Source organism: Carcharhinus amblyrhynchos, chromosome 4 (genome assembly GCF_965287045.1).
Source record: "Carcharhinus amblyrhynchos chromosome 4, sCarAmb.v2.hapA, whole genome shotgun sequence".
NCBI classification, from domain to species: domain Eukaryota; kingdom Metazoa; phylum Chordata; class Chondrichthyes; order Carcharhiniformes; family Carcharhinidae; genus Carcharhinus; species Carcharhinus amblyrhynchos.
The window spans coordinates 72562684-72624962 of NC_137327.1; the positions used below are offsets into that span (position 1 = coordinate 72562684).

General features: G+C 42.7%; 1 protein-coding gene across 4 annotated transcripts; it reads right to left on the bottom strand.

Moving 5' to 3' along the window:
* Positions 1-18156: 18156 nt before the first annotated feature.
* On the bottom strand, positions 18157-55230 carry trmt2b (tRNA methyltransferase 2B). Of its 4 annotated transcripts, none has more exons than XM_080187345.1 (13): positions 55115-55230; positions 54329-54566; positions 49539-49593; positions 45672-45779; positions 41903-42002; positions 40740-40810; positions 39404-39550; positions 38152-38246; positions 35832-36046; positions 27965-28066; positions 26688-26807; positions 24746-24845; positions 18157-23826 (listed from the first exon to the last, which is right to left on the bottom strand). In XM_080187345.1, exons 2-13 carry the CDS (start codon positions 54556-54558, stop codon positions 23700-23702), a joined length of 1470 nt encoding a protein of 489 aa, XP_080043471.1. In that variant the 5' UTR covers positions 54559-54566; positions 55115-55230; the 3' UTR covers positions 18157-23699. The 4 variants fall into 4 exon arrangements, with proteins under 4 accessions (XP_080043471.1, XP_080043470.1, XP_080043472.1 ...); XM_080187344.1 differs by having other exon boundaries at positions 26679-26807; XM_080187346.1 differs by lacking the exon at positions 26688-26807.
* Between the last annotated feature and the right edge of the window lie 7049 nt (positions 55231-62279).

The following is a 62279-nucleotide window of genomic DNA, read 5'->3' on the forward strand; positions in this document are numbered from 1 at the left end:
GATAATCTACATCCCAGAGCACTTAAGGAAGTGGCTCTAGAAATACTATATGCGTTGGTGGCCATCTTCCACGATTCTATAGATTCTGGAACAGTCCCTGCAGATTGGAGGGTAGCTGATGTCACTCCAATATTCAAAAAGGGAGGCAGAGAGAAAACAGGGAATTATATACCAGTAAGCTTAACATCGGTAGTGGGGAAAATTCTCAAATCCATTATCAAGGACTTTATAGCAGAGCATTTAGGAAGTAGTGGCAGGATCAGACAGAGTCAGCATGGATTTATGAAAGGGAAATCATGCTTGACAAATATGTTGGAATTCTTTGAAGATGCATCTAGTAAAGATGATAAGGAGGAGCCAGTCGATGTAGTATATTTGGGCTTTCAGAAAGGGTTTGACATAAGAGATATTGTGCAAGATTAAAGTGCATGGGATTGGGGGAAGTGTATTGAACAAAGAACAAAGAACAAAAATCAGCCCGGGAAACAGGCCCTTCGGCCCAACGAGCCCGCACCGCCATCTCAACACCACCAGTCCACCTCTCCACCCACGACCCCTGTCTAATGTTTTATGGCCATCCAGATTGAGGGAAACTGATTTAGGGACAATTTATTCCTGCCAATCAGCCTAACAGCACATCTTTGGGGTGTGGGAGGAAACCGAAGCACCCAGAGAAAACCCACGCAAGCACGGGGAGAATGTGCAAACTCCCACAGACACTGGCCCAAATCCACGTGTCTGCACAGCAATCAGTGATAGTCACTGAGCTGTCGTCTTGCCCAGTATCTTGTCCAGTTTAGGCACACACTAACGACACGAAGCACTAGGCCAATCTTGAACAACCAAGAGCAGCCCCAGTATGACCCATCGTGTGTATGCCCCTCGTTGGACACGAGGTGGACCGACTTAAAACCTGTGAACGAAAAGAGAAAAAACATTATTATCATACTATACCCATTTACATTACCAGGGACGCCCCAATGCTAATGACCCTTATTTAAAAGGATCTCCTATATCCACCCATCTCCAACTCAGTCATGTGCCTGTCTAAGTTACTCTTAAAGGACTCTAGCATGTTTGCCTCCACCACCTTACTCGGCAGAGCATTCCATACCCCCACTACCCTCTGTGTGAAAAACTCCCCTCTAATATCTGTGTTGTACCTCTCCCCCTTCACCTCAAGTCCATGGCCCCTTGTCCTACGTGTCTCTATCATAGGAAATAGCTTACCTCTGTTTACTCTATCTATACCCTTCATAATCTTATATACTCTATTAGATCCTCTATTGAGATGGATAGAAAACTAGTTGGCAGTGATGAAACAAAGAATAAGAATTAATGGGTGCTTTCACATTGGTAGGCAATAACTGGTATGCCACAGGGGTAGGTGCTTGGACCCCAGCTATTCACAATATATGTTAATGATTTGGATGAGGGAATAAAATGTAATATTTCAAAGTTTGCAGATAATACCAAGTTGGTTGGAAGGATGAACTGTGACGAAGATGCAGAGATCCTTCAGAATGATCTGGACAGGTTGAGTGAGTGGGCAAATCAATGGCAGATGTAGTATAATTTAGATAAATGTGAGATTATTCACTTTGGAAGCAAAAATTACTACCTGAATGGCTGTAAATCGAGAGAGGGGAGCGTGCAGCGGGACCTGGATGCCCTTGTGCACCAATCACTAAAGGTAAACATGCAGGTGCAGCAGGCGTTAAAAAAGGCAAATGGCATATTGGCTTTCATTGTGACTGGTTTCAAGTATCGAAGCAGAGATGTGTTGTTGCAATTATACAGGGTCTTGAACAGGCAGGTTATGTGTCTGCATTATTATGTTTGTCCCTGGGAAACAGCCACAAGTGATTTTTTTCCCACTTTATTGGCAGATGACTATCCCTTTAAATTCAAAACCAGGCCACGTGCATGCATTGATGTGTATCACAATACGCACCTAGAGTATCGTGTGCAGTTTTGGTCTCCTTTTCTGAGGAAGCTGTTTTTGCTCTCAAGTAAGTGCAGCAAAGGTTTACCGGGCTAATTCCAGGGATGGTGGGACTGATATATGAGGAAAGATTGACTGGGTTAGGATTGTTTTCACTGGAGTTCAGATAATGAAGTGGGATTTCACAGAGATTTATAAAATTCTAACAGGACTAGACAGCATAGATGCAGGGAGGATATTCCTGATGGTGGGGAGTCCAGAACCAGGAGTCACAGTCTGAGATTTCAGGGTAGACTATTTAGGATGGAGGTGAGGAGACATTTCTTCACCCAAAGAGTGGTGAGCCTGTGCAATTCATTTCCACAGGAAGTAGTTGATGCAAAAACATTGAATGTATTCAAAAGACGGCTGGATATATCACTTGGGACGAATGGGATCAAGGGTTATGGGGAAAAAGCATTAGCAAAAGGATTAGGCTATTGAGTTGGATGATCAACCATGATCGTAATGGTTGACAAAGCAGGCTTGAAGGGCCAAATGGCCTCTTCCTGCTCCTATCTTCTATGTTTCTATGAATATCAGCTGTGGTTACATATCTCCCCATTTGTACATATGCCATTGTGATACACATCAATGCATGCACGTGGCCTGGTTTTGAATTTGAAGGGATAGTCATCTGCCAATAAAGTGGGAAAAAAATCACTTGTGGCTGTTTCCCAGGGACAAACATAATGACGCAGACACATAACCTGCCTGTTCAAAAGTTTCCTTTAAATCTATTTCCAGCAACTCCAAACTGACTAGCTCAGTTGGGAGAGATTACAATTGAAACTCAGGGTTTGGGTTTGAGCCTCATGTTTTGCAGTTGTGACTTTAAGAGTTCATGAAAGCACCATGGAAGCCTTCTGCAGAAATTGCAGATGTATGGGATTGAGGGTGATTTAGGAAATTGGATTAGGAATTGGCTGGCGGATAGGAGACAGAGGATAGTGGTTGATGGTAAGTATTCGACATGGAGTTCAGTTATGAGTGGTGTGCCTCAGGGATCTGTTTTGGGGCCACTGCTGTTTGTAATTTTTATAAATGATCTGGATGAGGGTATAGCTGGGTGGATTAGTAAATTTGCTGATGACACCAAAGTCAGAGGTGTGGTAGATAGTGAGGAAGGGTGTCTTAGTCTACAGGGAGACTTGGTCAAGTTGCAGAGCCGGGCCGAGAGGTGGAGGATGGAGTTTAATGCGTAAAAGTGTGAGGTAATTCACTTTGGCAGGAATAATGGATGTGTAGAGTATAGGGCTAACGGTAGAACTCTGAATAGTGTGGATGAACAGAGGGATCTAGGTGTATGTGTACATAGATCCCTGAAAGTTGGGAATCAAGTAGATAGGGTTGTTAGGAAGGCATACGGTGTCTTGGCGTTTATTGGTAGGGGGATTGAATTTAAGAGCCGCAGCGTCATGTTGCAACTGTACAAAACTCTGGTGCGTCCGCACTTGGAGTATTGTGTGCAGTTCTGGTCCCCACATTATAGGAAGGATGTGGAGGCTTTGGAGAGGGTGCAGAGGAGGTTTACCAGGATGTTGCCTGGTATGGAGGGGAGGTCCTATGAGGAGAGACTGAGGGATTTGAGGTTGTTTTCATTAGAAAGAAGGCGGCTGCAAGGGGACCTTATTGAAACATACAAGATGATCAGAGGTTTGGATAGGGTGGACAGTGATAGCCTTTTTCCTCGGATGGAGAAAGCTAGCACGAGGGGGCATAGCTTTAAATTAAGGGGTGGTAGTTATAGGACGGATGTCAGGGGTAGGTTCTTTACCCAGAGGGTGGTGAGGGATTGGAATGCCCTGCCTGCTGCAGTTGTGGATGCGCCTAGTTTGGGGGCGTTTAAGAGATCCGTGGATAGGTTTATGGATGGAAAGAGTTTGGTTTAGGTTAGAGGGTCATTGTTTTTAAACTGGTCGGCGCAACATCGTGGGCCGAAGGGCCTGTTCTGCGCTGTAATGTTCTATGTTCTATGATGTTAGGGGTAATATATTAGTTTCCAGAGAGGATTGACTGACTAACAGAAAACGGTGTTGGGATAAATTAATAATTTTCAAGTTGGCAAACTGCAAATAGTGGAGTGCTGCAAGGATCAGTGCTGGGGCCTCAACTATTTACAAACTATTTGAACAACGAAGGGGCTAAATGCTAAATTTACTGATGACATAAAGACAGGTGAGAAAACAAGTTGCGAGGAGGATACTGAGTCTGCAGAGGGATAGTCGTACTTGAAGTGAGTGGACAGAAATTTGGAAGGTGGAATACAGGGCAGAATTTTATGGCCTCATTCATCCTGAAACCATAAAATCCCGCCAGAGGTCAATGGATCTTCCCATTGTCTGCCCCTTTCCCGCTCTGATTCCCGCTCTGGCAGGTAGGGCGGTAAAATTCAAACCATAATTTGGGAAAATGCATGATTACCCACTTTGGGAAATGAACAGAAAAGCTGAATATTATTTAAATGTGGAGAGACTGCAGACTGTTGTGGTTTAGAGTGATCAAAGAGTCTTCATATATGAATTACCACTTATTATTATGCAGATACAGCAAGTGATTATGGAGACAAATAAGAGTGTTGGCCTTTATTGTGAGGGAGATGGAATGTAGGAAAGTCTTGTTCCAACTGTACAACACCCTAGAAAGATCATATCTAGAGTTCTGCATGCAGTTTAGCTCTCTGTATTTAAGGGTTATACCGACACGAGAGGCAGTTCAGAGAACGTTCACTAGTTTGAACCCTTGGAAGAAGGGACAGCCCTGGGTAGAAAGGTTGAGCTATACTCGTTGGAATTTAGAAAAATAGCATGTGAACTTATTGAAATATATAAGATTCTGAGGGGGATTACCTGGGTGGCTGCTGAGAGAATGTTTTCTCCTCTGAGAGAATCTTGAACTGAGGGCCACAGTTTCAGAATAAAGAGTCTCTCATTTAAGATGGTGATAGGAGGATTTACGTATCAGAGGATCAGTAATCTTAGGAATTCATTACTCCAGAGAATCTTAAGGTTGGAACATTGAATATATTTAAGACTGAGTTGGACAGATTTTTGATCAACAAGGGAATTGAGGGTTATGGCAGAGTAGACATGAATATAGGGTTAAGGCTACAGTCAGATCAGCTACGATCATATTGGGTGTAGGAGGTAGCTCAAGTCTTATTCCTGCTCTTAATTCTTATGTTCTTAACATTGTCTCCCATTGTCAGTTATCAATGTGAATAATGTTTATTGACTTAAACATGTGACAAATGTTAGCAACACAGCATAGTTTTTTCCATGAGGTATAAGTTGACCAACTAGTACAGGTAGCAGACATTACTGAAGCATGTTGTCCCATCAGGATGTATTTGGGCCATTACTAAATCTCTGTTTATGTTCATACGTTGGTGCTGCATAATCAACATTTATCATGTAGACTATTATAAAACCCAGCATAATTATTCAGTGTTCAAAATATAATGTAATCTGAATGTACCTTTGATGATTTAAGGCATTGCCCTCTCATCCAACTGACCCCTGACTACATTAATAGTCTTCATTTAACGGAAAATTCTGTAGATCTGTTACAAAAACATACCAATAGTGAGGGTAAAGTTGTGTAAATGGCATTGATTGCAGATGCCACATTGATGGATAAGTGTTTACAGTCTTGAGCATGTCACCTTATTTAAATCTATTGGCATTATTAATGCTTTGTCGTCATAAAGTTCTCAATGCTTTAATGATAGTTGTTATTTTATAGTCTCTGGTGATGCAAACTCTCAGAGTGAATATATTAAGAGTGACTTATTTTCAATGAGCAAGTCAACTAGCAGTAATGCCTCAGTAGTAACTGTTCAGTATGCAAACAATATGCTCACTGCCCAGCTCCTTGGATGCATCAACAAGAAATGCTCTCCAATGAATTCTAGTTGGTAGTCACTTTACCAAAATTCAAAATGAGGTGAAGGACAACAGCTAATCAATTATTAATTGTTCACTAGCTTTCTGTTTTGTGTGTTAAAAGTATATTAAATCCATCCAACAACGAATGTTTTTCTGCTTACCAAAATATAGACAGAGTTTAGATGGAAAGGCATTTTGTTAATTGACGTTGATAGTTCTGAGCCCCACTCCAGAGGATGCAGCAGAAACATTTGTGGGTCATTCGCTAAATTTGGGGTTTATTTTGGTTTATGGCTTCCCTACGGGGATTAAGAACTTCAAAAAGTTCTTAATTGGCTGTGAAGTGGCTGGGACGTCTTGAGGTTGGGGGTGAAAGGCACAGTACTAAATGCAAGTCTGCCTGCCTTTCAAAACCATGAAACACCAGCTATACAGCAAATGCTATCAGCAAATCTTTGAATACAGCTTGCACATTTATACTGAAGCAATAGAACAAACTATCTGTTTTCTAACTGTACATCAGGTCCAGAACTAAAATGTGATGTCAAGATATGTACAATTCCTGCGAGGAGAAAGTAAGTGGCAACAACTTGCCAGACAGAATGACGATTTCACTCTCCTTCTGCCAGGGAAGATGCTTCACATGACAAACTGGAAATAGAGAAAGAGCACATCAAACCAAGAGTACAGAACCCAGTTGCAATAAAACATTGTGCCACAGTCACATTGTATCTACAAATGCCTGAATTCCACAGAGTCTGACAAGAAGATAGCAGCACGCTCTGATTGTGTTTCGTGTCCTGATCATAGATCAAACATTGTGCTAAGAAGGATATTTTTTAAAATTTCTATGATGATTGATGCCTTAGTCTCACAATGACTAGGTTCTAAGCCTCAGTCAAATTTGTAGATGACTCTCACTTCAAACTTCCGAATGTTTGCTGTCTTTGAAGGTCTAAAGTTTCCAATCTTCAAAGACAAGAATAAAAAGCAGTGCCACAAACCTGAGATGGTGCTATGAGAAACTACAGTAGATGTGGAGGAGAATAAATAAAAATGCACCACCCAGTGATGGACAACCTAGGCCAGTGACTGGGCCACATAATAGGTCCCTCGTTCATCTCAATCGGCTGCAAGATTGAAATTGCGCATGTTCACTAACTATGACAGCATGAATAAGATCAAATACATTTAATACACGGCAAATATTTCATAATGTGTTATCAAAAATGCTTAATCATTCATACATTAATAGAACTATCAACTTCAAATGGCGTAGACAAGCTAAATATTTACACTTTGATTGGACAGAGAGGGAGCGCACAACTCTCAAAGTCAATGCTGTGAGCAGTCAGCATGCAACTTACTTTACTTGCTCTTGCTTTACCTCAGTCATACATTAAGAAATAACAATGCAGACAGAAACTAGCGCAATCTGGCAACTCTGCACATGGGCAATGGGCAACAAAATGCTTTCTGGATCACCCTCAGAAGCCTTCTAAACTCCAATGAGTACAGACCCAATCTACTCAATCTCGCCTCATAAGCTAACCCCATCATCTCCAGTATCAACCTGGTGAACCTTCTTTATACTCCCTCCAAGGTCAATATATCCTTTCACAAATAAGGGGACCAAAACGGCACACAGTACCCTAGTTGCGGCCTCATCAGTACCTTGTACAATTGCAGCAAGACATCTCTGCTTTTATATCCTATCCCCCTCACGATAAAGGCCAACATTCCATGCACCTTCTTGATTACCTGCTGCACCTGCAGACTGAGTTTTTGCGATTCATGCACAAGGACCCCCAGGTCACTCTGCACTGTAGCATGTTGTAATTTATCACCATTTAAATAGTAGTCCATTTTCCTATTATTCCTTCCAAAGTGGATAACCTCACACTTGCCAATATTATACTCCATCTGCCAGATCCTTGCCCACTCACTCAGCCTATCCAAATCTCCCTGCAGACTTTCCGTGTCCGCCACGCAATTTGCTTTCCCACTCATCTTTGTGTCATCAGCAAATTTTGTTAGCCTACAATCGGTCCCCTCCTCCAGATCATCTGTGTATATGGTGAACAGTTGAGGCCGCAGCACCGATCCCTACGGCACGCCACTAGTCACCAACTGCCAACCAGAAAATCATCCATTTATTCCAACTTTCTGCTTCCTGTTAGATAGCCAATCCTCAATCCACGCTAACACTTTACCCCCAGCTTCGTGTACCCTAACCTTCTGCAGCAACCTTTTGTGAGGCACCTTATCGAATGCCTTCTGAAAATCTAAAAACACATCCCCTCTGTCAACCGCACTCGTTACATCTTCATAAAAATCCAGTCAATTCATCAAACATGACTTTACCTTCATGAATCCATGCTGTGTCTGCTTGATCAAACCATTCTTTTCCAGGTGTCCTGCTATTTGTTCTTAAATGATGGATTCCAGCATTTTCCCAACTACGGACGTTAAGCTAACAGGCCTGTAGTTACTCGCCTTTTGTTACTTCCTTTTCTAAACAGCAGCGTAACAGTAGCTGTTTTCCAATCAGCTGACACCTCTCCAGAGTCCAGCGAATTTTGATAAATTACTACTAATGCATCTGCCATTACTTCTGCCATTTCTTTCAGTACCCTGGGATGCATTCCATCTGGGCCCGGGGACTTGTCTACCTTTAGTCCCAGTAGTCTACCAAGTACTACCTCTTTAGTAATAGTAATCGTTTTAAGGGCCTCACCCGCTACAGTCCCACAACCATTAATGTTCGGTAAGCTATTTGTGTCCTCAACCGTGAAGACCGGCACAAAAAACTTGTTTAAGGCCTCGGCCATTTCCTCATTTCCCATTATTAAATCTCTCTTCTCATCTTCTAATCTTCTAAGGGTCCAACATTTACTTTAGCCACTCTTTTCCTTTTTATATATTTGTAAAAACTTTTACTACCAGTTTTTATATTTTGCGCTTGTTTAGCTTCATAATCTATCTTTCCTTTCTTTATCGTTTTCTTAGTCATTCTTTGTTGTTTTTTAAAGCTTTCCCAATCTTCTAATTCCCCACTAGTTTTGGCCACTCTGTATGTATCGGTTTTTAATTTAATACTCTCCTTTATTTCCTTAGTTATCCACGGCTGGTTATCCCTTTTCTTACATTCCTTCTTTAATCATCGGAATATATTTTTGCTGAGGGATGTGTGGGAGAGAGGAAGAGTGCGCAAGAGAAGTGTGATTGTGTTTGTGGGATAGCTGAGACTTTGAGAGTGTGTGTATAAGAGAATGTGAGTGTGTATGAGATAAATGGAAAAGGTGAGAGAATTGTGTATGTCTGTTGAAAAGGTGTGTGCATGTGTGAGAGAGACAGAGTCTGTGTGTATGTGAGAGAGGTGTGTGAAAGGTGAGAATGTAAGTTTATATATGAGAGGAGTGTATATGTGAGAGCCATGTCTGAAAAGGATGGTGTGTGTGCATGCAATAGTGTACATGTACGAGAGGTATCTGTACATAAGAGAATGTGTGTAACTGTGAGAGATAAAACTGAGAGATAAACTCTGAGGGGCAGAGAGTGAACATGTGTCTCTGTGTGTGAGAAAATGTATGCGTTTGTGTGAGAGGTGAGAGTGTATGTGTATGAGAGAGGGGTGCGAATCTGGGAAGTGTGTCTGTGTGCAAGTCTGGGAGAGTGTGTCTGTGTGATATAGGAATCCAGTTCCCCAGTAAGCACTCTTAATATTAAACCAACTTGACCAAAAGCAGCATCATCCTCCCGTTAAACATAACAAAAAGGTAAGACTTAAGTACTTTATTGAATAATAGAAGTTTTTAATTATAATAAATGTATACATATAAGTAATGGAAGACTTATATACATTTGCTTCTGTATGTACCTACTGTGCAAAAACAATCAATTTTTCATGGTTCAAATCGTCAATAAAATAAGAATGTTTCTCAATTCCGAGGAGACCGACCACAGAATTACAAAAACGAGTAAACTTGAAGAATAGGCATGTAACTTTCAAAAGATTTTCGACATAGGTGGGAGACATTACATTTGGTAAAAATAATAAGGTACGGTCATATATTACTTGGAAAATAAGAATGTAAAGGGGGTAGCGGGGCAGAGGAATTGGGAATATAAACACATGTGTTTATAAGTGTGTCACTGATTAACATGGCCATTGAAACAAAGCATATGGGTTTATTTCTAGAGGGCTACAATTGAAAAGTAAAGAAATCATGTTAGACCTGTCTCAAACCATTATTATGCCACACTGAGTATTGTGTACAGTTCTGGTCTTTGTAAGAATATAGAGGCTTTTGGGTGACAGCAAAGTGTGATCTAATAGAAGTCTTAAACATTATGAAGGGTTTTGATGAGGTAAGTGAAGCCATGAATACAAGACAGTCACCAAGAAATTCAAAAGGGAATTCAGAAGAGAATTATTTGTCCAGAGAATGGTGAGAATATAAAACTCACGACCATAGAGTGTGGTTGAGATGAACATCATGGATGCATTCAAATGGAAGATAAACACACCGGGGCAAAGGGAAAACGGTGATAATCTGAGAAGTGGGTGGGAAGGATGGGAGAAGGATTGAGTAGAACATAAAGACCAACATAGATTTGTTGGGCTAAATGGTCAGTTTCTGTGTTGTATATTCAGAGGCAGCACAGTTGTTAACATTGCAACCTCACAATGCCAGAAACCCGGGTTCAATTCCGGCCTGTAGAGTTTGCACTTTCTCCCAGTGTCTGCATTGGTTTCCTCTGGGTGTCCCCAGTTTCGTCCCAAAGTCAAAAAACGTGCAGGTTAGATGGATTCGCCACAGTAAAATAGCCCCTTAGTGTCCTAGGACGTGTAGGTTAGATGGATTAGCAATAGTGAGTGTGTTGGATTATAGGGTGGAGGAGTCAGTGCAGATTCAATGGGCCAAATGGCCTCCTTCTCCACAGCAGGGATTCTATGTTATTCAGTGCAATTCTGATTATTCATTAAGGTCCACTGATGAACTTATCATTGTATTATATAACTTTTTTGATAAATTCTGTTGATAAGAGGCTCTGCTGATCTTAAATCATAGCTCCATTCAGATTGCAGACTATAACACCCACATAATGTTATTTGCAGTTAGTTGAAAAGCAGGTCCAATATTGCTCTGACAAGGAGAGACAATTACTTTTGGTGGCTGACAGGCTGGTAGCTCGTTGCTCACTTTTGTGATCCTCAGGTCAGTAATTCACTGCTTCAATCTTGAAATGCAGGCTGTATTTACTTTTAGCTTCATTAAGTATTTTTCATAGTGTGAAAAGAATTTTTTTGCTCCAGAAGAAACAACTCTTCAGTATATTTTATAATTCGACATTAATCTTACCATCTCTCAAGTAGCTTTTCGAATGTGGTCAGGTACAAAATATTATATGTATGCACAAAACCTGACATGTGACTGAACAGATGCAGCACCCAGTCTTCTGCTGTTTCCTCAGTGTTCTCTGTATATGTCTCTTATATTCCTCTCTGCACTATCACTTTCAGCTATCCATTGTCAACATCTCTAGATGTTCTCAAACTTTATTGCCAGATTGCTGTCCCTACCAAAACCACAAATCTCTGTCCACATGTGTGGGTCTGGGTTGGTGACTATATACTTAGACTGATATCATTGTCTGCACTAATACGCCTGTGTGCCTATACCTCGGTAAGAAGTCTCACAACACCAAGACCAACTGGTTTATTTGGTAGCAAAAGCCACTAGCTATTGGAGCGCTGCTCCTTCATCAGGTGAGCAGGATTTCAGTTCACAAACAAGGCATATGAGGACACAAATACAATTTACAAAATAATGGTTGGAATGTGAGTCTTTACAGGTAATCGAGTCTTAAAGGTACAGACAAAGTGACTGGAGAGAGGGTTAAGGAGAGGTTAAAGAGATGTGTATTGTTTCCAGCCAGCACAGTTAACGAGATTTTGTAACCCAGGCAAGTTGTGGGGGTTACAGATAGTGTGACATGAACCCAAGATCCCAGTTGAGGCCGTCCTCACGTATGGAACTTGGCTCTCAGTATCTGCTTAGTGACTCTGCATTGTATGTTGTGAAGGCCACCTTGGAGAATGCTTACCCGAAGATCAGAGGCCGAATGCCCGTGACCACTGAAGTGTTCCCCAACAGGAAGAGAACACTCCTGCCTGGTGATTGTCGAGCGGTGTTCACTCATCCGTTGTACCGTCTGCACGGTCTCCCCAATGTACCATGCCCCAGAACATCCTTTCCTGCAGCGTATCAGGTAGATAACGTTGACTGAATTGCAAGAATACCTACCGTGTACCTGGTGGATGGTGTTCTCATGTGAGATAATGGCATCTGTGTTGATGATCCGGTACATCTTGCAGATGTTGCTGTGGCAGGGTTGTGTGGTGTCGTGGTCACTATTCTCCTGAAGGCTGGGTAGTTTGCTGCGGACAATGGTCTGTTTGAGGTTGCACGATTGTTTGAAGGCAAGAAGTAGGGGTGTGGGAATGGCCTTGGCATGATGTTCATCTTCATCAATGACATGTTGAAGGCTCCGGAGGAGATGTCATAGCTTCTCTGCTCCAGGGAAGTACTGGACGACGAAGGGTTCATGTTGTCCCATGTTTGTCTTCTGAGGAGGTCAGTGCGGTTTTTCGCTGTGGCGCGTCAGAACTGTTGATCGATGAGTTGAGCGCCACATCCTGCTCTTAAGAGGGCATCTTACCCCAGTCCAACTTTACCTCGGTCCTACTTTGGACTTTACACCAGTCCAACATCAGCGTCTCCACATCATGCCTATATCTCTATATTGCTAAGCTTGGGTTTGGATTGCTGTGTCTTCACCATCTCATGGAAAGTTGAGCACAGGCTCTCCTGACCCACAGTGGTTACTAAGGGTAGTGCATAAAATATTACTGAGAAAGCACAAAAAAGTCCAGAGCATGCACTATCATAGGTAAAGATAACAAATAACTGGTTTGCCAATTCTGGCTCTTAAATTCAAAGCCATCTTTACACTCAAGCCTTGGAATCTGCCACATCACAGCATCCCCGAAATTGTCTCAGGTCCTGGTTTCCAGCTGTCTTTGAAATTTGATTCAACATTTCCCACATGATTTGGAAGCAGCATATTGGTTGTGGACAGTCAGGCAACAAAAATGCTGGTGAACTGGCCCAGCATTTAATAGCTGCCTCATTTACTTCCCCCTCAAAGCCCATTTTTGCTATTGGCAGCCCCTTATTTTTGTTTTCCTTACTCATTTCATTTTTCCTGGTCTTTTCTTCCCCTTAAAGATGCAACTCCTTCACCGTTTTATCTGAGATTCCCTGCAATATATAACTTGCAGTTGTTCTTTTCCCAAGCCCCATAAACTGACCTACTCAAATTGTTCCATTACTGCATTGCTCCTTTTCTGTCTAAAGTCCATGACCATGTTGTTTTCCAGTTCAGCGCCCACCTCTCTCATCCTTACTTAGTTCTGCTTCTGCCTGTCCCAATGCATCTCCAGGAATAGCTCCTCCTTTGTGCATTGTTAACTTCTCCAAGAATCCAGCTTTGGATTCTTCCTCACCCATATGCTGCTAGGCTGTGACATTATCAGTAGAGATGAGGTATATTTTGATACATGCGCGAACAACATCCTGCTCTACCTCTATTTGATGCTGACCTGTCTCTAAACTTTGAATTGAAACAGTCAAAACTATGAAATGTTCACTTCAAAATTTATTCTGTAGCTCATGTTCAAATCACCTAGGAATAATTCATGGCTCTCTTTGCACCATGAGGAAACATACAGTTCCATTAGTGAGATGGTTTACCATTCACATCAACCAAATCCTATGCTCAGATTGTGCCATCTCTCTGATGCTAACCCAGTGCTAGTCCTGGGTCAATATACCAATTACAAGTCCATGTGTTTGGAAGAGGCTGAGGTTTTCTCTAAAGAAGCATTAACGTAATGAGTAAAAGGAAAAAAACAATTTGCTGGCTTCCGACTGACTAAACCAATGTGCCGGTTCAGGTATCTCATCCATGGAGAGCAGTCCTCGCCTTGCATGCTCTGCTCCATGAGAGATGATCTAACAAAATGCCTCAGCTTATAAGCCTTGCATGATGGTGGGTTTATCTGGCCAATTCTCCAAAAGGAGATGTTCACCCTCAAATTGAACAGGTGTGTCATAAGGGAAATGTTTCCGAGATCTTTAGCTCACATGGCCAGAACTCAGAACATCTGTCCAAGCAGTGAGTTTAAAGTGCTGTGGGTCACTCAGACATAGCAGAGACATATGGGCAATACTGCCCTGCTTCATGGTAAAGAGCTGCAGATGGAGACGAACCAAAGGTGGAACTGAAGACCAGTAAAAGTGCACCCATTAGCTATATGTATGAAAGGTTGTTGTCTGAGTCAAAGCAGTCCCCAAAGTCCTTGACCCAAAATGTGAATGGGGAAGAGAGTTGCTGACATCAAGAGGAATACAACTGGGGGTATGCTCCTTCTGCACAAGTTTATTTTTGTGGACCATGATTAAACATATCAGAAAATGAAGACAAGAACTCACACATTTACAGAGCGGTACTATTTCAAATATGATACACAAACACTGCCTTCTGGCACATACTCTTTCACTGTACCAAAACTGGATGAAACATTTCTCTTGATGGAATATAGTAGAAACAGGAGGTCATTTAGCACCACAATTATATAGCTGATCTGCACCTCAACTCCATTTCTCTGCCTTTGCTCCACATCCCTTGAACAAGAATCTATCAATTTTAGCAGTGAAATGTCCAAATATTCCAGCAATTGCAGCATTTTATGGGGGAAAGTTTCTGAGTTCCACTATGATTTGTGTAAGAAAATCCTTCCTGATTTCTCTTCTATATTGATAATTTTAAGATTGTGCTCTTGTTCTAAATTCTCTTATCAGAATCCAGCTGATACTGGAGATGAGGGGGTTAGCCTATGAAGAGAGACTAAATAGACTGGGTCTGTACTCGTTAGAGTTTAGAAGGCTGAGGGAAGATCTTACAGAGACGTATAAGATAATGAGGGGGATAGATAGGGTAGAGGTAGAGAGGTTCTTCCCACTTAGAAAGGATAGCAGGACTTGAGGGCACAGCCTCAAGATAAGCGGGGGAGGGGGGGGTGCAGTTTAGAACAGAGTTGAGGAGGAACTTCTTCACTCAAAGGGTGGTGAATCTCTGGAATTCTCTGCCCATTGAAGTGGTGGAGGCTACCTCGCTGAATATATTTAAGTCACGGGTAGATAGGTTTCTGATAGACAGGGGAATTAAGGGTCATGGGGAGAAAGCGGGAAAGTGGAACCGATCCACTTCAGATCAGCCATGATCTTATTGAATGGCGGGGCACACTCGAAGGGCTAGATGGCTGACTCCTGCTCCTATTTCTTATGTTCTTAGAAGAAATGGTTTCACTGCATCAACTCCACCAAACTGTGTTAACATTTGAAACACAGATCAGAACACCCCTTCATCTTTTATACACAAGGAAATGCAAATCTCTTGTGGTTAGCATTCCTGTTCAATAGATAAAAGCTTCCTGGGGCCAGCAGCTTATTCACTTTTTTTTCTTTTTCGCCGTTTCATTTCCTTATTGGTGTCACTCTGGCTGCTTTTAACACAGTAAGAAGTCTCACAACACCAGGTTAGAGTCCAATCAGTTTATTTGATAGTAATCTCACAAGCTTTCGGAAACGGTGTTCCTTCGTCAGGTGTGTGGAAGGTTCTGATCAGAGAAGTGCATATAAAGTCACACACAGTTTACAGAATGTTGATTAGAATGCAAGTCTTCACAGCTAACCTGCTATTCAAGTCTTAAAGATGCAGACAGTGTGAGTGGAGATAGCATTAGCATAGGTTAAAGAGATGTGTATTGTCTCCAGACAGGACAGTAAGTGAGATTTTACAAGCCCACGCAAGTCATAGGGGTTACAGATAGTGCGACACGAACCCAAGATCCCGGCTGAGGCCGTGCTCATGTGTGCAGAACTTGGCTATTGGTCTCTGTTCACTGACTGCGCTGTCATGTGTCGTGAAGGCTGCCTTGGAGAATGCTTACCCAAAGATCAGAGACTGAATGCCCGTGACCATTGAAGTGTTCACCAACAGGAAGGGAACAGTCTTGCCTTGTTGCACTGTAGCCCCCATGACTTGCGTGGGCTTGTAAAATCTCACTTACTGTCCTGTCTGGAGACAATACACATCTCTTTAACCTATGCTAATGCTATCTCCACTCACACTGTCTGCATCTTTAAGACTTGAACAGCAGGTTAGCTATAAAGGCTTGCATTCTAACCAGTATTCCGTAAACTGTGTGTGACTTTATATACCCTTCTCTGATTAGAACCTTCCACACACTCGACAAAGGAACACCGTTTCCAAAAGCTTGTGAGATTACAATCAAATAAACTGGTCGGACTCTAACCTGGTGTTGTGAGACTTCTTACTGTGTTTACCCCAGTCCAACGCTGGCATTTCCACATCATGCTTTTAATATAGCCATTCCCATCCATAATGAAATTATCATGATCAGGCACCACCAAATGTTAAGACTTCAAATTGTTTCTGTGAATGGAGGATGAGGGGTCCAAATCCCACATGGGTGCTATCCACAGCTTCTTTGGGACGTCCATCACTGTAACAGCTGAGTATCCTGCCCGTTGCCTCCTTTCCACTGGGCAAGTGGATGGAATGTCATCTTTTTGTAAAGGTTTGCACTTGATCCCCACGCCAGCTCAAAGATGATTATCATGCCTCCAAGCCAGAAGGCCATTAAAACAAGCCCTCTCTGACAGACAAAGATCCTATGGCACTGAAACAGGTTCTGTGGGCTGTAACCATGTTGGGGTTTCTGGGATGTTGCTTTGAGTTTTATGTCACATGTCCTATGCTAGAACAGTAGCAATACTTTCAGAATGTTAAATTGGGTGATGGGGAAAGATAATTTGCATTGGGAGAGACCAATTTATTGAGGCACCCAGCAATGGAACATGACAAATGTCCACACAATTAGTATAATGCATAATCATTTAGTTGGGATATGGATATTGATGGAAAGCTGGCATTTATTTACTATCCCCACTCCCCTGATAACCGAGCTAGGCCACTTTGGAGGGCAGAAAAAAGCCAACCACGAGTGTGGGACCAGAGTTATATACAGAGCAAGCTCAAGTAAGGATGGCAGGTTTTCTTTCCTAAAGGGCAGCAGTGACCAACTTGGGTTTTCAGAAAATCCAGTAGCTTTGTTGTCATTTTTACTGACACAAGATTTCTTATTTTAAAAAAAAAATTAAATTTAGATTCTCAAAATGGCATGGAGGATTGGTGTTAACAAATTGTCCCGAAATTAGGCATCCTTCAATCTGGTTATAATTCTCTAAATTTGCACACCTTTATTGTGGAGTCCAATAGGTGTAGACAAAGGTCATAGGTAGAAGAGGGTACTCACTGAATGTTAAAATGGCGGCACTGGCTTGTAGGGCCGAAGGGCCTGCTTCCAGTGCTGTGTTGTTCTTTGATCCAAATTGCATTCTCTAGGATCAATGCTGTAAAATAAACACTAAACTGTTCTATTAGTTTCAACCAAATGCTTTGAAAGAAAATGTTATCTGCAAAGAGAAAAACGCTGAAGCACAAATGCACAAGAAAAATAAAGTTGTGTTGTGCAATAATTCTTTTAAAATTCTAGTATCCAGACATTTATCTCTTTTTTAGTTATTCCCGTGATGTAATTAGAGTTGACTAGGCCAGCATTTATTGCCCATCCCTTACTGCCCTTGAGAAGGCTTTGGGAAATCACTGAAGTCCATTTGATGTAGGTATACTCACTGTGCTGTTAGGGAAGGAGTCGAACCCAGTGAAGGAATGGTGATATATTTCCAAGTCAGTAAGGTGAGTGACTTTGAGGGAAACTTCCTGATAGTGGTGTTCCCATGTATCTGCTGCTCTTGTCCTTTCAGATGGAAGAGATCATGGATTTGGAATGTGCTCTTGAGGAGCCTTGGTGATTTGCTGCAGTGCATCTTGTAGATGATACACACTGTTCATTGTTGGTGGCAGTGCATGTTTAAGGACAGGGTGTTAACCTTCAGTCAAGAAGTGAATGCAGGCCTGAGGCTCATGCTGGGGGATTCAAGCCTGAGGCTCAGAGAGTGAAGGCATCACTAGGCCTAAGGCACTTCCGAGGTTGGTGAGATGATCAGGTCTGACACTTGATTTGGGTGTGAAGGCTGGAGGTCTGTTGTGTGTATATGTCTATGGTTCAGTTAAGGAATGAAGGCAAGCCAGAAGTTTGGTGGAGAGGTTAGGCATGAGACTTGGTTAGGTGCAAGCAAAAGTCCAAGGCTTGATTGTTGGTTCAGGTTTGAGTTTTGGGCAGATGCCTGGTGCCCCAAAACTCACATTCACATATCTTCCAAAAGCTTGCTTTCGTAGGTCATATCTCAAATCGCAGGATGCCAGAGTTCCAGGAGAATCAGGGAACACATGTGAATGTAGTGCCCATCACTTGGGAGAAGACTCTGGGGAAACGAAGGTCTGAAGGTGGATAAATCACCTGGACCAGATGGACTATACCCCAGCATTCAAAGAGATAACTGAGGAAATGGTGATCTTTCAGGAATTACTGGAGACAGGGAGGGTCCCAAAGGAGTGGAAAGTCGCTAACGTAACACCACTGGTTAAGGAGGAGAGGGAGGCAGCAGATGGGAAATTATAGGCCAGTTAGCCTGACTTAGGTCATTCGCAAGATTTGAGAGTCCATGATTAAGGATGAGATCGCGGAGTACTTGAAAGTGCATAAAACAGACTTCGGCTTCGTCAAGGGGAGGTCATGTCTGACAAACCTGTTAGAGTTCTTTGAGAAGGTAACAAGGAAGTTAGATAGAAGAGAATGGTGGACGTAATCTTTTTAGATTTCCAAAAGGCCTTTGACAAGGTGCTGCATAGAAGACTGTCCAGTAAGTTAAGAGCCCATGGTGTTAAGGGTAAGATCTTGGCATGGATAGAGGATTGGCTGACTGGCAGAAGGCAGAGAGTGGGGATAAAGGTGTATTTTTTAGGATGGCAGCCAGTGACGAGTGGTGTGCCTCAGGAGTTCGCGCTGGCACCACAACTTATCACAATATACGTTAGTGACTTGGAAGAAGGAATTGAAGGCACTTTTGCGAAGTTTGCAGATGATACAAAGATATGCAAAGGAACAGATAGTATTGAGGTGGCAGGGGGGAGAGGGGCTGCAAAAGGAGTTGGACAGGCTAGGAGAGTGGGCAAAGTGGCGGATGGAATACAATGTGGCAAAATGTGAGGTTATGCACTTAGGGAGGAGGAATGGAGGCATAGCCTATTTTCTAAATGGGAAATGCTTAAGAAATCAGAAACACAAAGGGACTTGGAAGTCCTTGTTCAAGGTTCTCTTAAGGTTAACGTACAGGTTCAGTCAGCAGTTAGGAAAGCAAATGCAATGTTGCATTCATGTCGAGGGGGCTAGAATAAAAGAACAGGCATGTACTTCTAAGACTGCTTAAGGCTCTGGTCAGACGCCATTTGGAGTACTGTCAGCAGTTTTGGGCCTCATATCTACGGATAGATGTGCTGGACTTGGAAAGAGTCTAGAGGACGTTCACAAGAATGATGCCTGGAATTAAGAGCTCGTCGTATGAGGAACGGTTGAGGACTCTGGGTCTGTACTCGTTGGAGTTTAGAAGGATGAGGAGGGATCTCATTGAAACTTACAGATTACTGCGAGGCCTGGGTAGAATAGACATAGAAAGGATGTTTTCACTAACACTAGGAAAAACTAGAACTAGAGGGCACAACCTCAGATTAGCGGAATTATCCTTTAAAACACAGATGAGGAGGAATTTCTTCAGCCAGAGTGGTGAATCTATGGAACTCTTTACCACAGAAGGTTGTGGAGGCCAGGTCATTGAGTGTCTTTGAGACAGAGATAGGTAGGTTCTTGATTAATAAAGGGATCAGGGGTTATGGAAGAAAAGGCAGGAGAATGGGGATGAGAAAAATATCAGCATGATTGAAAGTCAGAGAGGACTCAATGGCCCGAAAGGCCTAATTCTGCTCCTATGCCTTAAATTCCAAGAACTCTGATAAGATCGTGAATTAGATGATTATAGTTATAATTACATAAACCATCAGAATTATCTCACCAACAGTTGAAAATTCAGACAAGGTTCCACATCAAAATAATTACTTGAAGTTACTATTTTAAAATTGTGAGTCTATATATGAAACCTGGAAAATATTGCATCTTGAAGCCAAGCTTCAGGCTGTTAATGTAAAATATAATTTTTTTTTAAATGTACTTGCCAATTTTCACCAGACTAAGGAAGATGGAAATGGAAGATGAAAGATTTTATAAGAAAAATTAGACTGGTCCACTTTTTGTATATAATGGATTTATGTTTAATAAATTTGAATTGCTATTCATGTACTTCCATATCTGGTACTCTATAGTTCCTTGGGAATAAAGCACCCATGCATTAATTCTACATCTTCAAAAGGATGGGAGATAATTAGTAACAAAATAACTCAGCATTCATTTGAGATATGAAATTCAAAGTTCCTGAGCGTACAATTATCCATACCTAATATGGAAAACCTCTCATGATCCAATCTAGGTATCCATTGCAAACCATATTCCATTTTGCAGGTTCTATATGCAGTGACGTACAAACAGTAGATGTGACTGCAGTACTAATAAGACCACGAGACATAGGAACAAAAGTACGCCATTCAGCCCATCAATTCTGCTCCATCATTCAATGAGATTATGACTGAGCAGATAAAGTAATCTTTAACTCCACTTTCCAGCCTTGTCCCCCATAACCCTCAATTCCCTTACTGATTAAAAATCTATCTCTGCTTGAACAGACTTAATGACCCAGCCTCATGGTAAAAATATCCACAGATTCACGATCCTCAGAGAAGAAATTCCTCCATATCTATCACTCTGAGATTATGCCCTCTGATCCTAGACTCTCCCACAATGGGAAACAAACTTTCAGCATTTACCCTGTCAAGCCCCTTCAGACCCCTACAAGCTCACCTCTCATCTTTCTAAACTCCACTGAGTACAGGCCCAACCTACTCAACCTCTCCTCATAAGAAAATCCCTCCATATCTTGGATCAACATTGTGAACATTCTCTGGACTGCCTCCAATGCCAGTATAACTTTGCTTAGGTAAGAGAACCAAAATTGTTCACAGTATTTCAGATGTAGTCTAACTAGAGCCTAGTATATTTTTAGCAAGACTTCCTCATTTTTATATTCCATTCCCTTTGAAATAAAATACAACATTCCATTTTGCTTTCTCTATTCCCTGCTAAATTTGCATGCCAGCCTTTACTGATTTATACACGAGGACCCCAAATCCCTATGCTGCAGCTTCCTGCAGTCTTTCTCCAACTAAATACTCAGCTCCTTTATTCTTCCTACCGAAATGCATAGCTTCATATTTTCATACATTATATTCCATCTGTCAAGATTTTGTCCATTCACTTAACTGTCTACATCACTGTAGACTGTCATCATTAGCAGAATTGATTCAAAGAACCATCAGAACTCAAGGATTGCATTTCCTTGACTGTCACTGACCTCATCTCCTCCAGAGATCTTCTCTGTCTCCCAACTCCAGGCAGCCCGATTGTACTCCTTTCCAAAATCCACAAACAGAACTGCCCCGGTAGATTCATTTTATCAGCCTGTTCCTGCCCCACTGAATTCATTTCTTCCTATCTTGACTCCATCCTCTCTTCTCTTGCCCAATCCTTCCCATCTACATCCGTGATTCCTCTGATGCCCTCTGCCATATCAACAACTTTCAATTCCCTGGCCCAAAATACATCTTGCTTACCATGGATGTCGAATCCCTCTATACCTCCACTGCCCACCTGGATGGCCTGAGAGCTCTTCTGTGCTCGTTCAAACAGAGGCTTGAACAATCTCCATCCACCACCACTATTCTCTGTCCGGATTAATTTGTTTTCTCACTCACTATTTCTCCTTTAACTTGTCTCACTTGCTCCAAATAATCACTTGCTCCGCATGGGTTCCAGTCCTTCTCTGACCCCCTCCCACAACTATTATCAGTTCATCACTATTTCGGTGCTGCTTTATGTTCTCATCTGAACCTGGAAAACTTGATCAATTTTGCTTCCAATTTCCAACCTCTATCACCTTCCCATGGCCCATTTCTGACACCTTCCTTCCTTTTCCTGACCTTTGTCTTCATTTCTGATGATAAACTGTCCACTAATATCTATTACAAACCTACTAACTCCCACAACTACCCTGGTTAGTTCTTCACATCCCACATCCTCTAAGCACTCCATCCCATTCTCTCAATTTCCTTGCATCTGTCATATCTGTTCCAATGATGCCACGTTCAAAAATGGCACTGCTGATATGTCTTCCTTCTTCTTTAAATCGTGGTTTTCCACCCAATGTGATTGACAGGGCTCTCAACGGTGTCCAACCTATCTCCCACACCACTGTTCTCACCCCATCCCCTCCTGGAACCAGGAAAGCGTCCCCGTTATCCTCACTTTTCACCCCACCAGCCTCCACATTCAAAGGATGATCCTCCACCATTTCTGCCAACTCCAGCATGACACCACCACCACCACCAAACACATCTTCCCTTCACTCAAAATGTCAGCATTCCACAGGGACCATCCCCTCAGATACTCTGGTTCACTCCTCCACCACACCCAGCACCTCCCCACCTTGCAACAGCCCTGTTGCATGCAATCGCAGAAGGTGCAACACTTTACCTCGTCCCTGCTCACCATCCTTGGGCCCAAACACACTTTTCAGGTGAATAGTGCTTAATATTCACCTCCTTTAATCTCATCAATTGCTTTTGCTGCTCTCAATGCAGTCTACTTTAAATCAGATAGACCAAGCATAGACTGGGTGACCAATTTGCTGAACACCTTTGGGACTCAGACCTTCCTGTCACTTGTGTTTCAACACATCACTCTGCTTTTATGTCCAGATGTCCATCTTTGGCCTTTTGCAATGTTCCAGTGAAGCCAACACAAACCAGAGAAACAACACCTGATCTTCCAATTAGAGCATAAACTTTCCCCTCCATCTTCAACTCATTTCAATTTATTTTCCTTTTTACTTTTTTAAAATTTTCATTTCTTCCATTAACTCATTGATTTGTCCACTTTAAAAAATAATTCTCACTTTCCACCTTATTGCCCCCCACCCCAGCTCCTATCCACGTTCTCCCCATTCCGTTAGGGCCATCATGTCACAGGTTGTCCTTTGACACTCTGCTTACCTTTGTTCTGCCATTTACATTCTGATTTCTTAATGGCCGCTATCATTATCTTTCTCAATTAGGATCACCACCATTTGCATTCCCTTTACTTTATTCTCTGTGACACCTTTGTCAATATCACCCCACCCCAATATGGTCTCCAATCCCCTTAACAATATAAATCTGTTCTATTTTCTTTGTCTTCAACTCTGAAGAGTCATCCAGTCTCGAAACGTTGGCTCTGTTCTCTTTCCATAGATGCTGTCAGACCTGCTGAGATTTTCCAACATTTCCTGTTTTTGTTTCAGATTCCAGCATTTACAGTAATTCGTTTTTCGCTTGCATTTGTTTTTCTTAGCCCGTGCTCCTTTAACTCGACAATTAATGTTCCATTTAAGTCCACAGAAATGTCATCCTTTTCATTTACTGTGGGCATTATCTTCAAGCTCATAATGCTGCACATGTGGCTAGTAATGGTTGCTGCAAACAATCTCCCCAGTCAAGGGATGATCGCTGTCTTATCTCTCAAATAGCAGGACAAGCTCGCAGTGAGAGGTGTGCGGGAACATATCCACAGGTACAGCTAGTGTCGGAGTGAAGGGATTGCCGATGAGCTTCTTCTGTTGGTCAGGCAGGCAGCACAGTCTGAAAGAAACAAAATTTATTATAGCTGAGTAGGCAATTATTTGACTGGGATTATGTTCCATTGCTGTAACATTCAAACAAATCTAATAAAATTAGGAATTGTGACTACTGTATCTCCGAAATAGTGGAATTGTTCAAAATTTTGATGACTTCTTCTTACACAAAATATGGAATCATTCAAACAGGCTAGATTTATTTAAGGGCAATTTATGATTTCAAATGATAAACAAATTTCTTTCTCACTGGTATATTTCATGCTTTTTTTTCCCTGCTCTTCCTCAGTCGCACAATTCTTGTAGAATCACAGAGCAGCACAGCACACAAATAGGCCATTCATCCCGTTTGAGTCTGGGAAGGCTCTTTTTAAGAGCCATCCAGTAGTACCAGGCGTTGCACATTCCCCTTAGCCCTGCATTTTTTTCACCAAGTACTTATGTTATATTTTACTGGCTAATATTGGAAATGTATTAACTTCCTCAATTGGACAGTGCATCTCCAATCCTATCCACGAGTTCTCCAGTGGCGAACTCTTAACCAGGGTACAGTTGTCAAACCATGGATTCTAACTGGGGTAAAATTTTCCAGCAGTGAACTCTAAATTGGGGCATAGTTCTCCAGCAGCAAACTCTAAGGTTGCAGTTCTCCAACCATGTACTGGAGCAGGTTTTGGTTGTCTATCTACTAATGCTAACTACAGTTTGCCAAAATTTCACAACCCTAATTTCACTCGTTGATCAAACAAACTCCACCACTGCTAATCAGAAGTAGACATATCCCTGGAGTAAATGGAGGGCTTTATCCTATTCTTGCTTGGTCTGGATGATGAGGCTCCCTGTCCATCTTCCAAGTGTATTGCATTCAATGCAAGTTCGAGAGACTGACCACCATGGCTTCCCGAGTATTTTCCAATGTTACTTACTCAATAAAATTTCTCATTGCTTCACCCTCTGGCTTGCAGGAGATATACACAAGCCTACGGATCTGTTCACAGTTACGAATTGCTCGTATCACCCTGTAATCTGAAAAAAACAAAAGCATATATGTCCCATCACCCATAGTTTAATAATTTAACACATTCTCCTTTTCACTTCAACAAGTCTGCAAGCATTCAATCACTCTGATCATTCATCAAATCCCATCCCTCAAATAAAAGGCCCTTATTGAAAGGAGACCCCCAGTTAGCTTAGATACAGGGAAGTCTCCATGCTCTAGGAAGCGAGATGCTGGTTAATCAAACATGCCAGTTAATTGAGATGTGAGGTTGAATCTTCATCCAAATGAGAAAGCTCCAAGATGATCAAGTATCGAGGTAACAAAAGAGGTGCAAGTGCACGAAAATCAAATGAGCAGTGCTGCGAGGAGATGATGCTACAGAGCAATGAGAGGCTGAGACTCAGGGGAGGTAAGGCCACCAATAACTTGAGTTTGACACGTTGAATCAAAAACCAGACTAGATCTCAGAATTCCTGTAAAGGAGAATTCTGATTGGGGGAGAGTGTTATAGATAACAGTGGTATTCAGATGCACCACTGCAAAGCCAGCATTTGTTACCATCCCTAATTACATTTTAGAATGGCAATGATCATTTCCAACAAGCGAGAATCTAACCATCTCTCCTTGACACTCAATGGCATTACCGTCACTGAATCCTCCACTATCAATATCCTGGGATTATCACTGTTTAGAAACTGAACTGGACTAGCCATATAAATGTGTTTCCAGGAGCATTTAATACAAGACCACATGAGCTAGTAATTCTGCAGCAAGTAATTCACCTCCTCACTCCCCAAGGCCTATCCACCATCTACAAGGCACAAGTCAACGTAATGGAATATGCTCTGCTTACCTGGATAACACAGCTCCAATAATATTCAAGAAGTTCTTCACCATCCAAGACAAAGCAACCCATTTGATTGGAATCTCATTCACCACGTTCAACACTCACTCTTTCCACCACTGACTCACAGTGGCATAAGTGTGTACTACTTACAAAAGGCATTGCAACAATTCACCAAGACGCCTTTGACAGCATCTTCTAAACCTGCAATCACTAGCACTTAGAAGGACAAAGACAAGAGATGCATGGAAACACCACCACCTTAAGTTTCTCTCCACTTGGATCCAAATCACCATCTGTTTACTATTGCTGGGTCAAAACTTCAGGCACTCTTTCACATATGTGGGTGCACCTAAATGAGATGGACTGCAGCAGTTCAAGGTGGCAGTTCATAATGACCTTCTCGAGGACAACTGAAAATGGCCTCAGTTAGTGATGCCCACAGCCCAAGAAAGGGGAATTTGGTGAAATTACAATCACTAGGGGAAAGCTTTACTGAGCAAACTGATGGAGCTGCAGACTGGATCCTGATAGGCTTCACCCTAGGATCTTAATAGAGGTGGCTAATGAGACACCCTATGCTACTAGATCACTAGAACTTGGAAAGGTTTCACCAGACTGGAAAGCAACAAATATAATTCTGATATACAAGAAGGGTGGGAGGCAGAAAACAGGATTCCATTGGCTGGTTAGCCTGGTGCTGATTGTGGAGAAGGTGCCATAATTAACTGAGGTGCAAGTGCTGATCCTTGTGATACCTCTGCACAAATTGAATTAATAATCTTTAGTACCAAACAGATGTTGGTGCATAGAAGATGATCTTTAAAATACTGTCACACAGAGTACAGTGTAACAAGATCTCTGACACACTACACTATCATGTGACACTGAATCTAACAACACTGTTGCCAAAGATCAGGGATGGGAATGTTAAGAAAAACCTAGAATTTTGACTCGATTCACTAATGAGACAAACACAAGATAAATGAAATGGATATTTTAAGTAAAAGGTTACATCTCTTACGCAGTCCAGCCCGGGATGGGTTCACAACAGCAACCAGGGACCTGGCATCCTCCAATGAGAGCAGTAATTCTGGTAAAACAATCTCTGCTTTACCCTTAAGGAACTCAGAGTTAACAATACCTGCAAGAGGGAAAGCGTAGGACACTTGGATACAGTTTCAATCCAGCTATGAGTAAAACTTATGTCTGACTCCAGATGTGCATTGCTGTGTGTGTGTGTGTCAGGACAAATGAACCGTGCCTTTCAAACTCACACTCTCTGCATTAGATTCAGAGTAGTCACTCACTATACATATTTGTAAGGACTGTCCCAGCTATTTTCTATTCAGTCATCTGCTGACTTAGGCCAAACATGGGCAGAGATCGGATCCAAAGTAGCCAGCAGCTGACTGATAATGTGGTGTGCAAAACATTGCCAAAGAGGGCTCTTCTCACAAAGCTTTGCCTTGGGCGGCATGGTGGCACAGTGATTAGCACTGCTGCCTCAGAGACGGACCCGGGTTCGATTCCCAACTTGGGTCACTGTGTAGAATTTGCACATTCTCCCATGTCTGTGTGGGTTTCCTCTGGGTACTCCAGTTTCCTCCCACAGTCTGAAAGATGTGCGGGTTAGGTGAATTGACCCAAACAGGTGCCAGAGTGTAGCGACTCAGGGAATTTCACAGTAACTTTATTGCAGTGTTAATGGAAGCCTCACTTGTGACTAATAAATAAACTTCAATTTTACTTTTCCTAGGGCAAAGTACCTAATCCCAGCTTCTCAGCTGGACTTTGAATTAGATCAGGAGTTAAATGGAGTTTGTTAAAAAAAGGTAGAAAAGTGAACATTAAAGGAGGAAATTAGATAAGTGATGGCATCCAGGGGAAGGAATAGTATATGGTGGGGGTATCTGTAATATAATGCCACAATAGGCTCTTATAGGGTTGAATTTGATGAAAATCTCCAGGACGATGGAGGTTTACTGGGTAACATGTAGGTTCAGGCTCTGTGTGTGTGGGGGGGGCAAAAAATATTTGTGGTTTCCAAACCTTATGATTATCTTGGGTCACAAAGCACATGTGACCAGGTATTATGAGAGAATAAGGATTGGTCCTGATTTCTACAGCCTCCACATTTAACCAGCCAATATCCACTGTCTGCATTAATGCATCAAGAATGATTCCTTGGGTGGAGTCAATTTGAAGAACACATGTTTCAGCAAATTTGTATTCAAATCCTTGACAATAAGACAGGAACTGCATGTAATGATTGGTGACACTGCTCCTTCAGCAACATACCATTAAGCACGGCATTGCACTGGGCATCCTCCACAGCCTGATCAATCAGCTCTATCCCTATCACTCTGGCTGCTCCTTGGCACACTGTCAAACCAACAGCTCCTGAAAAATAAAGCCAAACATTCAGTTATTACTGATCCAGCTATGTAAAATTTTCTCCTCCAGCACAGCACTTAATGTCAGGTTAAGATGGCATTTTGGCAGTTTTGCCTTAGACACCTGCTCCAAACCAAGTCAGAAGGAAGTCTGAGCAAAAGGAATAAGAGTAAAACGTTATTCTGCTTGATAATTTAAACTCTGATAGCCCAATTCATCCCTTGCCTTTTTGTACACAATGCAGCCTTGGGGCTGTGTACAAAGTTTAACCGCCTCTCCCCATCCATTTCCACAAATCTCAAACTTCTGATATCACCAGATTTTGGTGCTCCGATTTAACATCAAGGAGAAACTATGCCAAGACACAACTCCTTTCAAACCTCAAGGCTAATAATATGACAGGCAGAATTATTTTGGATGTTTATACAAGTTGTTTAATTGGGATTCAGGATCCTAGGCCATTCCCACTCCCACACCCACCCAAGCAAACAAAATACTGCTATAAACAAGCAAATAAATGATGCGTGCAGGAATGGAACAGCGATAATTATGGGGGATTTCAATCTACATATTGATTGGTTGACCCATGTCGGACACGGTGGGCTTGAGGAAGAGTTCTTGGGATGCTGCCGGGATAGTTTCCTTGAACAGTGTGTGATGGAACCGACGAGGGAGCGAGCTATCTTAGATCTGGTGTTATGTAACAAGGCAGGTACAATTAGGGATCTTGTTGTGAGGGATCCTCTTGGGACGAGCGATCATTGTATGGTTGAGTTTTTGATGCAGATGGAGGATGAGAAAGTAGGGTCCTGGACCTGTGTCCTCTGTTTGAACAGAGGGGAGTACGATGAGAGAGGAATTGGCAAATGTAGATTGGGGGGCACAAATTGGTCGGTAGGACTGCTGGGGAACAGTGGAGGATCTTTAAGGAGATCTTTTTCGGTGCTCAGCAGAAATATATTCCAATGGTAAAGAAGGCACGTCGGAGAAGGGATAATCAGCCGTGGTTAGCATGGGAAGTAAAGGAGAGTATTAAATTAAAAGCTGATGCGTTTAGAGTCGCTAAAAGTAGTGGGCGAGTAGAAGATTGGGAGAGGTTTAAAAATCAACAAAGAATGACTAAGAAGTTGATAAAGAAAGGAAAGATAGACTATGAAGCTAAACTAGCACTAAATATAAAAAAGGACAGGAAGAGCTTTTACAAATATGTAAAGAGGAGGAGGCTGGCTAGAGTGAATGTTGGACCCTTAGAGGATGAGAGGGGGGATTTAGTGGTGGGAGATGAGGAAATGGCGGAGGCCTTAAATAAGTTTTTTTGCCTCGGTCTTCACGGAGGAGGACGCGAATAGTTTGCCGGATATTAAAGATAGAAGGACGTTAGGAGTTGAGGGCCTGAATGTAATTACTGTCACTAGAGAGGAAGTGCTTGATCGACTAGCAGGACTGATGGTGGACAAGTCCCCAGGACCGGATGGAATGCATCCCAGGGTTCTGAAGGAGATGGCAGAGGTGATAGTAGATGCCTTAGTGATTATTTACCAAACTTCGCTGGATTCCGGGGAAGTGCCGGAAAATTGGATAACAGCTAATGTTATGCCGTTGTTTAATAAAGGTAGCAGGCAAAAGGCAGGGAATTATAGGCCGGTTAGTTTAACGTCTGTTGTTGGAAAAATGCTGGGATCCGTCATCAAAGAAGAAATAGCAAGGCACCTAGAGAAGAATTGTTTGATAGAGCAGACGCAGCACGGATTCGTTAAGGGGAAGTCGTGTTTGACAAATTTATTGGAATTCTATGAGAATGTGACTAGTGCGGTAGACAGAGGGGAATCGGTGGATGTGGTGTTTCTCGATTTTCAAAAGGCATTTGATAAGGTGCTGCACAAAAGGTTGCTTCAGAAGATTAGGGGGTATGGGGTTGGGGGTAAGGTGTTAGCGTGGATAGAGGATTGGCTGTCTAATAGGAGGCAGAGAGTTGGTATCAATGGGTGCTATTCTGATTGGCGGTTGGTGACTAGTGGAGTGCCGCAGGGATCGGTGCTGGGGCCTCAGCTATTTACCATTTATACAGATGTTCTGGGGGAGGGGGCTGAGTGTAGGGTGTCGAAATTTGCTGATGACATGAAGATGAGTGGAAAAGCAAATTGTGCGGAGGGTGTGGAAAGTCCGCAGAGGGATCTAGATAGGCTGAGCGAGTGGGCGAGGACCTGGCAGATGGAGTACAATGTTAGCAAGTGTGAGGTTATCCACTTTGGCAGGAATAATAGTAGGGGGGATTACTATTTAAAGGGCGAAAAGCTGCAGCATGCTACCGTGCAGAGGGACCTGGGGGTCCTTGTGCATGAGTCGCAAAAACCCAGTCTGCAGGTGCACCAGGTGATCAAGAAGGCGAATGGGATGTTGGCCTTTATAGCGAGGGGGATAGAATATAAAAGCAGGGAGGTCTTGCTGCGACTGTACAGGGTACTGGTGAGGCCGCAGCTGGAGTAGTGTGTGCAGTTTTGGTCGCCACACTTGCGCAAGGATATTTTGGCCGCTGTGGGTGGAATTGAGGAATAGAAAGGGAGAAATTATGATGCTAGGGGTATACTATAGGCCACCCAACAGCCCGAGGGCAGTGGAGGAAGGTATTTGTAGAGACATTTTAGATAGGTGCAGAAAGAATAGGGTGGATGTAGTGGGTGACTTTAATCTTCCTGGAGTGGATTGGAAGGTGCCTAGAGCTGGGGGTACTGATGGGGAGGAATTTGTAAAATGTGTGTTGGAAGGGTCCTTGGAGCAGTACGTAACTAGCCCGACTAGGGAGGGGGCTATACTGGATTTAGTGTTGGGTAACGAGCCGGGGCAGGTGGTTGAGATTGCAGTAGGCAAACATGTGGCTAACAGTGACCACAAGTCTGTCTACTTTAGGGTAAAAATGGAAAGGGATGAGTGCCGTCCGAAGGGGAGGGTGCTGAACTGGGGGAAGGCGAGCTATAGCCGGATTAGGAAGGAGCTGAATGATACTGATTGGGAGGGGTTGTTAGCAGGCAAGTCCACAGTTGGCAAGTGGGAGGCTTTCAAGGACAAACTGATAATGTTGCAGGAAAGGCATGTGCCAGTAAAGAGGAAGGATGGGAAAGGCAGGATTAGACAGCCATGGATCACAGGGGATATTGAAGACTTGGTCAGGAAGAAGAGGGCGGCATATATTAGGTCAAAACAACTGGGAACCGAGAGAGCGCTGGAGGAATATAGAGAGAGTAGGAGGGAGCTTAAAAGTTAGAAGGGCAAAAAGGGGGCATGAAATGGCTTTGGCTGATAGGATTAAGGGTAATCCAAAGGCATTTTACTCTTATATTAGGAACAAGAGAGAGGTTAGAGGGAAAATTGGTCCTCTTAGGGACAAAGGAGGGGAGCTATGCTTCGAGTCTGAGGGAATGGGGGAGATCCTGAATGAATACTTTGCGTCGGTATTCACAAAGGAGAGGGGTTTGGTGTCTTGTAATGTCTTGGAGGGAGCTGTAGATCATTTGAAGGAAATATCCATTACGAGGGAGGAAGTGTTAGGGTTTTTAGGGTTTGACAAAGTACCTCACAACAGGTTATTGCAGAAGGTCGAGGGACATGGAGTTGGGGGTAGGGTGTTAGCGTGGATAGAGGATTGGTTGTCAAATAGGAGGCAGAGAGTGGGGGTCAACGGGTGCTATTCGGATTGGCGGATGGTGACTAGTGGAGTGCCCAAGGGGTCGGTGCTGGGGCCTCAGCTTTTTACCATTTATATAGATGATCTGGAGGAGGGAACCGAGTGTAGGGTGTCGAAATTTGCTGATGACACCAAGATTGGGGGAACGGCAAATTGTGCAGAGGGTGTGGAGAGTCTGCAGAAGGATCTAGATAGGCTGGGCGAATGGGCCAGGAAATGGCAAATGGAATTTAATGTTGGCAAGTGTGAGGTGGTCCACTTTGGTGGGAATAATGGTAGGAAGGACTATTACTTACGTGGCGAAAAACTGCAGCAGGCGACGGTGCAGAGGGACCTCAGGGTCCTTGTGCATGAGTCGCAAAAACCCAGCTTGCAGGTGCAGCAGGTGGTCAGGAAGGCGAATGGGATGCTGGCCTTCATAGCGAGGGGGATTGAATATAAAAGTAGGGAGGTCTTGCTGCAGCTGTATAGGGCATTGGTGAGGCCGCAGCTGGAGTACTGTGTGCAGTTTTGGGCGCCGCACCTGCGCAAAGATATTTTGGCCTTGGAGGGAGTGCAGAGGAGGTTTACTAGGCTGATACCGGAGTTGAGGGGGTTGAGCTATGAGGAGAGGTTGAATAAACTAGGCTTGTACTCGTTAGAGTTTAGAAGAATGAGGGGAGATCTCATTGAGACGTATAAGATGATGAATGGGATGGATAGGATAGAGGTGGAGAGACTCTTCCCGCTCAAAAAAGACAGTAGGACTAGGGGGCACAGCCTCAAGATAAAGGGGGGGCGGTTTAGAACGGAGTTGAGGAGGAACTTCTTCACTCAAAGGGTGGTGAATCTCTGGAATTCTCTGCCCGTTGATGTGGTGGAGGCTACCTCGCTAAATATATTTAAGTCACGGGTAGATAGGTTTTTGGTAGGCAAGGGAATTAAGGGTTATGGGGAGAAAGCGGGCAAGTGGAACTGAGCCACTTCAGATCAGCCATGATCTTATTGAATGGCGGGGCAGGCTCGAAGGGCTAGATGGCCTACTCCTGCTCCCACTTCTTACGTTCTTATGTTCAACTATCTGTGTGGATTCTGCACGTTCTCGTGTCTGCATGGGTTTCCTCAGGGTGCTCTGGTTTCCTCCCACGGTCCAAAAGACATGCGGGTTAGGTTGATTGGCCATGGTAAAAAAAAATTGCCCTTTAGTGTTAGGGGATTAGCAGGATAAATATGTGGGGTCACAAGGATAAGGCCTGGCTGGGATTGTTGTCGGTGCAGGCTCAATGGGCTGAATGGCTTCCTTCTGCACTGCATGAATTCTATGATACTAAGTCTTATTTAATGGTAATTAATAGAAAGCAGGGTAAAGGTCATGGAGACTGTATGATGCAATAACCTTGTAGCTAAGAGATAAAAGTGGGAACTACATAGCACAAAGTTGGGAAAATCGATGCTACTCAATTTAAGAACTGTAATGCAAGGTCTTTCACATACCTCACATTACCTTGTCTTTTACTGAAACTATCAGCTTCAAACTTGTCTCTACTGTAATTCACCAGAAAGCAAAACCATGGAGCTGTTCACACCATTTGTCTGAAAGGTCTGTCTTTCAACAAAGTTAGAGTGCGCGACTGGGAGAATTCTTAATTTCAGAACCAATGCATTTAATTTTAAATGTAAATTATTTTATTAAAAATCCTGTGGCCAAAAACGCTATGATATAATCCAAACAAACCAAATTATTGATTTGTGCAATACTAGGTCAGAATTGGGATGTCTTATGATGCAGTGGGTAGTGCTCCTGCCTCTAAGCCGGAAGCTCCAGGTTCAAATCCCACTCCGGAACTTGAATGCCAAGATGTGTTCGTAACTCGGCCAAACAGTTTAAGTATCAACTTGCTGTGATAGTGGAGTCAGACACTTTAGGTACTTTCAAGCAGTTATTGGATATCCACATGGAGCAGACCAGAATTACAGGGAGTGGGATAGCTTGATCTTGGGATTGGATATAGCTCGGCACAACATTGAGGGCTGAAGGGCCTGTACTGTGCTGTAGTGTTCTATGTTTGTAAATCCTTCCAATGCACACCAACTGCAAGTGACAGGAGTGGGACAGATTCGTGGTCAGCTTTGAGATGAAACAAAAATTGGAGCCCCCTACCATTTGGACTCCTTAGGGAACCTGTTGGCTTAGTTGGTTTGACGGCTGATGTGGATCCAAGTGGTCCCAACAACTTGAGTCAATCCCTGTTCCGGTCAGGGTGGATTTGGAACCTGCGTCCTTTCTCCACTTGTGGGCAGCTCGTGGCACTGAAGACCCGCCTTCAGGCAGAAAACTGAAGAACAAGGTCATAATTCCAATACCATTTGCCAGTTTATGGCAGGACAGCACTTTTCACTCATGCTTCCCCATGGCAAGTAGCTTCACCCTCAGCCAGGCTGACAGATAGGGGGTTGCTGAATATTGCTCTCTCTCTCAAGAAGGGAAGAACCTAGAAGGCAAGTCAGTCTGGCCTGTTCTTGGGCTAATTTCAGAACAAGACTGACATTCCAAGGCCTGAGAACAGGCTGCTTCTCAGTTAGGAACAGTTATAATGTGGGACAATCAGAGGAAGATGAAAACATCTCAGAGTCTAAAAATGTTGTATTTTAGTTCCATTTAGGTGGTAATAGTCACTTTTTTTAAACAAATCAAGTTTTGACAGACAACCTCAATCAATAATAATCAGAATTAATAGAAAATAGCAGTTTATCATAGTGTCCAAAACAAGATTTGTAAATCAATTACAAAATCAGAATATTTTCAAAGGATATCTTAGTGGCCAAATGCCACACCAAAATATAAATGAGGGTCACGCTTTTGCATCTTTGAACTCTGCAGTGCGTCTGGGCCAATTGCTCTCCATATTGCTACAGGAAAACACATCATGATGTGGAGATGCCAGCATTGTACTGGATGGGCACAGCAAGAAGCCTCACAACACCAGGTTAAAGTCCAACAGATTTATTTGGACTCATGAGCTTTTGGAGCTCCTTCATCAGGAGTGGGCAAAATATCATCCAGGATTCACAACCCTAGTCACTGTCCAGTGTCATGCTGGACTATATGTGACATTGCCTGTCGTGTTGTGAAGTTGTATGAATGAAGTAGTGGCATGATGGGAAAATTGGTCAAGTATTTGGTACAAAATAAGGAAAACTGACTCCGCAAAACCTAAGACATGAGTAAGACTGGAGAAGGTCAAGACCTGATAAGACTGACTCCGCATAACCTAGGGCTATATGAGTAAGATAAGGTCAGGGATGAAGGCATCACCGACCTTCTTCTGTTCTTTCAAAGGACAAGATGAAGGTATGACTGATGAGACAGAGTTTTAGGAGGTCAGCAAGTTGTACCATTGTTTATGACATTGCTTATGTCGCTATTATTGATCGAATTTTTGAATAAGCTCTGGTCACACAAACTGATAACAATTATGTATAAATACTGAACTGATTCTTAATGTAAGCGCGGGCTTGAGGAAGAATTAGCAAGTCATAACGACGGCTCTCTGAACTCAGCTTTTGCCAATACTGCATGCAGTCTTTCGAAATAAAGGCAAGTTATTTTGTTGGAACGAACTTTGTTGAGTCTTTCTACCACAGTCAAGCAGGAAAATTTCCACTTCAACAGTATGGGATGTGAATTCTACGCGAGCGCAGGGCCAGGTTTGGCAGTGGAGACCTCACCAATGACCCACATTGATGTTCAGCCCTTTTGGAAGAGAAAGGACTCGAGAGAAAAAACAATACTGGGCACTCCAACATGAAACAATTGCTGAGACTGGATATGGCAAGTGGGCCTCAGACAACATATCACTTCCATGAGGGTCAGATTCATCAACTTTGATCAGATGGCTAGAGAAAGGAATAGATTAGAACTTTCACATAGGTCAACCACTCCTTGATAGGACAAAAGCAGAGTATTATTGTCCGTCCATTAAGAGCCACCATCCTTTTCCTAACCAAAGATAGTAGGGCACCTCAAGAGGTGAGAGATGAAACAAACAGGAAAAATATAGTACTTTTCTGTCATTGTCCAACATCTTGACACGCCATAATCTCACATACCTGTACCACAGCAGACATCGAGCACTACAGAGTCAATATCTGCCCTGATCAGATCACAAACAGTTTGATAAAGGACCTCTGCTCCTCCAGTATTCACTTGGAAGAAGGCATCTGGAGAGATTCGGAAGGTCAGGCCCAATACTTCCTCAAAGATATAGGGAACGCCATAGAGGAGCTGATAGGGTGACTCCTCGTGGAGACAGCGGGTCATTGTGCTATCAGTGAAAACACACATCATTACAAAAAGAATCTACACATTAGAGAAAAAGGAGACAAGGATTAAGAAAGGTATGATGCCCCCAAACCTATTTTCTCTATAAATCAGTGACAATTGCAATTACTGGCTTTTAAACGAGGCATTGAACTGAGGTCTTGTCCACTATCTCAGGTGGTTTGAAACATACCATGGTCCAATTCAGCGTCTGGACCAAAATCTCTCTCTAATCTATCATCATTAAAAGGAGCTTATCTCACTAGTGTATACAGGGTTTTGCTATGTGTAGATTAGCTGCTATATTGCCTAGGTACCAACTCTCAACATAGTTTTCTGATTAAAGCATAAGCCTGCCCCACTTATAGATACATTTACGTGTTTGACAACTGTATGTTTACCTATTCTGTACATGCAAGAAGGCAAGGCAGTTATGTTTTGTCCTAGGCTCCACTGTAGCCTTTTCACCAACTCTCCTTTATACCCCAGTGCCACAAGACCACTAGTGTTTGGTATGCTGAGCTAATGGTAAAGATCATGGAGATTGACTGATGCAATAGCCTTTTAGCTAAAGGATAAAAGCAAGAATAATGTAACAGGAAGTTGGGAAAATGAAGGGTTAGGCACATTGCTACTGAGTTTAGCAAAAGTAATAGGCGGTTCCTTGCAACATCTTTTGTTGATCTTATCACATTATAAGAGGTGTCCATACTTCAAAGATATCTCATCCTTGACTATAGCTTAGTTTGCTGAGGTGACAACTACCATTGATAAATCCTGCAGAAGATAAAACTCAATGAAATTTTTTCCCCACTCTCCAGCTGCAATTGAATGAAACTGCAAAATGTTAACCCAACTTTACAATCCACATTTACAGTTCAGACCAATGTAATGCGCAGGTATCTCACTCACCATGTGAGCACAACATAGAATCCTACAGTACAGAAAAAGGCCTTTCAGCCCATCGAGTCTGCACATGATTACAACTTCTTTACAGTGAATGATCAGATCCTTGGAAACTTCAGTTTAATTCTTAAACAGATTTTTTTTTTGCCAACCCTGACCGTACAATAATTTTACTGGGATGGCTGGGTGGTCCTAATGACTCAGCACAACATGATCTCCCACAACAGCTGTAATTGTCGCAACTTCCAACAAGAGTTGTTCTGAGACTTCAGGTTGCTCTGTTTCATGTCTACCCAGAACTGGGCTGACAGGACTTGTGACATCACTGAGTAGATTGATAACGAAGAAAAGTCGTTTAATGATCAGTTGGAACTCTAGTCAAAAGTTAAACTTGAGAACAAGCAGCTTATCAGCATTAGCAATATTAAGGTGGCGAAAAACTGCAGCAGGTGACGGTGCAGAGGGACCTCAGGGTCCTTGTGCACGAGTCGCAAAAACCCAGCTTGCAGGTGCAGCAGGTGATCAGGAAGGCGAATGGGATGCTGGCCTTCATAGCGAGGGGGATTGAATATAAAAGTAGGGAGGTCTTGCTGCAGCTGTATAGGGCATTGGTGAGGCCGCAGCTGGAGTACTGTGTGCAGTTTTGGGTGCCGTACTTACGCAAGGATATTTTGGCCTTGGAGGGAGTGCAGAGGAGGTTTACTAGGCTGATGCCGGAGTTGAGGGGCTTGAGCTATGAGGAGAGGCTGAATAAACTAGGCTTGTACTCGTTAGAGTTTAGAAGAATGAGGGGAGATCTCATTGAGACGTATAAGATGATGAATGGGATGGATAGGATAGAGGTGGAGAGACTCTTCCCGCTCAGAAAGGATAATAGGACTAGGGGGCACAGCCCCAAGATAAGGGGGGGGGCGGTTTAGAATGGAGTTGAGGAGGAACTTCTTCAAAGGGTGGTGAATCTCTGGAATTCCCTGCCCGTTGAAGTGGTGGAGGCTACCTCGCTAAATACTTTTAAGACGCGGGTTCATGGGTTTTTGATAAGAGAGGGGATTAAGGGTTATGGGGAGAGGGCGGGAATGTGGAACTGAGCCACGACAGATCAGCCATGATCTTATTGAATGGCGGGGCAGGCTCGAAGGGCTAGATGGCCTACTCCTGCTCCTATTTTCTTATGTTCTTATGTTTTTAAGATAGAACAAGTACCTCTCTTGAAAGTATAGGGAGGTCAATTCACATGCAGCTCCCGGTCCAATGGTAAAATATTCCACCAGTGATTTTTGATGTTTGCTAATTTCCTCCTGTAAAAATCAAACAAATAAAGTTCTACAAGAACACATCTTCCTCCTTGATCCATAATTCTTTCCCCAATGGAACATCTAAATATTGAACTCATCACATTAATTGAATTTGACCAAACCTGCTCAATAAATAAGCTAAAGATAGCAACAACTCACCTTTTAGTTCTCAATCATTAGTTAGGTACATGGGAATGGACAAAAATCAGAAATTGTGACTTCTCTTAGAAACCACAAGAGAGGGAGAGTTTGGATCAAGAGTATTGCAGACAGCAATACAGGCAAAAAGGTCATGTCTTTCCATGGGCTTACTATTACTCTGACAGTTTTATATAAAGTCAAGAATGGGCCACTTTCTGATTCATCATTAGTTCACGTGTTGCACTACAGCTAGTTTGAATAAAAGCCAGATCAAATTTCCAAACGGAAAATGCAGAAACATCATGCCCAATATGAATTGCACAAACTGTAAAAATAGTTCAATAGAAAACAATTACTATATTGTTGGAAATGCCTCAGGCTGAGGTACAGATCAGGCTGTCAATGGTATTACCCATACCTTCATCAGAACGTCTAGGTTCAAACCCCACCCTCTGAGACTGGAGCACAAAATCCAAGCTGACAATCAAATGCAGTGCTGAGGGAGTTCTTCAATGTGCCCTTCATGAACTGATCGCTTTCAGGATGGTGTAAAAAAATGTCCTGCACCATTCAAAGAAAATATTCCTCTTTTCCTGCTTGGTATTTACCCCTCAACCAACTTCACTAGAAGAGATATGAACACTATCACATTGCTGTTTATGGGCCCCACTTTGTCCAAAACAGCTATTGTCTTTCTGCAAAAACAAAAGGCTACACTTCAAAAAGCATTTTACCGGTTGCAAAGCAGTTTAGGATGGCTTGATGTGATAATGCAATTTTTATCTTTATTTTCATAAGTATCTCCTTACAGAGAGAAGAAATGAAAAGTTGGCTCTGGTAGTCACAGGGTATTAGATGATAATGTCCTACAATAGTGTCTGTTGGTGCCAAACTACACCTGGGAAATTACATTCTGCTGCATGAGGGAGTCTGCAATGTGCGGTATGCATAAATGATCAGATTTAACCAATGCAACTGCTGTTGCTCTCAGAAAGAAATCAAATCTGGCATAACAGTACCTTCACCAGGTTCTGAGGATGGAAGTAGACAATGGCCATTGTATCCCCCCTCCTGTTTGTGCGGATTGTGATTTCCCGCCAGTGTCCTCCTTCGTGAAATAGGATGCAGGGGTCCAGTGGAGAATGCCGGATAAACTGCTCATAATCCTATGAGGTGGTGAAAAAGAGTAAAAATCAATTAAAACAGCAACACTTTTCTAACCAAGTTTTCTTCCTCCCTTCCTCCTATAAAAATCAAACAAATAAAATTCTACAAGAACACATCTTCCTCCTTGAACTACAATTCCCTCCCCAATGGAACATCTAAATATTGAACTCATCACATTCATTGAATTCGACCAAACCTGCTCAATAAATAAGCTAAAGGTAGCAACAACTCACCTTTTAGTTCTCAACTATTAGTGAGGCACGTGGGAATGGACAAAAATCAGAAATCGTGACTTCTTTTGGAAACCACAAGACAGGGAGGGTTTGGATCAAGAATATTCCAGACAGCAATGCAGGCAAAAAGGTCATGTCTTGCCATGGGCTTACGACTACTCTGACAGTTTTATATAAAGTCAAGAATGGGCCACTTCCTGATTCACCAGAGGAGTGACAGTGGTCTCCAGTGTCAAGGTCGAAAGCTGATCACTCGTAAACCTCACCGAGACCTGTGACTGCAGACATTCCTCTGACATGGGTAATTTGGGCACAGAAACCCTGTCCACTTTAGCTATGCCAAGGTGAATTCTACTGCCACATTGGCTGCAGTCAGTTTATTTGCTGCAAATCAGGGGCTGAACACGAGATCCTTCTGATCTGCCTTGGCTTTACTCTGACAAATAAAATCCTTTCAATGGGTTGTAAGCATCACTGACGGATCTCTAATTTCCCTTCAGGGGGTGATGAGCCACCGTATTGAATCATCACAATCTGTTGGTACTTTTTGGGAGTGGTTTGGTACAACAGAATGGCTTGACAGATCATTTCCAAGGTAGCCACAATATTGTGGGTCTGGACTCTCACCAGAGATCAGGTAAGGACAGCAGATTCCCTTCCCTAAAGGAGTTTTTATTATCACTGATGATTTAGGGCTGTCATTACGAAGACTAGCTTTTCAATTTGAGACTTATTAATCAATTGAATTTAAATTCCAACAGCTCTCATGGTGAGATTTGAATCTGTGTCCCAGAACATTAACCTGGGCCTCTGGACCACTAGACCAATGACATTACCACTATGCCATTACCTCCTATTGGCCAATGACAAACGGTCAGTTCTAAGTTTAGAAATTCATCTCACTAATAGTGCATATTTCAATCGAAAGGGACTTGAAGTTGTCATAGGAACTTACTCTGGCTACTTGCTTGTGTTTCTCAGGCATGTTCACCAGGTGGTCTGAATGGATGCAAACAATATTTCTCCCTGCAAGGAACAGAAACATCTATATCAGGGTGCTTCGTAAAATTATCATACAAAATCTGACCCGGCAACCATCCCCGGAGCCTGCACCTCGGTGCCCGCCCCCGGCACTCACCCCAGCGTCCTGGCGCCCGCCCCAGAAGCCCTCACTCTGATGTCCTGGTGCTAGCCCCAGGAGCCATCACCCTGGCATCCCGGTGCCTGCACCCCAGCGTCCATGCTGGGCACGTGCGAATGCATCAATGCGGGGCGCTTGCGAGCATGAGAGAGATGTCATAGAATTCCTACATTGCAGGAAGAGATCACACCAACACGAGACAATCACAACTGCCACGGCTGTTCATGTAGCCAGAATACCTGACACTTATCAAAACAAATAAACTATGGAGACTTTTGAGTCTGGGGTACACTCACATGATGGCCAAAGGAAATGCTGCAAGGACCACTGAAGGCTTCACTGAGGAATTCTGTTATCAATTTTCTGGGAAAAGCTTGTCCAAGATCACTACACCTGGACAACCAATAATACAGCAGCCTCCTTCAAAAGCATGTGCATATCAGAGGTGGGAGAAAACACAAGGAAACCCCAAGCTAACAACTCATGTGCGAGGAATAGGTTAAATAATTATAGGCTGGTTAATCTGACTTCAGCGGTGAACAAATTATTAGAATCAATTTTGAGGACCAGGGTGATCGTCACTTAGTAAAGTGAGGATTAATCAGGGATCATCAGCATAGTTTTGTTAAGGTAAAGTCAAGTCTTCCTGACTTAATTTATTTTTTTGAGGAAGTAACAAGGAGGATTTGTGAGGGACATGCAGTGGATGTTACATGGATGTTAGTAAGGCATTTGACAAGGTCCCATATGGTAAACTGATCAGAAAAGTAAAAACCCATGGGATACAAAAGTATGTGGTGAACTGGATCCAAAATTGGCCACCCTTGTTCACAGGATTCAGTGTTGTACCTGCCTGTAGTTTTAGACACTGAAGTGTCAAGGTAATAATGGACTAGATACTACAGGTAACATAACCTCAAGCACGTTCGAGTCAATTATAAAATTGCCAAACACAGCACAATACAGTCACTGCTCACCTTTACCAGTTCCAATGTAATGCCCGACCGTTTTGGGATTGCCATCAGGCCCTCTGTTCACGGAGAAAGTTGACTTGTTGCGATATCCAACAGTAACTGGCTGCAAAGAGGAAGGATTGGTCAGTGTACAGAATTCAGGTATCCAAGAGATTTATACTTGCAGCAGTCACCAGTTTATGATGGTGAGTGTCCAAACATTCAGAGCTGCCAGAAAATAAGAGTAAAATGGGTGATTTTATTCACTGAAGATCACCCTTTCAATGCCTATTGCCAAGGTATCTTTCCTGATAATGCTGTTCATTCGCACGTATGTATGGCTTCTGTAATAATCCACCACGAACACAACTGATTGGCACAAGGAACTGTATTTTTAATCTGTAAATTATAAATCAGAATCATAGAAACCCTACAGTGCAGAAAGAGGCCATTCAGCCCATCGAGTCTGCACTGACCACAATCCCACCCAGGCCCTATCCCCATATCCCTACATACTTTACCCACGAATCCCTATAACCTATGCATCCCGGGACACAAAGGGGCAATTTAGCATGGCCAATTAACCTAACTCGCACACCTTTAGACTGTGGGAGGAAACCGGAGCACCCGGAGGAAACCCATGCAGACACAGGGAGAATGTACAAACTCCACACAGTGACCCAAGCCGGGAATCAAACCCTGGAGCTGTGAAGCAGCAGTGCTAGCCACTGTGCTACCATGCCACCCCAATAAATCTGTCAGACTTTGTGGCTGCTCTCATAGCTTGCTGCTAAAAAGTCACACTGTCTGCACATTTAGGACGGGGGCCTTTTGCCCTTGTTTTACTTGCAGAGGTGAGAGGTTGGAATCATATCGTCTGGATGCCAGCATCGGAACAGCCTGTTTCCACTAAAAGTATGAGATTAAATTTCCCTGTGCAGCCTGTGATCACATTTCCCATTTGCAGCTTAGCTGAATTTGTAGCATTCTTGCTGAATCAGAAAGCTGTGCTTTCTAATTCTGGCTTAAGAATATTATCTAGGCTGATACTTCAATACAATTTTGATGGCCTGCAGCATCACTTGCAAGACCAAGTCTTGGAGGAGACGTTCAATCTGTTGAGATGGACATAATGGATCACATCTATCATTCAAAAAGGAGCTGAAAATATAATCCTGGCCAATATTTTTCTTTCAACAATTTCTTGATTGAGGGATTTTGCTTGTGCCCATCGTGCACAATGACTCCATTTCAAATAGTTGCCCATTGGCTTTGGAACCCAAGTTAAATGCAGTTGAGAAGAAACTAACCGCCCCTCCACAAGTAGTAATGGGAATTATCAAGTCACCCAGAAGTACTTTTGTTCTATATAAAAGCAGCGACTCTGCTGGGGAACAGTTTGTTGGCGGCAGGAGCATTGGACAAAAGATTGAACAAACAAAACCATTTATTGGGCAATGCCTTGGTTAATCGGGCTCAAGCTGAAGTTCTGAGAGAAACAAGTTTTAGTGAGGAGCTGAAGGAAATCAGCATTAGTAGAAAAATGGTTTTGGGGAAATTGATGGGATTGAAGTGGATAAATCTCCAGGTCTTGATAATCTTCATCCCAGAGTACTTAAGGAAGTGGCCCTGAAAACAGTAGATCCATTGATAGTTATTTTCCAAAATTCTTTGGACTCAGGACTGGTTGCTACAGATTGGAGGGTAGCTAATGTAAGCCTGCTTTTCAAAAAGGGAGATAGAGATAAAACAGGGAACTATAGATCAGTGAGTTGGTGCTGGGAAGGTTGCTAGAGTTCATTGTCAAGGATTTCATAACGCAGCATTCAGAAGGCAGTGGTATAATCAGACAAAGTCAGCATGGATTTACAAAAGGGAAATCATGCTTGACAAATCTATCGGAATTCTTTGAGGATGTCACTAGTAGAGTTGACCAAGGAGAGCCAGTATATGTGGTTTATTTAGACTTTCAAAAGACTTCCACAAGGTCTCACATAATCGACTACCATGTAAAGTTAAAGCACACCGATTTGCAGATAATGTCTTCAGATGGATAGAAAACTGGTTAATAGATAGGAAGCAAAGAATTGCATAAATGGGTGTTTTTCCAATTGGCAGTCAGTGATTATGGGATTCCACAGGGACCTAGGATCCCAACTGTTCACATCGTATGTTAATGATTTGGAAGAGGAAACTGAACGCGTTAGCTCCAAATCTGCAGATGAAGCAAAGTTTGGTGAGAGGATGAGTTGTGAGGAGGGTGGAAAGATGCTTCAGCGTGATTTGGACAGGCTGAGTATGTGGGCATATGCATGGCAGATGCTGTATAATGTGGATAAATGTGAGGTTATCCACTTTGGTAGCAATAATAGGAAGACAAATTATTACTTGGATGGTTGTAAATTGAGAGAGGTGGATACTCAGCGACATCTTGGTGTCCTCGTGCATCAGTTGCTGAAAGCAAGCATGCAGGTACAACAAGCAGCAAAGGCGGCAAATGGTATGTTGGCTTTCATAGCAAGAGGATATGAGTACAAGGATAGAGATGTTTTGCTGTAATTGTATAGTGTGTTGGTGAGGCCACACCTGGAGTATTGTGCGCAGTTTTGGTGTCCTTACCTGAGGAAGGATGTCCTTGCTTTGAAGGAGTACAGCCAAAGTTTAAAAGGCTGATTCCTGGGATGGCAGGTCTGTCATACGAGGAGAGGCTAAATCGGTTAGGGTTACATTCACTGAGAGGGAATCTCATAGAAACTTATAAAAGTCTAACAAGATTAGACATGGCAGATTCAGAAAAAATGTTCCCAATGGTCAGGTAGCCCAGAACTTGGGGTCATAGTTTGAAGATAGGGGATAAACATTTTAAAACTTGAAGAGAAATTTTTTCACCCAAATGTGGCAGAATGTGCGGAATTCACTATCACAGAAAGTGGTTGAGGCCAAGCATTGTGGAATTTCAAGAAGAAATTAGTTGTAGTTCTTGGGCTAAAGGGATATGGGGGGGTAAGGGGAGATCAGGATATTGAGTTCCATGATCAGCCATGATCAAAATGAATGGTGAAGCAAGTTCAAAGGGCCAAATGGCCTATTCCTGCTTCTAGTTTCTATGTTTCTAAGCTGCCTGGTTAGAAAAAAGTTTTCAAACAATACTTAGCAGTTAACTATCAGTCCCCATCGACAGGTGCATTCTCCAAGGCAATGTTCTATGTTCTATGCCTCTACTAGTCAGAGTCCATTTGCCAACCCATCAATACTCCCTTCTCTACAGGATAAACTATTTTCTCACTTACATTGGTATTCTGGCAAAATGTCCTGATGAGTGTAAGACAGAAAAGCTTTGTCACGTCTTTTTCAGCAATACTCATGCTTACTACTATCAAATGACCATTTAAACTATATTTACATACTTTTTTTTGTAATGGAAAACTGGAGAGGTTTTATAGTGCAGTGTAATGTCCTTACCTCTGGGTCAGAAACTCTGCACACTTGGATGGCCAAGGACATTTTGCTCATAACATGGCCAAACAGGTTGATTATCAGCCTGTAAGTTCTTCCAATATGCCTGATGGCAGATGGTAAGATTGGGAGTGTTTCCTGCTCCACCATACTGCAGAAGACAAAGGCAAAATCGTTGCAGTATTTTGCCAGGCATAATCATGGGCCAATCCAATGGAAGTCCATGATTATTAATGCCCTCTTGGGGCATGATACCTGAAGAAGAGAAAGGTAAGTTCTGTTCTTTTTTCCTGCCCTGTAGTATTGAGTGGTTCAGTCTATGCTGTTAGATACTGACCGAGGGGAGAGTTGAATGCATTGGGCAACAGACATCATCAGTACCAGAACAATTGGTGATGCTGGTAGTGAGAAATTCAAGCGTCCTCTTCTGCGCTTCATATTTAATCTAGAAGTGAAAAAAAAATCCACGTTGATATGATAAATTTCATGCCCTCTAAAATTCAATGAAGCATGGCAACCAAACTGCAAAATCACGTGATCAGATGTTGAGTCAAGCATTTTTTATAGTTCCAACGAATACTACAGAATCAAAGACCGTAGCCAACTCCCTGAGTGATATAATCAGAGGACTGAAATCAGTATGTTATCAAACTAAACATGGCGTCCTCTACCAAACAGCCAGTTAATGTGATCTTGCTGTCAGAAGTGGTCAAAGCATTTTGGAGGAGTAACTTTCGACCTGGGGCAATGGCAGCATAAGGGGCTAAACAAATTCCTGCCCCGGCACTTAGGATGCACCATTGTTATATCAACTTACACAGTACTTATAGTACAGAAAAGGTAACTCATGTACCTTTATAGCTTTCCCTGAATCATGGATGCTACTCACCTTAAGTACTCTGTGTGGAAGCAAGTTCTAACATTCTAGACTCTCTTGGCAAAGAGGTTTCTCCTGAATTTCCAAAAGACTTTATTAGTGACTATATGATATTGACAGCCTCTAATTTTGGCCTCACCTGAAGATGGAAAAATCTCCCCATGAAAGGCCTATCAAACCAGATTTCAGATTTTAAAGACCTCTATCAAGTCATCCCACAGCCTTCTCTTCTTAAGATAAAATAGCCTCAGCCCATTAATTTCTTTTCCCCCATAACAATGAGCTGAAACACAGCAAGTTAAAGCTAGGCTACCAAAATACCTTCATCGCAAACGCTAATTTCACTATTGATTGTTTATCAGGGGGTACCCCAGGGATTGGCAAAACAAAATCCCGTTCTTTGCTCAACATGTAATGACCTACATAGACTTGGGTGTTCAGCACACAATTTCAAAATTTGAGGAGGGCACAAATCTTGGAACTATGGGGAGAATAGTGACAGACTTCAAGATGACACAGACAAGCTGTTGGATTGGGCAGATACCAGGCAGATGAAATTTCAGTCAGAGAAGTGCACAGTAGTACTTTCAGTAGGAATTAAAGAGGATAAGCAGAAAGATTTTATAGGAATGGTTCAGTATGAGGTATTTCAGTTATATGGTCAGACTGGCAAATTTGGGACCACTCTTCTTACAGCACTTGAAAAGGAGATTTGATAGAGGCAATCAAAATCTCAAGGTGTGGACAGAAGTAGATAGGATTAAGTTGTCTCCTTTGGCAGCATGATTGAGAATGTTAGCACACAGATTCAAGGTGAATGGTAAAAGAACCAAAGGTGATATCAAAATTTTCTTTTAAACAACAAGTAAGCAAGAATGTACTGGCCTCTGTGGTGGAGACCCATTCAACCATGGCTTTCAAAACAGAATTAGATCTCTACCCAAAGAAAAAATATTTGTTGTGCTATGGGGAATGACAGGGAAGTATGATCTGGAGGAGGGAACCGAGTGCAGGGTGTCGAAATTTGCTGATGACACCAAGATTGGGGGAAAGGCAAATTGTGCGGAGGGTGTGGAGTGTCTGCAGAAGGATCTAGATAGGCTGGGCGAATGGGCCAGGAAATGGCAAATGGAATTTAATGTTGGCAAGTGTGAGGTGGTCCACTTTGGTAGGAAGAATGGTAGGAAGGACTATTACTTACGGGGCGAAAAACTGCAGCAGGCGACGGTGCAGAGGGACCTCGGGGTCCTTGTGCATGAGTCGCAAAAACCCAGCTTGCAGGTGCAGCAGGTGGTCAGGAAGGCAAATGGGATGCTGGCCTTCATAGCGAGGGGGATTGAATATAAAAGTAGGGAGGTCTTGCTGCAGCTGTATAGGGCATTGGTGAGGCCGCAGCTGGAGTACTGTGTGCAGTTTTGGGCGCCGCACCTGCGCAAGGATATTTTGGCCTTGGAGGGAGTGCAGAGGAGGTTTACTAGGCTGATACCGGAGTTGAGGGGATTGAGCTATGAGGAGAGGCTGAATAAACTAGGCTTGTACTCGTTAGAGTTTAGAAGAATGAGGGGAGATCTCATTGAGACGTATAAGATGATGAATGGGATGGATAGGATAGAGGTGGAGAGACTCTTCCCGCTCAAAAAAGACAGTAGGACTAGGGGGCACAGCCTCAAGATAAAGGGGAGGCGGTTTAGAACGGAGTTGAGGAGGAACTTCTTCACTCAAAGGGTGGTGAATCTCTGAAATTCTCTGCCCGTTGAAGTGGTGGAGGCTGCCTCGCTAAATATTTTTAAGAAGCGGGTTGATGGGTTCTTGAAAAGAGAGGGGATTAAGGGTTATGGGGAGAGGGCGGGAAAGTGGAACTGAGCTACAACAGATCAGCCATGATCTTATTGAATGGCGGGGCAGGCTCGAAGGGCTAGATGGCCTACTCCTGCTCCTATTTCTTATGTTCTTATGTTCTTAAGATGCTCTGACAGAGAGCTGGCACAGATACAAAAGGCCAAATGGCCTCCTGTGTTATAACTACCCTATTTTTCTAATATCAGGATAGGTCTCAGCCAGCCACGACCATCCTCAACAACGGTGCCACACAAGGCTGTGTTCTCAGCTCCCTGCTATACTCCTTATACACACATGACTGTGTGGCCAAATTCCCCTCCAATTTGATTTTCAAGTTTGCTGACAACACCACCGTCGTGGGACAAATCTCAAACAACGATGAGACAGGGTACACCAATGAGATAAAAAAGTCTGGTGAACTGGTGCGGCGACATTGATTTCTCTCTGAATGTCAACAAAACGGAAGAGATTGTCATCGGCTTCAAGAAGCATAGAGGAGAACATGCCCGTGTCTACGCCAATGGGGACAAAGTAGAAAGGGTCCAGAGCTTCAAGTTTTTAGGTGTCCAGATCACCAACGATGTGTCCTGGTTCCCACCATGCTGGCAGTATAGATAAGAAAGCCCATCAGTGCCTCTACTTTCTCAGAAGACTAAGGAAATTTGGCATGTCAGCTGTGGCTCTCACCAACTTTTACAGATGCACCATAGAAAGCATTCTTTCTGGTTGTATCACAGCTTGGTATGGCTCTTGCCCTACCCAAGACTGCAAGGAACTACAAAAGGACACGAATGTAGTCCAATCCATCATGTAAACCAGCCTCCCATCCATTGACTCTGTCTACACTTCTCACTGCCTCGGCAAAGCAGCCAGCATAATTAAGGACCCCATGCACCCCAGACATTCTCTCTTCCACCTTCTTCCATTTGGAAAAAGATACAAAAGTCTGAAGTCATGTACCAACCAACTCAAGAACAGCCTTTTCTCTGCTACTTTTGAATGGATCTACCTTGCATTAAGTTGATCTTTCTCTACACCCTAGCTATGAATGTAACACTACATTCTGCACACTCTCGTTTCCTTCTTTATGAACAGTATGCTTTGTCTGTGTAGTGTGCAAGAAACAATACTTTTCACTGTATGCTAATACATGTGACAATAATAAGCTAAATCAAAAGATTCTGCAATGGCCATGCACATTATTTGTTTTGCATTAAAACAGTAATAAACGTTACAGTCCAGAGCAAATGGATTGTGATCTTCTACTCTCCCCTGCAACGTACCAAGAAATGGAAGACATAATTACCCATTAAGGGGTATTGTTGCAAGGAGTGGTTATCAGAGGCAGGGTTTACTGTAGTTCAAATTCTCCAACCCACAGTTTCTCTGAAGTAGGATTTGGGCAATTGTCAGCTTGCTGCTTCAACTTTGGTGTGCTTACCATTCACATGAATATGATTATGTGGACATTTCAGCCTTTTCACAAACCTGCAGCTGCTCCTCATAGTTCATTCTCCAGAGAGGGGTCACGGTATCAGCCAGCCTGAGACAGAAAGAAAAGAAATGACAAAATGGGGTCACTTTTAACCTAAGCTGTGCATCAGGAAGCTGACAGGATCTGATGAAAAGCCAGTCCATTGAAGCAACTAAAGAATAACACTGGGTGAAATGTAAAATCAGCTTTTCTCCCAATCTAGTAGGTTTCCCACCTGATGAGTTAAGTTACCATTACCTCCAAATGTCTTCTAGACAAGAAGGACAAAACAATTTGTATGAAACACAGCACAAGAACCTGTCACAATGGGAAACTAGTTATCTTTAGAACGAGTCCCAGCTGCACTCAAATGAAACACACAACAGTGTCTAGAAAGAACTATAGTTAAATAAAGATTAAATTTTAGTAACTGCTTCATTCACACAATCCTGTCCCAGTCTTATGCACATAAGAACATAAGAAATAGGAGCAGGAGTAGGCCATCTAGCCCTCTGACCCTGCCCCACCATTCAATAAGATCATGGCTGATCTGAAGTGGATCAGTTCCACTTTCCCGCTTTCTCCCCATAACCCTTAATTCCCCTGTCTATCAGACACCCATCTATCCGTGACTTAAATATATTCAACCTCCACCACTTCAACGGGCAGAGGATTACAGAGATTCACCACCCTTTGAGTGAAGAAGTTCCTCCTCAACTCTGATCTAAACTGCCCCCCCCCTTATCTTGAGGTTGTGCCCTCTAGTCCTGCTGTCCGTTCTAAGCGGGAAGAATCTCTCTACCTCTACCCTATCTATCCCCTTCATTATCTTATACATCTCCATAAGATCCCCCCCTCAGCCTTCTAAACTCCAATGAGTACAGACCCAGTCTATTTAGTCTCTCTTCATAAGCTAACCCCCTCACCTCCGGTATCAGCCTAGTGATCCTTCTCTGCACTCCCTCCAAGGCCAATATATCCTTCCGCAAGTGCAGCGACCAACACTGCACACAGTACTCCAGCTGCTGCCTCACCAGTACCCTCCCTACTTTTATATTCTACCTCCCCTCGCTATAAAGGCCAACATTCCACTCGCCTTCTTGATCACCTGGTGCACCTGCAGACTGGGTTTTTGTGATTTGTGCACAAGGACCCCCAGGTCCCTCTGCACCATAGCATGCTGCAGCTTTTCGCCTTTTAAATAATAATCCCTCCTACTATTATTTCTACCAAAGTGGATAACCTCACACTTACTAACATTATACTCCATTTGCCAGGTCCTCGCCCACTCGCTCAGCCTATCCAGATCTCTCTGCAGACTTTCCACACCCTCCACGCAATTTGCTTTTCCACTCATCTTCGTGTCATCAGCAAATTTCATCGCCCTACACTCAGCCCCCTCCTCCAGATCATCTATATAAATGGTAAAAAGTTGAGGCCCCAGCACCGATCCCTGCGGCACTCCACTAGTCACCAACTGCCAACCAGAATAGCACCCACTGATACCAACTCTCTGCTTCCTATTAGGCACAGTAAAAAGTCTGACAACACCAGGTTTTAGTCCAACCTATTTATTTGATCTAAAATTATTTGGACTAAAACCTGGTGTTGTCAGACTTTTTACTGTGTTTACGCCAGTCCAACGCCGGCATACCCACATCATCCTATTAGGCAGCCAATCCTCTATCGACGCTAACACCTTACCCCCAACTCCATGCACCCTAACCTTCTGTAGCAACCTTTTGTGACGCACCTTATCAAATGCCTTTTGGAAATCTAAAAACACCACATCCACCGGTTCCCCTCTGTCTACCGCACTAGTCACATCCTCATAGAAATCCAATAAATTTGTCAAACACGACTTCCCCTTAACGAATCCGTGTTGTGTCTGCTCGATCAAACCATTCTTTTCTAGGTGCCTCACTATTTCTTCTTTGATGACGGATTCCAGCATTTTTCCAACTACAGACGTTAAACTAACCGGCCTAAAATTCCCTGCCTTTTGTCTGCTACCTTTTTCAAACAGTGGCGTAACATTAGCCGTCGTCCAATCTTCTGGCACTTCCCCAGAGTCCAGCGAAGTTTGACAAATAATTATTAAGACATCCACTATCACCTCTGCCATTTCTTTCAGAACCCTGGGATGCATTCCATCCGGTCCCGGGAACTTGCCTACCTTCAGTCCTGTTAGTCTATCAAGCACTACCTCTCTAGTGACAGTAATCGCATTAAGGCCCTCATCTCCTCCCATCCTTCTATCTTTAATATCCGGCAAACTATTCGTGTCCTCCTCCGTGAAGACTGAGGCAAAAAAACTTATTTAAAGCCTCAGCCATTTCCTCATCGCCCACCACTAAATCCCCCCTCTCATCCACCAAGGGTCCAACATTCACTCTAACCAGTCTCCTCTTCTTTATATATTTGTAAAAACTTTTACTGTCATTTTTTATATTTAGAGCTAGTTTAGCTTCACACTCTATCTTTCCAAATAGTGGGTCTTTGCTCCAGTGCTTCTTCCCAGCTACACAATCATGTTCTCATCATCCTCCCCAAATAGCTCCCCAAAAATACACTGAGCACAGCACTCAAATCACCCAGCCATTATTTTCTGAAAGTAATCTACTTAGGACCTCAGTGATATTTAGCTGTGGAATAAATTACGGCTGAGGATCACAAATGAATAACGAATGCAAGGAGTTAATAGGCAATGTCACATTTGGAGGAGGATTTTGAGATAATGGGAAGAATGAGATGATGTGAAATCCGGTCCACTGGAATTCTGTTCACAGAATTTCTTCAGTGCAGGAGGAGGCCATTTGGCCCATCAAGTCTGCAGCATCCTCCAAAACAGTGTCTTACCCGGGCACACACCATAATCCCTATAACCTTATGCATTTATCTAACCTATCATCTTGGGACACTAAAGGGAAATTTAGCATGGCCAATCCACTTAACCTGCACATATGTAGACTGTGGGAGGAAACCCATCCAGATACAGGGAGAACATGCAAACTCCATACAGTCACCCAAAGCTGGAATCGAACCCAGATCTCTGGTGCGATGAGGCAATAGTGCTAACCACCATGCCATTGTGTCGCCTGACTAATGAGTAAATGGAAAGAGGGTTGATCCACTGGAATTTTGTCTAATTGAAATGATTAAAACAAGCTTTCGTCCATCAAAATTCTATGGAACTGGAATGAATCAGATTTACAGTTGAACACAGTATGAGTTCAACTGCAGATAATGAGGGCTAGACCAAGGCTTTGTTTCTTCTGTGCAATCTGAACACTTAGTGCCTTCATTTGGGATTAAATTAAGCAAGTGTTTCATTGTTCCCCAAGTAGTCATTGTTCACCCCATTAAGCACAATTTCCCAATAAACACAGCTAATTGGCATGGCTCCCTATCATCAGAGCAACGGGAGCTCAGATAGCTCAGTCAGTGCAGCTTCAGACTTCTAATCCAGGCTTCAAGTTCCTGCTCCAGCATTGCTGTCAGCTTAATATGTTCAGATGGGGGCACAGTGTTTAGCACTGCTGCTTCACAGCTCCAGGACTAGGTTTGATTCCAACCCTGAGTGATTGTGTGGAGTTTGTACCTTCTCCTTATGTCATGTGGATTTCCGCTGGGTGCTATGGTGCCCTCCCATAATCCAAAAATATGCCGGTTAGGTGGGTTGACCACACTTAATGGCCCCTTAGTGTCCAAAATGTCTAGGTTAGGTGGATTAGCCATGATAAATAGATGGGTTATAGGGATAAGGTAAGGTGGATAAGATACTCTTATCGAGCGCTGACTCAATGAGCCAAATTGCCTTCTTATGCACCGTAGAGGTTCTACAGAAGTGGTCTGGAAGTTATCTTCCTGAACACAGCTGTCCCACCTTCATATCTTGCCACAGTTTGCGCAGATGGTTAGGTCATAGTGCTGAGAATGCTGAAGTCAAGACTTTGATCTCATACAGGCCAGTGAGCTTTCTCACACCCAAAGCCACTGTCAATTCGTTGAAATTGGCAAAATTCTGCACCCCAAGGCTTTCCATCTATCTTAAAGTCTTGTGGCACAATGTGTTAGTGTCCCTGCACCAGAAGTTCTGGGTTTGAACTTCCTTGGCCATGAAGCCCTAGACTTGATGGCCAAGGAAGCTGTGTTCATAATGCAGCCAAACACCTTAAATGCCAACCTGCAAAATCCTTCCAACATACCAATGGTAGGTCGTAAGAGTGGGAGACATTCCTAGTCAGTCATGTTTGATGTCCCACTCAACCCTCTGGCGACAGACCAGCGATCGGTTCCAGGAAAAACATTGATATGGAAACAAAGGTCTGCCTTGTGCACCATGTGTGGGAGACGAGACAAACAATCCACAGAACAAACTCAGACATGCACCCACTGAATGGGAACATTATAGAGCAGACAGTGGCACAGTGACTAATAATCAAGAGGCTGAAACTAATATCTTGGGGACATGGAATCAAATCCCACCACCAGAGCTAGTGGAGTTTAAATTCAATGAATGCATGTGGAATATAAAGCTAGTCCTGTAAGTGGTGACAACAGAACATTTGGGAAAAAAATTAAATGACGAAGTTGCAAAACTAACTTCAAGTCCTGAGTGAATCATCTTAAAGAGAAGGTTTCTGAATTCTCATCAAGGCAAGGGACAAGTCAATCTGGTCAACATTAAATAGCAACACCGGAGATGGCAGAGGACAATGATCCATCAATGAGGAGGGATGAAGAAAGGAAGAACAGATCTAAGAAAAGAATAAGTTTTTGAATAATAACTACATAGTGTCACCTTTCTTCCCAAGTTATGTTAGTGCTGGGAAACACTGCAGTTTTGCCAGATTTTCGCCTTTTTGCTGAGTGCTTCTTCACAATTTCTTGTTTCGCTGCAGTGGTTGAACCAAGGTTTTGACCAAAAGTCACATTTTTACAGCATCTTTGGGAGGTGTGGAACCAAAAGATTTGGTGGCTTATCAACTGGGGGACAATCCCTAACAGACGACTTAGAGAAGCAGCTGACATAATCGCATCTATAGAAAGAGAGGAAATCCATTAGATGAAAGTTTTAGCATCATATATCAGAAGAAAGTTTTCTTGACCTAACATCGTCATAGTATTAATTTACTCAGCCATTTAATCAAAATCAATCTCCATATTTCTGAATGGCTAAGTGAGTATATTCAGCTGGCAGCTAAGGCAGAAAGCAGGAAAACTCCATGTTAACTTTTGGTTGTAACTGAAGTGGTTGATTTCAGTGGTGGGGGATTACTGACTTAACAACCACTCAGAAGGTGGACATCATTGGGCTATCACATCCATAGAAACATAGAATCCCTCCCATGCAGAAGACGCCATTTGGCCTATCGAGTCTACACAGAGTCTCTGGAAGACTATCCCAACCAGACCTTTCCTCAGAGCCACACACATTTACCATGGCTAATCCACCTAACCTGCTCATCTTGGGACAGAGCGGGGCGGGTGGGGGGGGGAGCGATGGCGGGGTTGGGGGGGGGGGGGGGAAAGAGCGGAGACACCAAGCTATGGGGTGAAGGGGGAGGCAGGCTGGGTTTACGCTCACCTCACTTGTACCCCTCTCCCCTACAACGAAGCCCTCGCTCTCCTTCTCTCCCACCTCCCTCTTTCGCCCCTTCTTCATTTCCTACAGCCTCTCTCCCTCCTCCTTCACTACCCACAATCCCGAGGGAAGCGGCCCACCTGCGCAGGCTCGGTCTGCTGCATTGTGGGATTACTGCTTCCTCTGCTAACCGAGGATTTTCTTGCCCGCAGGGCTCTCTGGGTAGCTGACCACTCCATGGACGCTGATATCCACCAGCTGACAACTTTTTATCAGAAGGATTTTTCTTCCGAATGTTTCGGAAAAAAGAAATTACAACTGGTTAAACTGTTAAATATACGTTAAAAAAAGCTGAAACCTTTATTGTCTATTTTCAGAAACAATATTATGATGGACCCCTGTTGAAAAAGGAAGAAAGAATCCCTATGGTGCAGAAGAAGGCCGTTCGAAAGTAGGAAACCGTAGACCGGCTAATTTAAAGTCTAGTGATAGGAAACAGTTGGAATCCATTGTCAAGGAATTAGTAACGAGACATTTGGAAAGTCAAGACGCAATCCGCAAGAGTCAGCATGGTTTAATGAAGGCTGAATAATATTTGATTAATTTGCTGCCATTTTTCAAAGGTGTAACAAGGAAAGTGGATGAATGATGGTTCTTTTGATACAGTCTATCTGGACCCCCAGAAGGCATTTGTTAAGGTGCCATGCAAAAGATTAATACACAAGGTAAAATCACATAGGTTTGATGGTAATATATTAACTTGGATAGAGGATTGGCTAACCACAGAAAGCAAAGATTAGGGATAAATGGGTCCTTTTTCTGACTGGCAAGCTGTAGGCAATGGTATGCCATAGAGTTCAATCCTCGGGCCCCACTATTTAAAATCTACATTGATGACATGGAAGCAGGGATAGAATGTACTATAGCCAAGCTTGCAGACAACATCAAAATACGTGGAAAAGCAAGTTGCAATGAGGAAGTAAGAAATTTACAAGTGGATGTGAATAGGTTAGGTGAGTGGACCAAAATTTGGCAGATGGAATTTAACATGAATAAGTGCAAGGGTATGCATTTTGATTGGAGAAATAAAAAGGCAACTTATCATCTCAAAGGAGTGAAACTTCAAAATACTTTGGTGCAAGGATATCTGGATATCCTCATGCATGAATTGAAAGAAGTTAGTATACAGGGGCAGCAGGTAATAAGGAAGGCAAAAGTAGGGAGGTGCTGTTGCAACTGTACAGGCATTGGTGAGATCACTTCTGTTGTACTACACATTTTTAGTCCCCTTTCTTGAAGAAGCATGCAAATATATTGGAGGTGGTTCAGAGATGGTTCATTAGATTGATTCCAGGGATGAAAGACTTGATTTATGAAGTGAGATTGAGTCATTTAGGCCTACATTTTCTGGAGTTTAGAAGATTGAGAGAAGATCTAATTCTAATTTAATATAACATATAAGATGCTAAAGAAAATTGACATCCTAGATGTAGAATGGATGTTTCCCCTTGTTGGACACCCTGGGCTGAATTTTACTGAGGAGTGTTGTTTCCGGTGAAAAAATTTCTGACCGGAAACAATTTTCTTTCCAAATCTTACAATATTGCCAAAAGAAAATCAAGGAGGTGTGTTTCACATTTTCATATGGGGAGAAGGAGAGGGGAGGGGAAGTGGCCCAGCACGCTGGTAAAAATCCTTCTCACCTAGCCATGTTCAACACTGCCCCCACCACCTCCCCACCCCACCCCACCCCCCCAACTCAGCCCACCCCCCCAGCCCACCCCCCCAGCCCACCCCCCAGCCCATCCACTCCCCCGCCCATCCACCCCCCATCCACTCCCCCCACCCCCATGCCTATGTGATGCTATGTCAGTAGGGTGTCAATATATGGGAGGTGTTCAATATTTGGTGAGGGCACTGGTTAATTATATTTAAATACATTCAAATTACATCAGGTTCTTGCCCGTTATGGGTGTGAACCTGATGACATCACCAGCGAAGGGCAGAGAAGATCTGAAATCATGTTCTCGCCGGCAAGAACTACAATTTCTGGATCTTTAGCCCCCGTCAATATTTGCACAGAGGGCAAACACAGGCTCAGGATCATCCCCACTTGAACAAGAAGCCATAGTTTTAGGCTAAGGGATGGCAGATTTAAAAAAGAAATGAAGGGTCACTCAAAGGGTACTGAATCTGTGGAATTGTTTATCCCAGAATACAGTGGACACCTGAGCACCAAAGATATCTAAGGAAGAGATAGACAAATTTCTAATTAGTAATGGATTGAAGGGTTATGCTGCAAAAGATACCTTGACAAATTGCTGGAGTGTATCCTGTACATTGTGCACACGGTAGCCACAGTGCACCAGTCATTGAGGGAGTAGTTATTTAAGTTCATCCCAATTTTTTTATGATGAATGGCTATAAATTGCAGACATCCAAAGATACTTGGGGTAGGGGAGGGTCCAGGTACATAAGCTATTAAAATATCAGGAGCAGGTACATAAAATGATCGAAAAAGCTAGTGGAATATGGTCTTTATATGTAGAGGGCTAGAATTCAAGGGGTAGATGTTATTCTGCAGCTATACAAAGCTTTGGTTAGACTACAACTGGAGTATTGTGAGCAGTTCTGGGCACAACATCTTAGGAAGTGTATAGTGATCGTGCAGGAAATAAAGCATAGGTTCTCCAGAATGATAACTGGATTTCCGTGTTTAAAATAAAAGAGAAATTACACATAAAAGGTTGCTTTCAACGTATACTCAAACTTTTGTTGTAGTGTGCAGTGTATTTGTCTAAATGTGTGAGCCCTTTAAATAGTTTTGCGTGATTACACAAGTGTGCTAAATTTAAGGAGCTGACTTGGCCTGCATAGCAACCTTTGGATTGCAATTTAGAGGAACATTCGTTGCATTCCCTAGAATTTAGAAGATTAAGGAGTGATTTAATTAAAGTTTTTAAGGTATTAGGAAGAACAGATAGAGTAAATAAGGAAAAGTTATTTCTGTTGGCTAGAATGTCCAGGACTTGGAGGTCATGAAAATTAGAGCTAAACCTTTCAGGGATGACACTAAGAAATACCTTCACACAAAGGATGGCAGAAATTTGGTACTTTCTTCCAAAGTGAGGTGATGCAACATTAAGCATTAATTTTAAAACTGAGATCGATAGATTATTGTTGTCCAAAGGTTCCAAAGAATGAGGTGAAAGTGAGAATTTGGGGCTCAGTTGCAAAACATCTAGGGTCTTATTGAATGGCAGAACAGGCTCAAGTGGCTGAATGGCCTACTCCAGTTCCTAGTGGATTGGATATCAATGGCAGATGGTGAAATTTGAATTCCATAAAAAAACTGTCATAAAAACTCTGGTTCATTAATGTCCGTTTAGGGAAGAAAACCTACTGTTCTTGCCTGGTCTGGCATGCATGTGATTCCAGATCTACAGCAATGTGATTAATTGTTAAATGCCCTCTGAGTAAGGACAATTCAGGACGGGCAATAATTGCTGGCTGCACCAGTTATGCCCACATCCCTTGAACAAATATAAAAAAATTATGTTAGTGGACTGTCTATTTACAACATCAAACCTTTATAGTTCCCACAAGGCTCTAACTCCACTAAATTACATTTTATTTCATCTCCAGCTGAAGTTTCTGCCTTCACCCCTGGTTCACAAAGATTATCTTTCTGGTGGTTTCACCAGTGTCCATGACCTTGCTCTCAGCTCCCTCAGAGGATGTATTGTCTGGTTCTGGAGGGCCATGAATAATGTAAGACAGATTCCCAGGTGGTACCATGAAGATGATTAAGTTCAATCCATCTGGAGTCATAGTCAATAATGATGAAGAATATTCTTCCTTTGAGCTCAAAAAGATCTGAGACATTCCCACAGTTTGGTTAGAAATGAGGATACTATCAATGGTTCTCTTTATTCTTGGCAATGGGTTGCACAGGTGATGCAGTTTGAAATTATTTCTTTGAATGATTCTGAGATCCCTGGTCACTAAATGGAATTGTGTGACACTTTATAATACTCTAGTGTTTCTGGTGTATTTTCTGATGGATCTCAAGCCTGAGTACTCTAAATCTGATCAATGTCTCATCATAAATCAGCCAGTCATCAACATTGAGATATTTTCATTCCTTGAAGTATTGCTGCAGAATGAGATTATTTGGAATTTTACTAAAAAAAAGATAAGGTACCAGATGAGATGCATCCAAAGGTTCTGAGGGAAGTGAGAATGGAAATTGTGGAGACATTAATGATAATCTTCCAGTCTTTCTTAGACACAGGTAGGGTGCAAGAAGACTGGAGAATTGCAAATGTTACAACCTTGTGCAAAAAGGGTATGAGGCTAAATCTCGCAACTACAGACCTGTCAATTTGACTTCAGTGGTAGGGAAGTTTCTGGAAACTACAGTTCTGGACAAAATCAATAATCACTTAGACAGTGCAGGATAATTAAGGAGAGTAAGCATGGATTAATTGAGGGGAAATCATGTTTAACTGATTTGTTGGAGTTTTTCTTTGAGGAGGTAATAGTAAGGGTTATTAAGGGCAATACTGTTAACTTAGTGTATATGAACTTTTAAAAAACATTTGATTCAGTGCCACACAACACACTACAAAATTCCACCTCATGGAATAAAAGGGAAAGAAGGCGCTTGGATAAAAAATTAGCTAAAAGACAGGAAATAGACAGTAGTGATAAATGAAGTTTTTCAGATCAGAGGAAGGTTTGTGATGGAGTTCTCCAGGCGTCAGTTCTGGGACTCTGTTGTTTCTCTTCCCACACCTAGTCGTGCACAAGACTTTCATTCATTTCCACGCATGGTGAGTTTTACCCGAAACAGGTTGCTAACTTGTCGCGAGAAGCAGAAAGGTTGGGGGGATGGGGGCATGCTGAGGGGCACTTCACCTCAAGCGTGGCTGACCATTCCCACTCTTACTGCCTAGCATTGATATGCTTGGAAGAATTTTGCAGGTTGAATGTTTGGCATCATTATGAATGTACCCTCTTTGGCATCAAGTCCTGAGGTGGGACTAAAACCCAGAGTTTTTGGCTCAGAGGCCCATTGATCCTGTCACTGACTCTCCAAAAGAGCATCTTATCCAGATTCACCTCCATATAATCCTGTGCATTTATCCATGGCTAATCCACCTACCCTACACATCTTTGGACTGTGGGAGGAAAACAAAACACCCAGAGAAACCCACATGGACATGAGGAGAATGCACAGACTCCATATTGCAAGTCATCCAAGACCAGTATAAAAACCTGGGTCCCTGGCGTGGCAAGGTAGCAGTGTACACCCATATTGGTGAATTGGGAAGGCAAATGGCAGATGACAGTCAATGCAGAAAAATGTGAGGTAATTCATTTTGGTAAGAAGAATATGCAGAGACAGTACAAAATAAAGGGAGAAACTCTAAAGGAGGTTCAGGAACAGAGACACTTTGGTATAGAACTACACAAGTGAGTGATGATGGCAAGTTGAGAGAGCAAATAATAAATTACATAGTAGTACAATGCCCTTATTAGAACAATCAATAATGTAACTGCCACACCCTCTTTACTCTTTCCAAGTTAGGGTCCAGCCATGTTTTGTCCTAAGCAGTCAGTTGTTTTTCTTGAAGAAAACTGTCAAATAAATCCACCATTTTGCTTTTTTATTTGTTTATCTGTCTTGTTAACTGCACAGCCTTTGATAAGGTTAAACCTTCCCTCAACTGTAGAAAATCCAATAGATTATTTTCTAAGACTCTCACAACAACATGATGATACTCGACTAATTTGTCTTCCAGTGTTCGCTATTACATTATTAGCAGGTCGATATAGTTACACTTTTTTCAGGTCTTCAAGTATGTCTATTGAACTTCATCCTTTCGCTGATTATCTTCCTTCTAAGATTGAAATGTACATGAGAAGCTTTTCTAACATCTTCATTGGTCACCATTTCTTCATTTATGTCCTGTCTGACCATTACTTCTGCCTACAGCATGGAGAATTGTACTGATTGGTTCCTTGCTAGTCTTCTCTGCTACTGCTAGGTGGTTCTATACCTGGTAAACCTATTCTGCCACTTCTTGCTCATTCCAAGCCTATTCCAGAACTCTGATAAGGGCAAGATTTTCTCCATGAAAATTTTTTCTTCTCTTTGGCCTTAAGAGTTCTTAGAGTTTGTTCCTCTGCTGTCCTTTCCTTGCAGTCATTCTACTTGCTTCTTTTTCAGTTGCTGGGCTATTTACTCAGTGCTTTCCGATTGTCCATACCACTGTCACTGTTATTGTGGGTGTTAACTTAGGTTGTCCTTGGTTAGGATTGATAGAGACTACGGGAGACAAAGCTGTTGGTGAACCTCAACTTTTCTCAACAATTCTTTTAAGTACAGGATAAAGTTTAGCACAAGGTTTCACATAGAACTATCTCGCAACACTCTGTTACCTGATCTTACATCACTGATGATGTGTGCTATTTACATTAACTCTTTACATCTCCCCAAGTCTCTACTTTATATGATTTATATTCTCCCACAGACACCATCCAGAGAAAGCAAAGCATTTTATTGGCACCCCATCGACCACATTAAACATTCACTCTCTCTACCACCAAGGCAGCAACATATGCATGAAATCACCACCACCAAGTTCCCCTTCAAGGAAAATACTATCTTGACTTAAAACTATATTGCTTTTTCTTCACAGTCACTGGGTCAAAATCCTAGAACTCCCTTGTGGGTGTACCCATAACATATAGACTGTAACAGTTAAAATGGCAGCTCACCATCACCTTCTCAATGATAAAGTGGGATAAGCAATAAATGCAATACAATACCCATACCATGTTAAAGAAGAAATAAAAACAAAACCTGAAAATCTTCAGTTGTCCCATCATCATGAAACCCAGGGAGAGGCGATGGAGACAGGGGAAAGAAGTCTTAGATTTCTACTATCTCTTGAAAAGCAAAGTGTCTCAAGTTTGCACTCCTGAATGGTTTCGCTCTAGTTTTCAGACACCCCTTTGGCTGTGATTCATCCACTCAAAAGGGTTTGATAAACCTTGACATTACACTAATGAATATATACAGTGCTGCCAATTTATCCTACCCACGATATGGTGCACAAATGCAACATTCCAGATGGTATCTAAAGCACCAAGTTATTCT

Bases quoted from the DNA above. Each gene is read 5' to 3' on its own strand.
- trmt2b (XM_080187344.1), bottom strand. From the start codon at position 54,558: ATGTCAGCTGCTTCTCTAAGTCGTCTGTTAGGGATTGTCCCCCAGTTG. The intron at 40,811-41,902 runs GTGAGCAGTGAC...TGTTCCTTGCAG, and splicing joins TTACATTGGAACTGGTAAAG to GGAGAAATATTGTTTGCATC. The intron at 23,827-24,745 runs GTAAGTAACATT...TGTTTCTTTCAG, and splicing joins GCAATGAGAAATTTTATTGA to ACTGTGCTGCCTGCCTGACC.